The sequence below is a fragment of the Saimiri boliviensis genome, chromosome 12 (assembly GCF_048565385.1).
Source record: "Saimiri boliviensis isolate mSaiBol1 chromosome 12, mSaiBol1.pri, whole genome shotgun sequence".
NCBI classification, from domain to species: domain Eukaryota; kingdom Metazoa; phylum Chordata; class Mammalia; order Primates; family Cebidae; genus Saimiri; species Saimiri boliviensis.
This window is the reverse complement of record NC_133460.1, coordinates 58,613,952-58,674,899: the sequence shown is the minus strand read 5'-3', so window position 1 is coordinate 58,674,899 and position 60,948 is coordinate 58,613,952. Positions and strand designations below refer to the sequence as shown.

Genomic DNA, 60,948 nt, shown 5'->3' with positions numbered 1-60,948 from the left:
AAACCTATCTGAGGGAATAATTTAGGAAAACTTCCCTGGTCTTGCTAGAGAATTAGACATCCAGATAGAAGACACTCAGAGAACACTTGGAAGATGCTCTACAAGAGAAACCTCATAAAGGCATATCATCATTAGACTACCCGTAGTCAATGTGAAGGAAAACATCCTAAAAGCAGCAAGACAGAGTGTCTAATCTATAAAGGAGAACCCAAGAGACTAACAATGGACTTCTTAGCAGAAACCTTACAAGCCAGAAGAGATTGGGGTCTTAGTTTAATCTTCTTAAATTAAAAAAAACCCTGCCAGTCAAGAATTTTGTATCCTGCTAAACTAAGCTGCATAAATGAAGGAGAAATGAAATTTTTCTCATACAAACAAATGCAGAGGGAATTTGTCACCACTAGACCAGCCCTATAAGAAATGCTTAAAGTTCTAAACATGAAAATAAATGGACAATACTTCCCATCATAAAAGCATATTAAAGTGAAAAACTCATAGAATATATAAAGCAATTACACAATTGAGACTAAAAAGCAACTGGGTAACAATTATCATGACAGGAACAAAACATTACCTATCAATATTAACCTTGATAATAAATGGAGTAAATGTTCCACTTAAAAGATATGTATTGGTTCTGGGTGTGATGGCAAGGCAGAGGTCTACTAAGGGAAATCCATTCCACAAAAGACAAGTGACGCAGGGGCTCTCTGAGGCCTAGAGCAGCATGCAAAAGAGCAGCTCTTTCCAGGTGGCAGCTCCCTAGCTGCTGCCCCCACATGCTGCTGCCTCTGCAGCCACTCCATCCGCCCCACCCCTGCCCAGGTATGCCAAGCAGCTCCCAGTTCTTTCCCAATATCTGGGCAGTGCTGTTGAGATGAAGGAAGAGGAGAAGTGGACACAACAGGTCCTGGCTCTTAAGATCTGCAGTTATGAGTTGCTTTTGCAATCACTGTAGGACATTGTGCAACTCACTGGTCTCTGGACTCCTGATTTCTGAACATCTATAAACTAAGGACACTGATGATGCCACTTAACTCACAGAGCTGCAGTGAGAAGAGTGCAGATGAGATCAAGGCCCGATAGTGGTCTGCAAACTATAGTGATGGATGTGCATAGTGTTGTGAATATCAATGGCAGGTTTCCAGAACGCAGGTGGGGATAAGAGTGAGTGAGTCAATAAAGAAGAAAATTGCCCCACTTCTTGAAGGGAGTTTTGGGGGCTGGGCAGCTCAGGGTGCAGGGCGGGCATAAATAGTGAGTGCCTGCCAAGCAAAGGCTAGTTTGTTTGGAGCTCCTGAGGCCTAAGAAGAATAAACCTGTAAGTGTCTCTCTTCTTGCCTTTTTTTAAATTTATTTAATTTTCTTCACGTCTTGTAAATATTCCCCTGCCCACCTGGGCAGTTCAACCTACTGGTGTGGAGGAAGGGAAGGTCTCCGTAGCTGTTCTGGTCTAAGAGGTATGGACATGGGAGGTGGGGGGCCCGGGAGGTCCTATGGTGCTCTTCTGCCCCTTATTCAGTAGCCTTAGCCCAAGGGGATATTTGCTTTCTGAGCTGGGTGGCGGCGGTTGCGGGGGAGGTTCACAGGGTGGAGGAGGGGGTGTGACACCATCTAGACCTCAGATGCCACTGTGTGGAAGCCTCAGGTGGAAAAATGCAGTTCTAATTTCTCTCTAGGCTGTTTTCTGCCCTGATTTCTTCAGAAAGGACAGCGGAGGAGAGACAAACCCAGGCACTCACAGGCCGGGGTTCTAAACCCATCCTGGTGCCAAATGCCTGTGGAAAAGCAGGGAAAATTGCTTTCTCATAGCTTCAGGTCCTTACTGTAAAAAATATATATACTTACTGGAGTAGGTCTCTGATTTTCCAACCCCTATTCAGAGGAGACACTCTTTTCACTGAAAGTGTACTCTGAAAGCTTAGCATAAACTGGGCACTGCAGGGCTTGAGGGGGACCACGGCTCTGCCCACTCCATCTGCTGCCCCAGCTAAGATGCCTCATCTGAATTCTGGGTCTGAAAACTGGAGTCTGCCCTCTCCAAGGGTCCTTCATGCCTCAGTGGCTGGTGGTGCCTCTGTGCCATCTTGAGCTTGCAGACAGAATGCCTGTTGCCTTTCATTCTTCCCCAGAATCAGGCACATGGCCCCAGGGTTGAGGCAGCTGCAGGCCACAGAACAGTGTCCTTGTTCTGGCTGGGCTCATGATTGAGCCTCTGCCAAAACAGGTGTGACCAGGTAGCTGCTGCTGGCGGGGAGCTCACTCAGCTGTTTCCAGAGACTCCCAGGATACCCGAGGAAGTGGTGAATTCAAAATTGAAAGAGGCTAGTGAGAAACAGGGGTCATCCACAGCCCAGAATCACCAGTAGTCAGAAAAGAAAGCACTCCTCTGGGCAGGAAGCTCCTCCCTTGCCACCACCCGACTTGGCCTGGCGACCCCCTTCTTTGCGCAAGTTCCTCTGGCTGTGTTCCCAGCCCCTGAGGATCTAATCAGCTCTTTTCACTCTCATAACTGCAGCTTCTCTTTGAGAGAAAAGACGCCCAACACAGGGAATATCCCAGGTCCTGCTCTTATCCTGATCTCAGTTCCTGACCCTCTTAGATGGTAAATGGGTGCCCTGTTGGATAGTTGCTCTTGCTTACCTGCAAAACTAGCCTTCTGCCCAACTCAGCCTACCTGGCATGTCCTCTTTCCACATAAGACTTTTTTTCTTTTGTAGACAGAGTCTTTCTCTCTTGCCCGGGCTGGAGTGGAGTGGTGTAATCTCAGCTCACTGCAACCTCCGCCTCCCAGGTTCAAGTGATTCTCCTGCCTCAGCCTCCTGAGTAGCTGGGATTACAGCACGCACCACCACACCTGGCTGATTTTATGTATTTTTTGGTAAAGACGGGGTTTCACCATGCTGGCCAGGCTGGTCTCAAACTCCTGACCTCAAGTGATCCGTCCGCTTCGACCTCCCAGAGGGCTTGGATTACAGACATGAACCACCGTGCCCGGTCTCCACATAAGACTTCTTTTCCAAGCCCTTTCAGATGACCTGGGAAGAACTCTAGGTGTCTCAGGATTTCTCCTGTTGCTAGTTTAGTGTCTCTGAAAACTTTCACCTGAGTTCCCTCTGGGACATTTCTCTAGAGACAGCATCTGGTTCAGAAATGGCAAATTGCCAGGCAAATGTGCACCACACTCCCAGCCTGTGCTCAGAAAGGACATCACTAAGCATTCAGGGCTCTGGCTCATTTTCAGACCAGCACCGTCAGCGCTAGTACGAATCCACGCAAGGCAGCAAGTGAGAAGAAACAGGCTTGCCTTGTAGCTAAGCCAATCACCTCAGTGGTACAGACAGGCAGACGGTCTAGGGAGTGGTGTGGGGTCCTGCCCAGAGGCACAATGAACTCTTCTTGATGTGACAGATGGCCCCAGTGAGGAATGCTACATTCTAGCCACTGTGCCAAAAGTAGTGGCACAAGCAGGGAAGACATGAGCACCTGGGAATAGGGAGATGCTGCTATCAAGCTGTCTCAGAGTTCCAGCTGGGTAACTCATGCCCTCCACCCAGATCATGTGCCCACCTTGTCCCTAAACTGCTTTTGGATTCCTGCTGCTCTGGGCCCCACTACAGAGGAGAGAAGGCGGACATGGGGGCTTCTCATCACTTTTAGAAGCTGAGCCAAGCCCTAAACCATGTCCTCGAAGCATGAGCATGTCTTTTCTCTCTCCGTTCACCTCTCCAGGTCATGCTGCTCTTCCTCCTCTCTGCACTGGTCCTGCTCACACAGCCCCTGGGCTACCTGGAAGCAGAAATGAGGACCTACTCCCAGAGAACAGCGACCAATGCTTGCACCCTGGTCATGTGCAGCTCAGTGGAGAGTGGCCTGCCTGGTCGCGATGGACGGGATGGGAGAGAGGGCCCTCGGGGCGTGAAGGGGGACCCAGGTAGCATGGGGCCATGGGCTTATCCTGCTGGGGAGGAGCGGTCATTGGAGTTGTAACCAGCCCAGAAACTCTGGGTACTTTGTTATGGAAGTCTTGGAGATGTGTTTCTTCCTCCCAAGAAGGTGGGTTCCACACTACTCCACCAGCTGACAAACAGGTGGCTGTGCTGAGCCCACATGTGCTCCTCCAGCACACAGCTGCCCTGGCTCCTCCTCTAGGATCCCCAGATCCTTCCCATCCCAAGAGCAAGCAAACAGGGGGTGAATTACTGATACTGGGGGCCTTCTAGAGCTCTGTGCCAGCAGTTAGCAGTTGTTCATTCCAATTAAATGGTGCCTGTGAAGGGCATTAAGTATTTTTCTTTTTTTTTTTTCAAGACAGAGTCTTGCTCTGTCACCCAGGCTGGAGGCCAGTGGTGCACTCTTGGCTTATTGCAATCTCCGCCTCCTGGGTTCAAGCAGAGTTCCTGCCTCAGCCTCCCGAGTAGCTGAGATTAAAGGCACCCACCCCGGAGCCCTGCTAATTTTTGTATTTTCAGTACCGACGGGGTTTCACCATGTTGGCCAGGCTGGTCTCTAATTCCTGACTTCGTGATCTGCCCGCCTCGGCCTCCCAAAGTGCTGGGATTACAGGAGTGAGCCACCGCACCTGGCCTAAATATTTTTAATATTTAATTAAATTCCATTGCATGAAGGGTGAGAAAAGATGGGGCTCCATGGCTCCATTCTCAAGCCTACTCAAGAGGATTTGCCCTAATACATTACAGGGAGAGAAAGGGCACTCACATTTCTTTGCCCACCCCTGTGCTTGGGCATTCACTTGAGTCGTTCATTTAATCCTCCCAAGAGTCTTACAGGGGACATATTAATCTCCTTTGACAGGTAAGCAAACGACGATGCAGAGAGGCTAAGTAACAGCCATTCTGGGGTGGAAAGTACGAGGGCTGTGCACCAGGCTGGCCTGGGCTTGACTGTTGGCTCCATCTCCACACCTGGGAGAGACCCTCCGTGTCACTGAGGTCATTTTTTTATCTAATAGGAGTGATATCTGCCACGCAGTGGTGAATAATTGAGCCAAAAGCTTTATTTTTTATTGAGTCTTTGGGATAAAGTTACATTTCCTGCTGTACTAAATAGGTGAATTATCTTGAGCTTAGCAGAGGTACTGATGAGTCAGGGAATTGTCCCTGGAAACACTGCTCCCTCTTGTAGGGGAGGATCTGGGTCTTATTTTCAAGAAAGGAGAATTCCATGAACCAGCAGCATGAACCAAGGGACTTCTGTGACAGTGGGCAGGGCTTCAAAGGGATCAGATAGTCCTTAACTTTGTGGAAAGATGAAGCAACATCCCCAGGCTTTGTGGGGTAAGCAGCGAGTGAGCATCTGCCTGTCCCTTACAGACAGAAAGTGGCTCCCAATGTGAATGGGATGGGGCTTGGGGACGGCTGCCCAGTGGGGAACTCAGAATAGGGTGGGATTCACCTTGGCAGCTCTTTCTCAGAGACTCCCAACTCATCTGCCTTCCAGTGGGGGCCCCAGATTCGAATCTCGGGGATCTTTCCCACAATGACCCTCCAAGTTTGCCGCCTGGAGCATGGTCAAGGCCTCCCTTCCCCACGTATGTGCCTCACCCCATGCACATTGCAGGCCTGGCTTTGGGTCAGTACTTGGACAGAGGACAGCGCACAGTGGGGCCGCAGGATGAGGCTCCACTCTGGCTCCTCAATTGCAGTGTCTCCAGTCACTCCACTGTTACAGGTCTGATGATGGATGTCCTGGGAGGCCTGGAGCATCCTCAGAATCCTGACCCTATAGGTCTGTGTGGGGCCAAAGTCTGTGCACCTGTCAACCACCCCTGCAGAGTTGGAAACATGTGGTTCCCAGAACCTGCTACGAGGAAAATTGGGGCTTGGAAGAAGAGACCTTTGAGCAGGGTGGAGGGTGGAGCTTGAGCCACTCTGACCAATAACTCAGACATATAATGGAGAGCAAATAAGATCCAGATCCTGCCTTTCGGGGGAACAATTCCTTATTCCTCAGCACCTCCAGCATTCCTGCCCAGAAAGATTTTCTGGGAGAGTCCCTCCAGGGGGACAAACCACACACCTTACAGCAGCTCATAAGTCCCGGCGGGACCACCCCGCACCCCTGCTGCTCCTCTGACCTCAGTGCCCCAACCCCTACTCAGCTCCAACCACACCGTTTCTTGCTGGCCCCGTCCACGCTCAGCCCCCTCCCTCCTTGAGGGCTTGCCATTTGCTCTTCTCATAGCTGTCCCTGCGGCTCATACTCCTCCTCCTTCAGGGCCTTACTCCCCAATCACTTTCTCAGTGAGGCACTCCCGGACCAGCCTACTGAAAACAGACTCTACCCCAATACACCGTATGCTTTACTTTTCCCTGTGGCATTGTATCTAACTACCATATATTGTACTTTTTTTTTTTTTTTTTCTTTTGAGACAGAGTTTCGCTCTTGTTACCCAGGCTGGAGTGCAATGGCGCGATCTCGGCTCACCACAACCTCCGCCTCCTGGGTTCAGGCAATTCTCCTGCCTCAGCCTCCTGAGTAGCTGGGATTACAGGCAGGCGCCACCATGCCCAGCTAATTTTTTGTATTTTTAGTAGAGACGGGGTTTCACCATGTTGACCAGGATGGTCTCGATCTCTTGACCTCGTGATCCACCCTCCTCGGCCTCCCAAAGTGCTGGGATTACAGGCTTGAGCCACCGCGCCCGGCCTATATTGTACATTTTTAATGTTTTATTATCTGTTTCTACGAGATAGAGTTGAAGCTCCCCAGAGAGGGGCTGTTTATCCCCAGTGTTTAGGGCAGTGGCCGGCATGCAGTAGCTCCAGAGATATTTATGGAATGAGTGAATGGAAGATGGACGGGGAGGAGAGGTTTTAGGAGTCACAACAGCTAAGGGCTGGGCCGTAAAGCTCCACAGGTGGCACTCAGGTGCAGGGCTAGGTCTCTGGGGACACTAGGATGCACATGAGTGCTTTGAAAGGCACAGGTGCAGGGTTTGGGGAGGTGCCCCTCCTCCACTCTGGTGCTCTTATGGCCTCCACAGTTTGTGTGCCAAGAACAGGCGGGCTCTAACGCTCCCTTCTGAAGAGTGATGTTTTTCTCTTGGTCTATCTTCCTGCTGCCGGACTGGCCAGGGTGAAGCCCAAGCGAGGCTCCACCTGAGGTCAGGACATCCTGCCTTGAGCACAATGTGCTGTTGGGTGTCAAGGGTGTGGCCCATCCTATAACCCTCTGTGCTTCTGTTTCATCCCTAATAAGGATTGTAACCAACAGCCGGACCGAGGTCATGGAATTCCAGTGGGCATGGAATTCAGATGTTTCCAGGTGGTGGTGCTGCTGGGATACACCAAGCACAGAATCTTCATCCATCCAGCAAATTCACTGTTACTCTCACCACAACCACACGTTCATGTCCCCCACAACCCTCTGGCCACCACGGAGGCCTGGCTTCCTCTGCCATGGGAGCATTGTTTCCAAGTCTGAAATGTCGTTTCCCCTCTGCAAACCTTCCTAAATTCTCCTTGCTCTTAAAATTCCACTTTCTCTTTGAGGAAGACAGCTCTGAGTGTGTGTGTGCTGGTGTGGGGATGCTCGGATGAGATGAGGGACCCTTCATGCATTGTCTTCCTCTCCTGTTACCCTTGTCTCACAGTATATGATGAACCCCTTGCTGAGGACCTGAGGCTAAGCTCAGACTTGCATCTGGCCCAGTGCTAGGTATAATGTAGATGCTGTTTAGATGGCTCTTAGTGAACAAATAAATGAGCAAATGGACCAATACCGGAATGAACAAGTTAGCACCACCCGTCTGGTGCCACTTCTGGTTGGCTTTCCTGAGATATATATATAAAGCAAGAAGTGTACGATCACAGGTAAGAGCTGACAGATTGCCTGCCATCAATGCAGTGGCCTTGGGGCAGGGGAAGGAGCACCTCATAGAAAGTCAGACAGGTCTTGGCTTTAATCCACCTCCAACTCTGGAAAGCTTCTTCCTCGCCTATAAAGCGGGCATGCCAATACCCATTTCCTGGATCACCACTGGACCCGGGTGTGTGACGACGGAACTGTCATGCTCTGCAGAACCCTGAAGGAATGCTGAGGGCCGACCCTGCAGGCGGCTGGTCCTTCCTGGATCTAGGGCCAGGTCGTTGTCCATTTCTTCTGCTGTTACAGGTTTGCCAGGAGCTACAGGGCAAGCAGGGATGCCTGGACAAGCTGGCCCAGTTGGGCCCAAAGGGGACAATGGCTCCGTTGGAGAACCTGGACCAAAGGGAGACACTGGGCCAAGTGGTGAGCAACTGGGCGTTGACTTCAAGTGTTTCCAGGTGGTGGTGCGGCTACGAGGATATGCCAGCGGGCATGCACAGTGCCCATCCCAGGAAGAAGGAAGAAGGTTGTCTGAAGGTGGCACTGGGTCATTTCAGGACAGATGGGGGCTGCTATTGGGAGGACAACGATGTAGCTCCCTGACCTCCGTTGTTACCCTCACCTTACTACACGCTCCTCCGGCCAAGAGGGTTCAACGTTACTGACCGGGCTGGTGCTTTTCCTTAGGACCTCCAGGACCTCCCGGTGCGCCTGGTCCAGCTGGAAGAGAAGGTCCCTTGGGGAAGCAGGGGAACATAGGACCTCAGGGCCAGCCAGGCCCAAAAGGAGAAGCTGGGCCCAAAGGTAGGTGGCCGGTCTGTGGTTGGTCTGAGAGTGGAAGGGAGGAAGGATGAGAGTCCGTGATGTGACCCGAGGCATGCTCAGAGTGCCAGGGAGGGCCCAGACCCTCAGTGATGCAAAGGCCTTGCCGTGCACTCTCCCAGTCCACACAGTAGCAATAGTTTTCTCTCACTCTCCACAGAGGGCCCCAGAAAGCAAGGATAGTCTCCCCACTTCATCTGACCCAAAGTTGTGGGTAAAAAGCTCCATTGCTAAGAAAACCGCACCCAGCGAATGCACTCTCAGCTGTGTTTGTTCCTGTGTGTTCCTTCCTCAGGAGAAGTAGGTGCCCCAGGCATGCAGGGCTCGGCGGGGGCAAGAGGCCCCACAGGTCCTAAGGGAGAGCGAGGTGCCCCTGGTGAGCGCGGAGTCCCTGGAAACACAGGGGCAGCAGGTGAGCAGTGGAAAGAGCTGGGGCTGGGCTGGGTCCAGTTCTCCTGTGCCCGCTGTGCCCGCACGGAGCTGTCAATGCCTACCCTCCCCCCCACTCACAAAGGCAGAGCTGGCATTGCTGGACCACAGGGGGGATCTATGTCCAAGGAGGGTGCATGAGGAGGCTCTGGGGATGGTTCCTATCTAGGGAGAGTGTGGTGCTAAGCAACAGAGAAGTCTGTATACAGAGAAGGTTAGTTGTTGGGTGGCGGGGCAATTTTACACAGCAGCATTGATTGCTGGATGACAGGGACAGTCAGTGTACAGAGAGCTGCATAGCTGGCTGCTGGGGACTGTCTGTTTCTGGGCAGTAAGGATAGTTAGTTCATGTACTGGAAGGTGAACATGCTAAGAAATGGCTACATGGCTCACCCAGTTCTTCTTTCACCCCAGGGTCTACTGGAGCCACGGGTCCCCCGGGAAGTCCAGGTGCCAGGGGACCCCCAGGACTGAAAGGGGACAAAGGTGTTCCTGGAGACAAAGGAGCAAAGGGAGAAAGTGGACTTCCAGGTAAGGCAGCAGCTCCTGGCTTGGGGAAGCCCCGCTGGGGCATGGGTGGGCAGAGAGGAAGCCCTTGTCAGCTCAGGGCAGCCCCTCCTCTGGGATGTGTGGTGGGTGGAACTCAGGAAAGGCGGACAGGCTGGAAGGCAGGAGCACTGGGCTCTGGTCTTAGCCACTTAGTACGAATGGGAAAGCAACCTGGGCAGCTTCTCCAGCTGACCCTTGGGAGAACCACAAATGCTTTCCCAAGTCATAGGCATTAAAAACGCAGTGAATGGGAAACACATGAGCGTGTATTCTTGCCTTTGACTCCCCATCCAATGGAGATACCATTATATTCCAAGACTTTAAAGTCACAATGTCATCTGGTTCAGTATCAGTGAAGTACAGGGACCAATGTGTCCATAGCAGAACCATAAGACATCCTTGTACAGCAGAGGCCAGCTGTGTCAGCCGATGTGGCCTTGCTGTGGGTCAGCCCCACAATACGTGCTTGTAACTAATCATTCTTCCCTTGGGGCCCAGACTCTGAGCTCTTCCTTTGTTGTCTGGACAAGTCTTTACTCAGCTATTTTCTCCCCTGAAGATGTCACTTCTCTGAGGCAGCAGGTTGAGGCCTTACGGGGACAGGTGCAGCACCTCCAGGCTGCCCTCTCTCAGTATAAGAAAGGTGAGTTTGGATCTGAACCTGGGCCCAGCACTGGCATTGAGCCCCAGACTAGATCTCCACCTTGGTTTGGCCTTAGGCTGGGGCTTGCCCTTTGGCTGGTCCTGAGGGAGAGCCTGCCCGGGATCTAGGCTGGGAATGGGCTGGGACCTGTGTAGGGCTGGACCTGGGCTGTGGCAGAAAGTGGGGCTCAGGCTGGGATGGGGCTAGAGTGGACAGCCACCTGACGCCCAGAGCTGGAAGTAGCTCCAAGGGGGCAAAGGAGGAGGATGTGGCCCCTATCACCAGCTCACCAGGCTGGCAGTAGCATAGTCAAGGCCGTCAAGCTCCTGAACCACCCTCCGACCTCAATGCCACCTGTGCTCTGAGACAAACTGTTGTCCTGAGTCCAGTGCGATTCCGTGGAGTCTCTTTCCTGCCCCCCTGTGCTGGTTCCTCTGATAAACAAGGGGCTGCCCAACACAGGCTGCGCTTCTTACCTCTGGGGGCCAGGTACGGGAGGGCCCGGTGATCCTGCTGCGCATCCCAAGGCAGCAGAGAATCCAATCCAGGTGCTGTTCTAGGAGCTAGGGCTGGGGTTCTGCTCTGGGTGTACAAGGCAGGTGGGGGCCTGACCTTGGTATGTGGCCATCAGATATCTCACTTTAGACATGCTTCTGGTTTAAACAAGACAGGCTGCCTCTGGGCTCCAGCCACTGCTGGGCTCCCCTTGCAGCTCTGGAGAGCATGAGTTTGCCCTAACCCTGGAATCCTGAAGAGTCAGAGGCCTCCAGGGGCACACACCTGAATGCCTGGTGCCTCTTACAATCTCCACATCAGTGCCCAACTGCCTCTACTGTCCTCTGCCCTTCCTGACATCAGCTTTGAGTTCAGGCAAATCTCACTGAGCCAAAAAATGAAAAAGTTTTCGGAAGGAGAGGAGCACAAAGGGACTGATTAAGTGCGACACAGGGTTGGATTCTAAATACTCAAGCTCCGAGATGAGAGTTTCAAGCGTTTGGTATATCTCCCTTTCTGCATGCTTGCGTTCACTCTGAGGCACAGTGACAGAAACACACAGAGGAACGTGGGCATATGTGCCACCACGTGTGTGCACTTAAACACCACTCGCTCCACCTCCATCTACATACGTGAGCTCACATGTTGTCTCTACAGCACACACATCCAGATGAACCGTACATACTCCCATGTACCTTTGGATAGATGCACATATATTCAAAGGCATGCCCATATATACACATGGCACATGAACTCTTACGCTGGCTTTGTTCAGGGCTGCTCTGGATGCCACCCTGAGCCCATGGAGAATGTTAAGGACGATGGGTCAGGGTGCAGCCTGCATTCTGAGCAGGCCAGCAAGGCCAGGGGCATAACCTTCTCTGGAGCTTCCATTGACTTTGCATAAGATTTCCATGCATGGGCCCAGGAGCCACAAGGACAGACTAAAGAGAGACACTTGACACGTCACACAGGCAATGCTTTTGTGAACTGGGTCCTCATTTTAGAGATGAGGAAATGGAAACCCTGAAAAAGAACGTGACTTTCCCTTTCCCACGCAACAGCCATTGCCAGGGTGGGTCGGAATGCTCGGTCTTCCAGTTCCCACCTAGGGCTGTCTACTGACACCACTCCCCTGCGTCTTGCTCACACATGCCCATTTCAGATGCCCTCCTCCACTCCCTCAGCACCTCCCAGGCCGGCTGACTGGCTGGGGCATCACCCATGTGCATACTAAGAGGCTGACATGAGGCTAGACCCAGAGCAGAGATCGGCATCTGGCAGCTTTCAGATGTCCTCTCCTCTTCCTGCTCTCCCCTTTCCTCACCCCATCACACAGCACAGACCCTCTCCGACAACCCCGCATTCCCTACTGTTGTATGGGGTGACAGCGGGCTCACTCAGGGTATTTTCTGTACTCTCAGAAACTGGCCTGGTCTACACCATCATCAACTTGGGGAAAATTGCTCAATTCTACATAGTAATTGAGAAATCGATTCTGGCATACAGCATGTGCCAAAATAGAAAGAGCATGTCTGAGCTTCGGTGTGGAACTGAGTGAGGCTGAATCCCTGACTGCACATTTGCTGCTTGTGTGACTTTGCAGCTCTTAGCTTCTCTAAACTCCAGTGCTCTCATCTGTAAGTGGGGAAGCATGGTGTCACTTCACAGAGTAGGTCACGGGGTGGGGGCTGTTCTGGAATAGTGTCTCTCTTGCATTCTTTCCGGCGTCCTGATGTGGTGCCTGTTTGAGAGGTCTGAGAGGCTCAGGTAGGTATGCAGAGGTCTCAGAGCCCCTGAGCTCTGGCCAGGTGATGCCACAACCCCAACCTGACTCTTTTCTTCTCTTAGTTGAGCTCTTCCCCAATGGCCAAAGTGTCGGGGAGAAGATCTTCAAGACAGCAGGTGTTGTGAAGCCATTTGCGGAGGCACAGCTGGTGTGCACACAGTTTGGTGGGCAGCTGGCCTCTCCACGCTCTGCTGCTGAGAATGCCGCCTTGCAACAGCTGGTCACAGCTCAGAACGAGGCTGCTTTCCTGAGCATGACTGACTCCAAGACCGAGGGCAAGTTCACCTATCCCACAGGGGAGCCCCTGGTCTATTCCAACTGGGCCCCAGGGGAGCCCAACAATGACGGCGGGTCAGAGGACTGTGTGGAGATCTTTGCCAATGGCAAGTGGAATGACAGAGCTTGCGGTGAAAAGCGTCTTGTGGTCTGCGAGTTCTGAGCCAACCGGGGTGGGTGGGGCAATGCTTGGCTAAGGATCCTGACCAGCAAGTCAGGGCCTAGTGCCTCCTGCTGCCAATATCCTAATAAAAAGGTGACCATCTGTGCTGGGAAGGACTTCTCTACAGAATGTGGACAAAAGGTAGGGCTGCTGCAGGACACCATAGAGTGAAATGTGAGGCCACCTTCACACTGGAAGTCGTTTCAGGGGAAGAAGCGGCCAGACTGCTTTCCCTATAAGGGACAAAAATGGGTCTCCAATGTCCTTCCTGTCCCCAAACCCGATGACTCATTTTCAGCCCCTTTTCTCAAACCATCAGCTGCATTTGACCCTGTGGATCTCTCCTTCCTCTTTCAAGGACTTCCTCCTCCCAGCTTCACGGATACCCCTCTTGCCTGCTCTGACTCTTTTTTTTTTTTTTTTTGAGACTGGGTCTCACTCTGTCACCGAGATTAAAGTGCTGTGGTGCAATCTGGGCTCACCACAACCTCTGCCTCCCAAGTAGCTGAGACCACAGGCATGCCACCACACCGGCTAAGTTTTCGTATTTTTGGTAGAGATGATGCTTTGCCGTGTTGCTCAGGCTGGACTTGAACTCCTGGCCTCAAGTGATCTACCTATCTTGGCCTCCCAGAATGCTGGGATTACAGGCATAGGCCACTGTGCCCAGCCCCTTATTATTCCTTTTAGCTTATCCCTCTTTCTCTCCTTGACCACTTAATGTGCAGTGCCCAAGTCTTAACTCAGTTCTCTTCTCTCCTTACACTCACTCCAGAGATGAGCTCATCCTGTTCACTGCTTCCAATTCCTTCTATAGGCTGGTGGCTCCCCCAGGTATATCCCTATTCAGCTGCTCTTCCTGAACCCCAGATTCCTCTAGCCAGTTCAGGCTGGATCCCAGGGATAAAAGGAGGTTCCTAGCCTCCATGGCTGCCTCTTATTTCAAGGTCTGAGCCCAGGAAGATGTACATCACGGCAGGGTGACCTGACAGAGAATGTCTGCCTCCCTAGCCAGGCCACATGGCCCTGTACTCAGTAAGCCTCACCCCTGCACCGCCCAGAATCTTTCTCCATCCTTGATAAACATCTTGATTCATGGGAGGAGTACCAGCTGCACAATCCTAAAGCCATCTGAAATCTTAGGGAACTTTGGAACAAAGGGTCTCTGGCCTAGCTCCAATTCACCTCCAATCCTCTTGCCTGGTGATTCCAGGAATGTTCTTTCCCCACTCTACCTTAGAGATAATCTAGTTAAATCCTCCTCCTTATTTTCCAAATATGAAAACCAAGGCACAGAGAGGGATGAAACTGTGCAGGAACACAGGGGGTGTCAGTGTCACAGCAGAGTCCTGAGCAAGGTCATTCTGACCCTAAAGCTTATACATTTCGCCTGTAAATAGAGGCCAAAGATCATGCATATGTAGTTGATTTGACGTATTGTTGCACATAATGAATTAAATGACACCTGTGTTCAAAAGACGGCGATGGCACCTGGATGAACCACAGCCCCATAAAAGGGGCAAACAAATAACCCCTCTCCTGATAGAAAACCAGCCACTCTCTCCTTGGTTCACACAAACCAGGGGGACTTCTCTTTCTGGATGGGAACCCCGCAAGCCCCAACCCCTTCCCAGCACTCCTGCAAGTACATCTCATATACAGGACAGCACGTCTATAAAACAAAAGCCACACATGCAGACAGCATGCAGCCCAGGTTCCCTGCTAAGGTCTTTCTCCAGTTACTGAAAAATACAGACCCCAATTTCTGGCAGCTTCTGAAATACAAGTCAGTTACACGATAACGAACAAACTACTCGGAGACCACACCTAAACACATTCATCTAGGGCACGCAGAACAGCTTTTTTACTACAAGTAAGAGAAAACACTTGAATCTAGCATAAGCCAAGGGAAGTATTTTTTCTATGACTAGAGGGTTCCAAATGGGCTGAAAAAGGATTTGAGGGCTCAGGTAACGGGATGATCTCTCCCTGGCTTCTGCTTTTCTCTGTGTGTCTTTGCCTCTTTCCCCGCTTTGCGCACCAGCTTCCTCTGTTTCCTGGTCTCTTGACTACCCAAGCATCGAGAATCGTGTGTCCTAGAGACTGTGGCACAGAAATCAGAAACTCTCCAATGGGATCAGTTTGAAACTCCTGTGGAAATGAGTCTATCTGTCTGAGACGCCCACCTCTGGTCTAATCAAGTAAACTTGGAGAGTGGGATCACACGGTACGATATGGCCACTGGGATAGATGCAAGATGATGACAGTCCGGGAAGACCCCCTGAAAGTGAACACTACCCACCCCACTACTTAAGCCAAATCTACCTCTTGGTAAGGGAAAGGACAGAGTAGTTGAAGTGTGTGGAGAAAATAAATCTCCTATGATGTTGAAGGCCTGGAATGTGGATACTTCAAACTCCAAAACAAAGCTTCAGATCCATTGGTTCCAATGGGTCACAGGGGTCTGGTTTGCTCTCTAGCACAGAGAACAAGCAGGGAGGGCTGTCTGAGATCTGCAGGCCCAGGCTCATTAGTGCAGGAGTGAAGCAGTTGTTGCAGAAACTCAGGTTCTAACCGGTTCCTGAGCACAGAGGGCTCCCCTGCACTGACGCCCATGCCAAGGTCAACATAGATCTCAGTGTCTGCCCTGCCTCAACTGTAGTCACCAGGGTCCTTTCTTTAGTAGCCTGTGTGTCAAGTGATTTATATTCTCAGGTGACATTGTGACTCTCACCATGGACACCATGAGAGCAGGCTGGGACCCATCCATGTCTGAAGTGGGGACTTTCACAGCAGTTTCATAGAGAAACCCCTGTGCAGTTGAAAAGTATATTCTCAAGTCTCCTTCTGGTTTCCCACCTTCTGTCACCAACCCAGCCCACATCCCATAATGAACAGCCGATGCAGAGCCTTCTCATGTTTGCTTTTCTAGGATCCTGTCTATGTTCTGAATCCCCTTGATACACATCACTGAAACTTGAGTTGTGTAAGTTCATTCTCAACCACTCCTCCTTTCTGGATGTTCACCTTAAAATTCAAGTTGAATGATGCACTTGACCTTTTCAATTTACCTACCCAGAGCAAAGAAACTAGTTCTCTCTCAGAGAAATGCAGTCTTAATTTACATGTCAAATATTTATCCAGGCATTTGATACAAAGATAGATATGGCTAGTCATGCCCTCATGATCCTGCAGCCCTGCCCTTCCCTAATATAACAGGTAAGTAAACAGCAGGATTGTTCTGGCAATGGACAACAGCAGCCCTCAACAAGTGGATTCAGAATGAATGGATGGATGATGAGAGTTTTAACCATGAGAATAGGGGAGAGACTTCTGTGCAATTACAAAGCCACTCAGAGACCAAGACAGTCTTCATTACTGTCCACTCTAATTGCCTGTGACTCTGAGGCCTCTCCATGGCTAATAGCAGGCCTATGGTAGGTTATACTGTTTCTTTTTTTCTTTTTGAGACCGAGTTTCCCGCTTGTTGCCCAGGCTGGAGTGCAATGACGCAATCTTGGCTCACCACAACCTCTGCCTCCTGGGTTCAAGTGATTCTCCTGCCTCAGCCAACCAAACAGTTGGGATTACAGGCATGTGCCACCACACCTGGCTAATTTTGTATTTTTGGTAGAGACAAGGTTTCTCCATGTTGGTCGGGCTGATCTCAAACTCCCAACCTCAGGTGATCCACCCACCTTGGCCCCCCATAGTGTTAGGATTACAGGCATTAGCCACCATGCCTGGCCCAGTTTTACTGTTTCTTGCCAGTCTTTTACTGAGAGGACTTTCGAAGGCAGGCCTGAACCTGTGATGTGGGTCACTCTTGGGGAGAAGCAGAAGACTGGGTATACATTTCTGAAATGCCCTCTCTTCTACTGCCATGTCTTCTGTGATTGCAGACAGATTGGTAGATATAAAGTTGTTGTACAAGGCTGGGCACAATGGCTCACATCTAGAATCCCAGTGCTTCAGGAGGCTGAGGCGGGTGGATCACTTGGAAGTCAGGAGTTCAAGATCAGCCTGACCAAACATGGGTGAAACTCTGTTTCCACTAAAAGTACAAAAATTAGCCAGGTGTGGTGGTGCATGCCCGTGATCCCAGCTACTTGGGAAGCTGAGACAGGAAAATCACTTGAACCCGGGAGGTGGAGGTTGCAGTGGGCAGAGATTGCGCCACTGCACTCCAGCCCTAGCGACAGAGTGAGACCCTGTCTCAAAAATAATAATAATAAATTTGTTGTGCAAACATTCTGGAACCTGAACAAATGCATGGAAAACAACTGCCCTTGGGTTTGCCTGGATCTAGGCAATGGACTTGGACCCTGAGTGATATTTGGGGGTTGTTACTGTAATGCCAATAACCCACCCTTCCTGGGGCCAGGTCAGGGCTGAAAGGTCTGGTGACAACTTCAGGCCAAGCAAATGCATTCTGTGACCTGAGGGAAGGATCAGGGCAGGAAGGGGATGTACCCTTCCTGGATACATTTTGAATATTAACATATTTGCCCTCTATTTACTTAGGAGGCTGTAGGCCATCTCACACTACCTGGCTGAAACAGCTTTGAGCCACAGGGAGGGACTGAGCAGAGTGGTCCTTATGTAAGTCCTGTTTGTAGGGCTGAATAAAGTGTTTTTCAGGTGTCTCTAGGCCCTTTGATCTGGGGAAATTGCACAGTAGCCTCATTGCCGGCCTTTCTAGATATTTATTTTTTCATCCCCTTACTACCTCATTTGAGGTGTAAGTGCCTGGGACCAGGCCAGGGCTGAAAGGTCAGATGACAACTTCAGGCTGAGCAAATGCATTCTGTGACCACAGGGAAGGATCAGGGCACGAAGGGGATGATCGGCCTCCAGCTAGAGAGAAGGCCTGAGAGAAGAGAGAGAGGATGAAAGGGATGGGGATTCCCCAGAGAACCTAGACACTTAGTGCACCCCTGTAAAACGTTCACGGGAAAGAAAAGAGGGAGTGGAGGAAGCTGTGAGGATTTCATGAAGTGATTCTAAGGCTCTCATGAAAGAATGAACCTCAAGGGTTAGGAAAATTGCTTAAAACAAGATAATTAGAATGGACCAGACCCATCTTATGTTAGAGGGTTTTATAAAACTAGCATAATTGAAGTTGTATATTATTGACACAGAAATAGACAGAATAATGAAAAAGAACAGAAAGCCTAAAAATGGGCTCAATTATGAATATATGTATACACATATATATCCTATATGCATGATAAAAAGAGAATGCTAAAATTAGAAGAAAACAATTAATTACCAATGAATAATTCTGAGTTGAATAGTTAAACATTTAGAGGAAGCGTAAAGTCAGACTTTTTATTACATATACAAATTAAAATTAGAAGAAAATATAAGTAATAATTTATGTAGTCTTGGAGGGAAAAAGGGCTATCTAAGAATGCTATCAGGAAAACCCAAAGTGATAGTATTGATATATCTGACTACATAAGAAATACATAAAACTTCTCTACTGAAAAGTAAAACACAATATAAAAGAAAAATGGTTATGTATTTGCAGTGTACATAACAGACTATCAATAAGAAAATGATAAATATCTAAACAGGAAAATGGCGTAAGAATGAGAAGAGGAAATTCATAAAGAGAGAAATACTAATGGCCAATAGCACTGATACGTGAAAACTGCATAATCTTAGTAGTGACTTTTAAACCTCTAATGAAACAGTAATACGTATCCCAAAATCTATGAGAGTCATACTCACAGGAAATATGTAACTTTCCTTTCATTATTAAACATTTTAAAACAAAAAAGACATGGACTGAAAGTAGTTGAACTAAGTGTTCATCTTTTTAAAACAAATTTTTAAAACAACAAAACAAAATGAAGGACAAAAAAATAGAAGAAAAATTAATGAAATATAAAACAAATAACAGTCATAGAAGTGAGTTAGGCATGGTGGCTCACACCTGTAATCTCAGCACTTTGGGAGGCTGAGGTGGGGGGATCACTTGAAGCCAGGTGTTCAAGACCAGCCTGGACAACATAGGGAGATCCTGTCTCTACAAAACAAATTAAAATAAAAATTATCCAGGTGTGGTGGTGTGCACCTGTAGTCCCAGATACTCGGGAGGCTGAGGCAGGAGGATCACTTGAGCCCAGGAAGTCAAGGCTGCAGTGAGCCATGATTGTGCCACTGCACTTCAGCCTGGAAGACAGAGCAAGACCCTGTGTCAAAACAACAGCAACAACGTAACAGTAATAGAGATGATAAATTATCTTAGAAACAGACCTTTTAAGAGTTGAATTAGACAAATACATATTAATAAATCTGTGTAAGTAGAAAAAACCCAACATACGGAGTAGTAGTGATAAGAAAGGAGCACAGACATGAAATAGACAAAAAGAATTTTGAGATAGCATTTTCACCTCTTTTAGGCATTGATCAGGATTGAAAGCAGCAAGAACTCAGGGAATTTGGCATCCCTCCTCATTCTTCCCTCGCTTTTGCTCCGTGGCCTGGGGTCAGATTCTACACTCCTTGCACTGAAGCTCCGAGTGGTTTATAGCTCCCTGGCTAAGGAGAAGGACAGTGGCACTACTTTCTATCTGATGTGGAACTTAGCTCATAACCTTGATGCATTATGCAAGCACGACCATATAACAGTGAGTGTGATGTTAAACCACCTCTCGTGGCCTTCTCCATCTCAGCCATGGTTGGGAGCTTCCACCTCTGGACTCTCCAGACCTTTTTCACATAGTAAATCCAAAATGTTTAAGACCTTTTCTGATTCCTGCCCTTGGAGTGCTTGGGAACCAGTGTAGGGGAGATGACCACCCAGGAACTGCTTGCAGACAGCACAGGAAAGGGTTGGCACAGCTGGTCAAGGTGAGCTCTCCTCACTGGGGAAAAGGGTCTCACATCCAATGTGGCGTATGGCTTCTGGTAGTAATTCTGTGACTGTCAAGGCCGTAGATTCTCATGGGAATAGGAAGCTGGACACATCAGGAGCACTGGACAGGGCTGGAGGGCTGGACAATGAGTCCTTAACCCCACACCATCTCAGATCCCTTGGTAATGACCGCGAGGTTAAATGGCTTTCAGGGTCTTTGCTAGGCTGTGTAGGAGACAGTTGATTAGCTGTGTCTGGTACAGATAAGGGGAGGAGAGGGTCAGTATGTGTGCTAATGTTTGTCATCCTTGGCTTAAGAGGGCACTGCCCTGCAGGTCCAGAGGGAACCCAATAAGGGGTGCACCAAGCTTCATCATGCGCCCAGTGAAGGCACCTTTTGGGATTTCTGCAAGAATCCTGTGCTTCCACCAGCTGGCTTCCCAGGAAACCCAAGAACAAGAAACAAGGACAGTGTTGGTGCACAGGTTGACAGCTGGTAGAACAGTGTCATCTCCATTTCAGATCCCTAGGAGAGCCCCACCATCCCTCTGTGCACTGGATCCTCTGCTGGTGGCCTAATGGGTCCCAGGCAGAGTCCACAAAGTGTCCTGAGTTACAGGTTCCCAGCCTGAACACCTTTGTACTTTTGTAAGGACGTGGGGTCATCATATGAAAATCATAAACAAACTTAGTAGTATTCTCCAAAAGAATCTGATTCAGAGAAAAGTCCAGATTCTTTCCCTGCTGATGCTAAAAGAAAAGTGACTGCATTTCAGAGAGATACCCAGAAAGTCTGCAGAGGGAACCCAGAGAGGAGCTCACAAATCCAGCCCCGACAGGGCTCAGGCAAGAGCAGCAGCCAAGTCCTGTCTTGAGGGAATTCTGAAAATGCCTCGGACACAGAGACCTGTGAAAGGAAAGACAAAGAGAGGTGTGGGGGTGACCTATGGGTCCCGCCCTAAAGAACTCACATTCTAGGCTTGGAAATAAGACAGATGCCTAGACAAGGAACAGAGAATCCCACCAGTTCCAGGGGTTTGCTGGGCAGTGAGGGCTGTCGGGATCCAGCCTGCTGAAGACCAGTCACACAGTGGGAGGTGCATCTGGACCTGGCCCTGCAGGGTGGGAGCATACCCAAGTGAGCGAAGCAACCTGGAGAATCATGGAGAGGAGGAGAGCAGGAGCATCCGAAGTTGCGGACCAGGTGCTCATGGAATCCCACCACTCACCCAGCTGGGCTGGAGTCTCTCTGGGTTTGCTGGCCCTGTCTTGGAGGCAACCAGCAGAGGGCAGCGTGAGGCCACAGCACTGGCTGCACATGGCCACTGCTGCCTGGGCCAGGGATATTCAATTATCAGAGAAAGGAGGCTGTACCCATAACCATACTCCAAAATGAGTTCTGCTGTTTCTCTCTTGGATCCAGCTTAGATCCAGGGAAGGGATCTGGGTCACACATCTTGGTGGAGGACTCAGATTCATACATTTATTATTCATTCATTATTCACTCAATAGTTATTGATTGACTGTGTATACAGTTTCCAGTTCTTTTCAAGGCACTAGGACTGCAGAGGTGAGTGATATGGTCTTGTACTAATCACAACGGCAGGGACTAATGTTTGCATGGCATTTATTGCAGGCCACTGCTGTCCTAATTGCTTTGCTTATATCAGTTCATCTATTTCTTCAAGAACTCTCAGAGGTGGATACTGTCATGATTCCAATTTTGCCAAGGAGGGAACTAACACACAGAGAGTGTATGTGACTTGCCCAGGGTCACACAGGTGCAAACTGGTAGAACGAGGATTTGAATCCAGGTAGTCTGATTCCAGAATCCTCACTTCTTTCTTTTCTTTGGAGACAGAGTGTCACTCCGTTGCCCCTGGCTGGATCACAGTGGCATGATCTCTGCTCACTGCAACCTCCACCTCTTGAACTCAAGTGATTCTCCTGTCTCAGCCTCCTGAGTAGGTGAGATTACAGGCGTGTGCCACCATGCCCGGCTAATTTTTGAAAAATTTTTAGTAGAGGTGGGGTTTTGTCATGTTTCCCAGGCTGGTCTCAAACTCCTGAGCTCAGATGATATGCCCGCTTCAGCCTCCCAAAGTGTTGGGGTTACAGGCGTGAGCCACTGACCCCAGCTAGATTCCTCATTCCTAATGACTTGCAACACTGACATAACTTGAGCAGATGGCCAAGATGATGTCAGATAACCATAATTGTTAGAAAAAAATACAATGAGGTGTAGTAATGGTGACTGGGGTTGGAGCACTGTTAGTTTCAGTGGTCAGGTAGGGACTCGGGTAGTGGGGGTGGGGGGAATGGTGACATACAATCTAATACCTGGCAGAGCAAGAGTACTGTATTAGCGCTCAACCTCTGTGGAGTCCCTGGTGTCCTAGAACACAGCTTAGGATCCTTTATGGAGGACGTTTTGTTGATGATCAAGCGGCCCAACTCCTCACCCAGAGCCTCTGGGGTCAGCCTGAGCCAATGCTTTTTAGTGGGGAGTATGCTGAGGTAGACCTGGAGACAGGCTTGGGGAGGTAGGGGCTGAACCCCCAAAGGCAAGATGCCAGGAACCTCAAGCACTGGGCCTAGGAGAGCCCCCGATCCCTCTGTGCACTGGATCCTCTGCTGGTAGCCTAATAGGCCCCAGGCAGAGTCCCCAAAGTGTCCTGAGTTACAGGTTACTCACACACGCACCGCAATACACACAAACAGCCCCAAGCCCATGTGCACACAGTTCCTCCCTCAGAGTCTCATGCATCCAGTGCCTCGCATGCTCTGACGCTCCTCAGAGCTGCCCCCACCCCAGATTCCCTCCCTAAAGTCATAGGAAGCAGTGAGACTTGGAGATAGTAGGGAAGCAGTTGGTTTTCACTAGTAGGGCACTGGTCCATTGAGGGAGGTTATCTGGGGTCTGACACTATACAGTTAAGCAGCACCCCCTTCACCTGATGAGGGGCCTATAAGGAAACCCTGGCTTCCAGGCTCCTGGGCTGCCCTGTATGGTGGGTGGCAGGCAGAAAGCCACTGTGGTGTCTGTATTTCTTGGAGCAGTGGTTTCAAAACTGGCCAAGCATTTGGAACACCTGAGGACCCCATGAAGATGACAGATTTCTGAGGGTTTCACTCACCGGGTCCAGAATGAGGACAAGAGCCTATGATTTTGTCAAGCATTCCAGTCAATTCTGCTGGTCACTACTCAGAAGACATGAACAAGGTGGCACAGGCACAAGCCAGGGCAGGGCAGGCTGCGCTGTGGGTTGGCGGCGGCTAGCGTTGACCAAGGCATTTGCTTGGTTAATAAGTGGCTGCATGCACCCTACTTCTTTGAAACATGCACCTGTGTTTGCTGGACAGACCACTGTTCATAGTTGGGGACACTGTCCACTCTTCACACATTGGCGGCCAGAGTTGTGAGCATGCTTTCCCAGATGGTCCACTGTCCTGATCTCCTCCACTCTTCCCAGCAGCCATCAGCCACTCAGGATGACCAGGACTACATCGTTTTACAAAATCCACTTCCCGACATCTCCAGCCCAGGTCCTCTGACAACATCCAATCCCTTTTCAGTTAATGGAAAAACCCTGAGCTTTGGCAGGCTCCAAAGCACAGATCAGTTACATAATGACAAACAAACAGCCTTCCAGGTTAGAAGCTCTGCTGTGACACAGAGGGCAAGTCCAGGGACTGCCTGTGACCCCTGGCACTGGTCCCCCTCCGACAGCCACAGAGAAGGGAGGATGGCTGGCACCAGCAGAAAGACTTGAGAGATGTGAACATTGGGCCCTTAGCTGATCCCTCAACTCCCCATCTTCTGGCTTGGACTTGGCTAAAGTGACGCCATCGGAACTGTAAGACTCTGAAGAGTGTCCTGCAGGCACAAGGCCCTCCAATTCCAGGAGACTGGGCCTCGAGTGTCACAAGCTGTGGTAGCTGTTTTCATTCTTGACACAGGAGGGAAATTGTTATTTTACTTGCTATGCCTCTATTTCTGCAGACATAATTCAAACCCGAAGTTCCCACCTTGAGGCAAAGGTATATTTGTCATTCTAATTTACCCAGGCTGGCTTCTGTAGAATTTAGAAATAACTGGTAAATATTTAGCCCATAATTAGTTTGGACAGAATTTTGAGTCAACAAAAACTGAAAACGGCCAGGCACAGTGGCTCACACCTGTAATCCCACTACTTTGAGAGGCCAAAGTGGGGGGATCTCTTGGTTTCAGGAGTTCGAGACCAGCCTGGACAACATAGTGAAATCTCATATCTACCAAATACTAAAAGTAGCTGGGCATGGTGGTGTATGCCTGTAATCCCAGCTCCTCAGGAGGCTGAGGTGGGAGGATCACTTGAGCCCAAAATGTTGAGGTTACATGGGTGTTGAACAACGAGAACACATGGACACAGGGAGGGGAACATCACACACTGGGGCCTGTTGGGGGCTGGGGGACTAGGGGACGGCTAGCAGGGGGCACAGGGTGGGGGGATTGGAGAGGGATAACATTAGGAGAAATACCTGATGTAGATGGGGGGAGGGGATGGATGCAGCAAACCACCAAGACACGTGTATACCTACGTAACAAACCTGCACGTTCTGCGCATGTACCCCGGAACTTAAAGTATAATTAAAGAAAAAAAGTTGAGGTTGCAGTGAGCTGTGATCATGCCACAGCACTTCAACCTGGGTGCCAGAGTAAGGCCCTGTCTTGAAACAAAACAAAACAAAACATACACACAAAAAACCTGAAAACAGTTCTCAGATCCTGCAGCTTTGCTCATGAATTGGGTCCTACAATCTGGACTTGTGTGTGACAATTGATTCATTAAGCTTTAGAAGAAAGAAGTGTTTAGTGACCTATTTACAGGTAGGGAAACTGAGGCCCAGGAAACCGACCTGCTACTCAGTACGTTAGTCATGGAGCTAACTTGAAACTCCTGTCTCCTGCTCCCAAAATCTGAACTTCCCACCCACCAAGCCATCTCTCTTTCAGCCCTAACATAGTGCACAAAGACCCAGGCCTTCTTCTCCCCTGGACATGACCCAAAGGCAAAGCCCAGGCTGCACAGAGTTCTGACCACCAGCTTCCCTTCCAGGAATGCTCTGAGCATGGTCTTCAGGTTCTTACTCCATGCAAGAGGCAGCAAAGGAAGATTGCAGCTAGGACCGCAGCTAGGAGAAGCCTGCCAGCTACACGGTCCAAGAACCAACATGGGAAATGAATGGCAGAGACATCTACTCCATTCGAACAAAGAGCGGATCTCAAGAGGTTCCTCACAGTCACCCCCGCTCCTGCAGTCTCAGGGGAATGAGCTGCCTGGGGCCCCTCAGGCCTGTCCTTGAAGTGTGTGGCTTCATTGGGTCCCCTGTGCAAGAGATGTCAATCATTGTCTGTCCCTTAGTAAAGGAAGCTGTGTGCCCTCAGCCCTTCAGACAGAGAAAGAGGGAGAGAGAAGGGAAGGAGAGAGGGAGAGAAGGAAGGAAGGGAGGGAGGAAGGAAGAAAGGAAGGGAAAGAAGGAAGGAGGGAGGAAAGAAGGAAGAGGGAGAGGGAGGAAGGTAGGATGGGCAGGAGGGAGGGAGACTGTTCGGCGGGTCTAACCAAATTTTCCTCTTGTCCCAGGTCCTAGAAGGCCTGGATAAACTGCAGGTTTCTACCTTTGGACTTTTCTGAGAATCCTCTATCTTTTTTAAAAATTGTTTTTCTTGGCATCTTTCTTGCAGAAAGAGAACCGTGCTCTCTTCAGATTAACTCCACCTTCTCCCCAACTAACTCACACCAGGCTCCCATTGCTTGCAAATAAGAACAGAGAAATGAATTCAGAGAGTCAGTCTGTCTCAATTTCAGATGGAAGGAAGAATAGTGTGGCAGCAGATAACATTTAGAGAGAGGGGCTCAAGGAGACAACAAAGCCTGACCCATCCAGAAGCACTGACCATGGCAATCTTCCTTACCGTCTTCAAATAAAAATAGAATTTCTATCTCCAAATAGAAATAGGCGTGTACACGCCCTGCCAGGTGAGCCGAGAGGAGAGAATCAGCAAAGAACCTCAAAGCGCCAGGGGGCAGGGGAGGAGGCTGATGAGCTGGGGCGGAGGACAGGGCATCGGTGTCATGAAAAGTTCTTAGAGCAGGGATGTGAGGCGGTAGGGATTGAGAGAGCTAGGAGGAAAAGAGCCCCGTAGAGGGAAGTAAAGAGAAGTGGTCTGAAAGGATAATGGAAGAATTGGAGTTTGCCCTGCACGATTTTTTGCACTTCCCTGACTGAGGGGCAGTCATTGCAGGCTGGAAAACCACCCCTCAGAAGAACATAACTGCATGCTCCACAGTTTCATGGCTGAAGATACTATCCTTAATGCACAGTGTGGAAAAGGGGGCATTCATCTCAGCATTGACCATGACAACCCTCCCTAGCATAAAATAGGAAGAATGATATAACCATCACCGGCCAGCTTTCTCGTTTTCGTCTTGGCTGCGAGAACATTCAGGTGTAACATTCATGCTTGGTTATGGTCATTCTTTTGTTCTGGGTCACTGTATGTGTGTCTTTTCTCCCTCTAAAGGGTTTGCCTTTCCTTTCTCTATTTGCCTTAAACCATGGCTTCATATGTGCTTCTAAAGCTTGACCAGTTTCCTAGTCCCTCAGTAAGCAGGCTGGATTGCATTGGAAGCGGTTAATTATTTTGCTCTATGTCACAGAAATACTCTTCTCATTGACCCCAAGTGCGGCTCCTGTAGAAGGGTTTTTTGGATTTGAAAATTTGGTGATGCAGCTGCCTATGTAGGCTCAAGGCCAAGGACACAGGTCCTACCACCCTCACCCTGCTGGTCCCAATGCCCTTCACATGTCCCCACCCTGCCCGGATAGTCCCACAGATGCAGCACACCTGGGGAGAAGGTGTGCCTGGCATTCACTCCCTCGGCTCCAACCCACGTGTCTCTGTGTAATTTTTTGATGCACCCATTTGACAAATATTCATCAAGCACTTACCAACCATAAGGCAGTTTTCCTGGTAGTTCAGATATGAAGAGAAGTAAAATAGAAAACTAAGATGAACTAAAACTTTTCACTGAGTTAAAGTGGCCCTTAGCCTAGTCATGAAATATTTTCCATCTCATTGTGTGAATGGCATACAGTGGGCTGGAATCCTTTCCCTTCTCTTAGTTTGCTGCACGGGCTCTATGTCATTTCAGATCCATCCACCCTGAGATAGCTGAAAAGCAGCCATGGTCACGCATGCAGTGGGCCTCGATGGCATCAGGAGCCTGCCCCAAAGGTGGACTGAATTTGCCGGCCAGCTGGGCCACGTAATTTAACCCACAGGCTATGAAGCTCGCCTTTGGGATGATTTTCCTCTTGTCTGTACTGATGATGGTCCCACTGACCTATAATGAGGTGAGGATGTTACAGGGAAGGGAGGGGCTGCTGGGCGGGTGGGGAGACTGGGGTAGGGGTTGGGGCTGAGACTCATGAGATCTGCGGAGAAGGGCATATACCCTTCGTGACACTTCGCCTCCTTACACGCAGCTGACACACCTCAATATCGAGTCAGCCTCCTAAAATGATGCAAGAGGAAAGGCTGTCCTTTGGCCTCAAGGTCACCCTAGTGACTAAAGGGAGACCACCGGCCACATGGGCAGAGTGAGAGGATTCCTAGGACTCACATCTGTTGCCCTTGCGGGAGGTTGCCACGTCTTATAGCCAGGTAGTGAGAAGTTGTCTGGCGCAGCTCGCGAACAACTAGAAACGATGCCTGTGTCCCAGGGAGGTCTGGGGTCGCCACGGAAGGAGTTTACGTGTCCAGTAGTGGCAACTCTTGGAGAAAAGGAAGGAGATCTCTCAGTGGCTGGGATCTGTGGCCTACTCTGACCCAAGTGTAGCCCCAGTGGATCCTTCTAGTGGGCTTCAGTGTCTTCAACATGAAATAAGAGAGTCAGATGTGGTCCTTTCCATGGTAGGCTCTGACCCAGTACTGTGCTCCTAGTGGAGAGGGTCCCCTTTGCCATGGGCTGAACCAGAACCCTTGTGCCCCACAGCCAGCCTCTTCTCCCGTCCTCACCCCACACTCAAATATATCCCCTTCGTTTTCCTCCCATCCACATGAAGGAAGGACTCGACACAGGGGAGAGGAAAACCAGCACTAAATTCTCTTCTAAAGCAGCAGAGAGTTCAACAGGGAGCCAAGGAGGGGGTTGAGGAGCACCCCTCTTCAGGCGGGGAACTCACAGACGGCCAGGAAGGAGGACGTGCAGGAGATGTCATTCCAGAGCCCATCTGTCTGGAGAATCACGCAGTCCTCCCCCGAGCCATGGTCATTTGGCTCATCCTTCTTCCAGTTGCTGTAGGTCAGTTTCCCGCCTGTCACATACATGAACTGGCCTTCAGTTACCTCATCTGTGATGCCCAGGAAGGCAACGCCTTTGGCCACATCCTGGATGGCCTTATTCTCCTCGGCATTCTTGGGGGCAGCCACTGTGGCCCTGAGCCCAGCACACAGAGCCTTCACTTTGGCAAAAGGCATCTGCTCGCCGTTGGTCACGAAGAGCTTCTTCCCAGATGCTTTCCGCAAGGAGAAGGCTTGCACTGAAATCACAAAGGGTGGGTGAGGCTGACTGGGTTTGGAGCCCAGCCCAGGACAGTAGGCGAGTAGTCCGAGATCCCTGGGAAATCAGACCTCTGAAAAATCGCCCCGTGCCCAAGCAGCTCAGGACAGAGCCTGGCCAGGAAGCAGGGTTCAGCTGCAGAGCCTGGGAAGGGGCGTCCCGGCCCTTGCAGACAGCCCACACTCCCCTGGGATATCCCTCCTTGAAAAAGCATCTTCTAAAATCTGCCCCAGCACAGGTGCACATAGGGAGACAGTCTTGGGCCTCACTGCAGCCTTGGGCACCAGGATAAGGAGGAGGCGGGGACAGACATCTGAGCACAGTAGAGGCCAAGGAAGGAGCTCAGACTTCAGAGAAGACAGACCTCCATCCAACCCTTCCTCTGCGACTTCCGGGCTGAGTGACGTCAAATGAGTCACCAACACTTGCTACACCTCGGTTTCCTCACTTGTCAATAAAGCAACCTTAACAACCACAACTGAGGTTGCTGAGAGGATTGAATGAAACCCTCTTACGGGAAAATGCCACCCACGACAGGCCCTGGTGTCGGACAAGTGCTCAGAAGTTAGTTCTCCTCCCACCTCCTCCAAACCCAGAGTGCTCTAAACAGAGTGAGAGCCAAGAACACATTATGGGCAGAGACAAAGCTCACACTTCTTCACGTGGTCCAGTTCTGATCTCAGGCTCTGTATCTGTCTTTCTAAGTTGGCCAGCTTAGCCTCAGCAACTGCAAAGCAATAGGGAGAAGGTACTTATGGAGAAGACCTTAAGTTGGAGAGTGGAGCATTCTGAAAAAAACAAAGTGCCTTACTAAGAAGAATGCTTCTTCCAGAAAAATAAGAAAGCAAAAGAAAAAAAGGGCGGGGAAATGACCGTATTCCTGCTTCTCAGCTATATCTCAGCATCCTTCACAACCTGGAACTTCAACCCTTGACCCCTATCTCCACATAAGACTTTCATAGTGTCGTATTGTGAAAATTCATAAGAAAACACTCAACTCATTACTCTTCTTTTTGAAAATTTTTCTTTGTCATTCATTTTCATTTCTCATTCCAGATACATTTTTTAAATACCTTTATTATTTTGACAGTGGTAGACAAATACGAGTAAGTGAGCTGTCATTGTTCTTTTGTTCTTACTGAATTTGCTCTATTTTACTCTGAACTAAGTTGCTGTGATGTTCTTCAGCACCCAGGGGTCCTAAAAGGCAGACCACTTGCCTGCCATTTTTGTGACAATGGACGTAAATCCAATCCCCTAAAGGGCCTGTTTCCTCCCTGGCACCCCGGAGAGGCGCACACTGGACTGTTTCTGCTCAAGAAAACCCAGGGCCCATCTGCTAAAGGGCCTGACGAGGGAATGGCCCTACACAGCTTGAATGTCTGCACCTGCACACCTATGGGAATCCCCTCAGGCCCCAAGTAAAGCCGAGAGGGCCAAGGGCCAGGAAGCAGAGTTGCGCATCTCCCCATGAGGCAGCAGGAGAAGGGGATGTCCCAGCTAGCCCTCTAGCTCCCCAGGCCCTGGGGCCCCAGGCCGCCCATGCTGAGTTGTGCCCATTACCCGAATTGTCTCCGCGATCTCCTTTTTGGCCCTTTGGCCCTGAAATTCCAGGAGGCCCTGCGTTTCCTGGGGGCCCCAACTTCCCAGGAGGGCCCTGCAAACCTCTGAGCCCTTGACCTGTTGCGAGACAAAGGAAAAATGACCCAGTGGCTGTCCTTCATTCTTTTTTTTCCCCAAAAGCTCAATACTCCATTCGTGTTCACCCCAGGACAGCCAGTGAGCTAGAGGTAACTCAAAGAAGGAAGACTCCCCGGCATCCCAGGGGAAGGCCTGCACCAAGGCCAGCTCCCTAAACAGGCAGGACACCCCCTCTACAGGGACAACCACACACACCCAGTCCCTGTGTGGAAATATGGGATCCAGGACAGTCAGCGAGCCGCTTTGTTTTGGAGGCAATGGCCTTCTACAGGGATTGTTCTGAGTGTAGCACGGGGCCTGCAGAAAGGGGAACTTCCCCAAGTCTGTGCTCAAACCCTCGTGTGGGGGGTTCAAGCACAGATTTGCTTGAATGCCTGCTGGAGGTGGAGATTTCGGAAGCCACAGCAGCCTGTCCCGGACCTGGCTCTCCCTTTTCCCCCTTGGGTCCGTCTCGCCCATCTCTGCCTGGGGTGCCGTTGGTGACGGGGACGCCGCAGGTGATCACGGAGCAGGTCTTCTGGGCATCCTCACAGGCTTTTGTTTCTGAGCAGGAAGCTGTCACCACAGACAGGAGAAGGACGGGGAGTGATGGAAACAGGAACATGGTCCTTACCTTGGGATGGAGAAAGTGAAGGAGGGAATTTCATCCCATTGTGTTTAAATAGCATTTGCTACTCACTGTGGTGTGCTGGACACAGTGCCGGGGACAGTGGACACAGAGGGGACCCTCACAACCCCTGGCTCTGAGTGACTTTTAGACTACCAGGCAGGTAAAAAATGTGAGTTAGATCAGTGCTAAAACAGAGGCAAGCGCAAGATGAACACAAGCCCGTTCTCCCTCGGGCCCCAGAGCTCCTGCTAGCACAAGCCTTAGCAGTTAAGCACCTCCTACTTGACAGCCCACAGGGCCCGAGGATTTTCCATGAGCCCTGTGTCCAGCAGCCCAGACAAAGGTGAAGCGAGCTCATTGCCCGGGTGAGCTTTGGCCCCTGGATTTCTCAGATTTCTCTCTGAAGTGCCAAAGGAGCCATGGTTTCCCTCCTCTTCCTTTCCTGTGGGCTGCAGGGCTGGACTCAGACTGGGGCAGGTGACCTGAGGTCCCACAAGGTCCATCTCTTGGCTGGACTTGGTTGAGATGGATCCAGTGGTTGAGTTCCATTCTCTCATTTCCAGTATGAGAGCCCCCTATGCTGCCCAGGCTGGCCTCGAACATGCAGCCTCACCTCCTCAAGCACCAGCACGACTGGCCGGAGCCACTACGGCTCCCCTTCCTCTCACTTCCTCTAAAACTCCCTGTTTGACATGCTGGGTCCCGGCTGTCCTCAGAGTGGCCCCTGTTTCTCCAGCCACCTGTAGACTGTCTTGCATAATGTCTATTTTGTGACAGCCAAATGGCTGTGGGATTGGGACCGAGAGTGCTCTAAGGCAGGATTCTAACCCTCAGAATAGGACCTTTTTTGGTGATTGATCCTGTCCAGATGAGACAGCTCTTGGTTTGAGATCTTCCACCGAGAGGCCATTTCTGCTAGGCATCACCCGGGCTCTGAAATTTCTGCTCAGCCTGAGTCTGGAGGGATTCAGCTCCTGCTCTCCCTCCTAGAGTCTGCCCAGATAGCCCCAGTTCTGTGCCCCTACCCAGCTGTCAGAGTCCCCTCCAGCCTTTGTCCAGGCTGGCCCCTCCTCCAGGACCTTGGCAGCCGGGACCCCATGGGACTCTCCCTCTGCTCTGCTGCAGCCTCAAATCCCAGTGTCCTGGTTCTTGCTGCCCAACCCTTGCATCTGCCCTTGCTGTCCCGACCTCTATCCCTCAACCCTTCCCTTCCTCCAGGACGCATTGAGAGGTACCCAGTTGGAAGGGAACTTTCTTGATCACGTCCTTCTCCAACTTGCCTCTTTCTATCATTTTTGTCTCTTTTTTGAACCTCCTCTGATGGCACTGAATTGGCTCTGGATGACACAGTCAGGGCTTGTACCCATAGCTGGCACACACATGCCACTTCTATTCTTCACTTTGGCAAAGACCACCCTTTAGTTTGCTGATGGCCAAGTGGATAAAGAAATCTCCCAGTTGCTTGGGAGAAAGAGAGGCCCCAGGTGGACCTGATGACTCCTCTAAACCCCTACCTGGACTTCACCAGGATCCAGTCAAGAGGCCAGTCTCTTGACCCAGGCCCTTACCTCTTTCTTCCACAAATAACTTACTAGGGCTTCCTTGGAGACAAGTCAGTGGCAGGGAAGCTGACCCTCCAGCCCAGGCCTCTGGCAGGTGCCTCAGCGATGTCCAGTCCAGTTATCAGTGTGGTGACCAGGGACAGCGCTGGACTGGCCTTCAACCCCAGATTAATAATCAACCATCCCTAGAACTGCTGTGTGCCGGGAAGCTCTCCGGGCTGCTGGTGAGGCTTCCAGCGCAGCACTAGGCAGCTCTTTACATTAGTGCCCTAACCTCTCCTCTACTACCCGTTCTCAGGCATCCATCTCTATGACTCAGTGCCTCTGAGCTTCTAGAGTCACAGGTTCCCAGGGTAGTTTTTTTCGGATATTTATTTTCAGAAGAAAAATGCATAGATCTTCCACCAGACAAATGTATGCACACACACATGTGTACACATCTTTGTATCAGTTGATTGGATTACTTCCATTTGTGTTTTGTTCATTGCAGGGCTGGGGTGGAGAGACTCAAGACCCCTGGCACTGAGTTACCTCTTTCCTCTCTTCTCATTTAGAATGTTTGTCAAATGTTTCCTTTGGGTATCTCACAGGGCCAGGCGCAAGGTGAAGGGGTATTTGCAGCTGACTTCTATCCAAAGCCAAATGTGGGTGCTGGCACCTTATTTGGTTGCATATTGATTGACACCAACCACCCCGCATCCCTGTAGAACAAGAAGCTCATGAGAACAGGGGTCTTGTTCCCCAGATGTTGTTTCTCTACTGGGAAGAGTGCCTGGAAAAGATTCAACGCTCAATAAACATTTGTGGAACAAATGAACCCTCCAGCAGCATGTCCTCAGATTAGCCCTCTTCTCTCTGGCTGGAGCTACCATCTGTGTCCCCTTTACCAGTGATCTTGCTTTTCTAGGGCAGAAGCTGTACTCAGTTCACATCTCTGTCCCCAGGGTGCAACCCAGGGCTGGGCACACAGGCGGATTGGGTGTGAGGGTGAGGAGAGAGGCAGAGACCTCAGGAAGACACCAGATCATCTGCACTCATCCAAGCCTGAGTTTCCAAAAGTGTCCAGTTCTTGTCGCCAGAGCCTGGTCAAGCCGTTCAGGTCCCGGATGTGACCTTTGATGCTTGCCTTCCTCCAAATCCACACCCATTCTTTGAAACACTTCATGTCACCAAACAACTTGAGAGGTTTGTTTTTCCTAGTTGGGGAGTGGGGTGGGTCACTTCTCTGTAACTGCCTTGTGATGGGCGTTTGACTCTCAAGGGTCCTCACCCTTGTGTACAGTGTCATCAGACCCTGTCCAGAGGCCCTCCTGGTTCCCATTCAGGAGGCCTTCCAGGCACCAAGAGGGCCTCCATGGTAAAGAAGATCCTTCTCAGGGCGGTGTCTCCGGATGCCACTGACACAATGTTGAAGAGCCCATAGGCTCAGAGGACAAAGGAATTTCAGTTCACACAGCAAATAGGCAGACCTCCCAGGAAGGTGGGAATGTGAATCTGACAGATTTGCATTGAACCAGGATCCTAACTGTGCCGCAGACTTAAGAGAAAGAGTGGTTTGAGCAGGAAGACGGTAGGTGAGAGGCAAATACACCTGCAAGCAAAGGAACCCGAGAAAGCCTGGATTCTGGCGCGGATGAGGTTCTCCCCCGAGGGTGTGTACCCAGAGGTCTGTCCTCTCATAGACTTGGGGTGAACTTATGTTGCCATTATGACCAGAATTTTGCTATTTAGGCCAAGATGAACAATAGTGTTTCCAGGCTCTCAGCGCTGCATGATCTCCTGCACTGTGGAGACGTAAATGCGGTGGAGGACGACACCTGTAGATCAGGCACCTCAGTGGTGTCTCAGACAGAGGCCAGGCAGATTGGAGTTCACCACGGGACAATTACCAAACACTGTAGGGGACAAGCAGAGTGACAGCTGACAGAAATGACAAGCCTCAGAAATAGTATGCACTTCAAAAGAGGGTACAATAAACAACAGAAAAACACTGCATGTTCTCACTCATAGGCGGGTGATGAACAATGAGAATGCATGGACACAGGGAGGGGAGCATCACACACTGGGGTCTGTTGGGGGTGGCCAAGGGAGGGACAGCGGGGGGGTGGGGATGGGGAGGTCGGGGGGGCGAGGATGGGGAGGTCGGGGAGGGATAACATGGGGAGAAATGCCAGATGTAGGTGACGGGGGATGGAGGCAGCAAACCACATTGCCATGTGTGTACCTATGCAACAATCCTGCATGAGCTGTACATGCACCCCAGAACCTAAAGTACAATTAAAAATAAATAAATAAAGGAATAAATGAACATTATATAATTAAATTAATAAACTAGAATTAAAAAATAAATATAGAGCTAATAAAATAGAATACTGGTTCTTTGTATGAGACATAAACTTAGCAAATATGGTGGTGGTAGTTTGGGTTGTTTCTTCCTTGCTGTAAAATTACATCTCAGGCCCTTTGCCACAGGACTTTGCAAAGGGTCCCACTAGAGTGTAAGGTGTAAACAAACACTTTAGCCCTTTTGCTGTTTGATGTGGCCATGTGACCATGAGCTGAAAGGATCTGTAGCTTTACATGTGCTTACAGGTTTGATATGGCCTTTGTATTACTTTCCCAATCATGGGAATTATATATCCCTGGAAAGTGATATGGAACAGACACGAACTCATCTGAAAGTCTGGAGTCCAGCTGACTGCTGCTGAGTAGTCCAGCCCGCTCAGCTGAAGTCAGCCAAAGCTCAACAAACTGGAAGACTCACAGCAGGAAATAAAATGTTTGCTGTTGTAAGCTCTTGAGAAAGAAATTTACTGTTGTGTAGCTGACTGATACAGTATCAATGATTCATAGAAAAGGTATAAGAAATTAACAAATTACGAAGAAAAAGGGATTATTGTACTAATATAGATAATATTGACATTATAAAATTATATCATGTATAGTAGATTTTGCAGCAATACTGCTACAAAATTAGTTACACAGTTAAAATTGTGTATTTTAACTAATACTAGTTAAAATTTTAACTAATACTAGTTAGAATACACAATATTCTAAGAAAGTTTAGAATTACTTACATGGGCCCATAAAGTGTTAGAATAATGAATATATTATTTTATCACATAAAATACTAAAATGGAAGTCAAAAATTATTGACCATGTATCCATCAACAACATGGTTTTTAGATGAGTTGTATTAAATCTTCAGAGAAGAGATAATTTCTCTGTTATAGAAATTGTTTGTATCCAAAAGTTCTTGGCTAAAATGATTAGCTGAATATATAACTCAGGATGCATAAGGACAGAAAAAAAAAGAAAGATACTCTCAGCCAATCTAATCTGTGAGTACAGGTGCAAAATTTTTACACAATGTAAAAAAAGTAGCTCTTAAGTCCAGCAATGTATTCATGGTTAATAGCAGTCTTTGGAATCTGATTTCCTATGTTCATATTAGCTGCATAATATTTGACAAATCACTTTGACCTCTATATACCTTCATATTCTCATATTTGTAAATTTGAAAGAATGATAGCATCTATAAATAAGATTAATGAGGATTACATGAGTTAATAGTAGTGCCCGGTCCATAGTCTGTGTAATGAGTGTATTGAGCATCAGACCAAGTAGAGTATAACAGAAGAATGCAAGGATGGTTCAACATCAAACAATAAATCAATGTAAATCACTAATTTAATATAGAGCAGGTTTTATTAAGAGCATAAATTCAGTCTCTTAGATTTTGGAGCTTGAAGCTCACTTGTTCTCAAAACTGATATGCAGTCTCAAAACTCTTTAGTCATTGATGGGCATTTGGGTTGATTCCATGTACTTGCTATTGTAAGTAGTGCTGCAACAAACATTCACATTCATGTGTCTGTATGGTAGAATGATTTATATTCCTTTGGGTATATACCCAGTAATGAGATTGCTGGGTCAAATGGTAGTTCTGTTTTTAACTCTTTAAAGAACTGCCACACTATTTTTCACAATTGAACTAATTTACACTCTATCCAACAGTGTATAAGTATTCCCTTTTCTCTGCAACCTCATCAGCAACTCTTATTTAAAAAATTTTTAATAATAGGTATTCTGACTGGTATGAGATGTTTTTTCATTGTGGTTTTGGTCTGTATTTTTTAAATAATAAGTGATGCTGAGTTTTTTTTCATATATTCATTGGCTGCACATGTGTCTTCTTTTGGAAAGTGTCTGTTCAAGTTCTTTGCTCAGTTTTTAATATTTTTTTCTTGTAAACTTGCTTAAGTTTTTATAGATGCTGGATATTAGATTTTTGTCACATGTATAGCTTGCAAATATTTTTTCCCATTCTGTATGTTGTTTGTCTACTCTGTTGGTCGTTTCTTTTGCTGTGCAGAAGCTCTTAAGTTTAATTTGATCCTATTTGTCAATTTTTGCTTTCATTGCGATTGCTTTTGGTGTGTTTGTTATGAAAACCTTTGCCTGTTCCTATGTCCAGAATGGTATTGCCTAGGTTGTCTTCCATGGTTTTCATAGTTTGGGGTTTTACATTTAAGATTTTAATCCATCTTGAGTTGATTTTTGTATATGGTATTTAAAAAAAGGGGTCCAGTTTCAATCTTCTGCATATGGCTGGCCAGTTATTCCAGTACAATTTATTGAATAGGAAGTCCTTTACCCAGTGCTTGTTTTTTTTCAGCTTTTTTGAGAATCAGATGGTTGCAGTAGTACAGCCTTATTTCTGGGCTCTCTATTCCATTCCCTTGGTCTATGCGTCTGTTTTTGTACTAGTACCATGCTGTTTTGGTTACCGCAGCCTTGTGGTATAGTTTGACGTTTGGATAATGTGATGCCTCCAGCTTTGTTCTCTTTTTTGGTTCCATATGAATTTTAAAATAGTGTTTGACAGAATGTCATTGGTAGTTTGATATGAATAGCATTGAATCTGTAAAATGCTTTGGGCAGTATGGCTATTTCAATGGTATTGATTCCTTGTACCCAGGAGCATGGGATTTTTAAAAATTTGTTTGTGTCATCTGTGATTTCTTTGAGCAGAGTTTTGTCATTCTCATTGTAGAGATGTTTTCACTTCCCCAATTAACTGTATTGTTAGGTATTTTTTTTGTGTGTGTGGCAATTGTGAATAGGATTGCATTTTTAATTTGGCTCTTGGCTTGTCTTTTATTGGTGTGTATAGGAATGCTAGGGATTTTTTTTTATGTTGCTTTTGTACCCTGAAACTTTGCTGAAGTTGTTTATCAGCTGAAGAAGATTTTGGGCAGAATTATGGGGTTTTCTAGACATAAAATTATATCACAATGACTCAATGAAAAATTTTAATGAGTCTCTTGAAAAATGTATAGGTTCTCCTGGCCCCTATAAATAGGGATATAAAAATATGAATGGCATAAAGAGATATACAAAATTTCTGCTATTCATAAACAGAAACATATAAAATATAACAGAATCAGTTATAATAGAAGTATTGGGGGAACATGAGGATCCAAAAAGATGGTAAGGTATAAGATCAAATAATATATCAGGAGTTTTTCTTAAAACCAGCAGTAATTAATTTATAATAAAATAGTATAGCAACAATAGAAAATTAAACCATAAAGTAAGCAAAAATAAATCTAAAAGGAAATGAGAAGATAGGAAAGAGGCCAAGATGGCTGATTAGAAGCAGATGTGGTTCACAGCACTCACAGAGAGGAATGAAAGGGGCAAGTGAATACAGCACCTGAAATGGAAATATCCAGATAGTCACATTGGGACTGATCAGGGTAACAACTTGACCCACAGACAATGGAGGAAAGCAGGGTGGGATGATGGCCCACCCAGGAGTGACACAGAGCCAAGGGAACCCCCATCCCCAGCCAAAGGAAGTGGTGTGTGATTGTGTGATCCCAGGAAACCACCATTTCTCCCACAGATCTTTGCAACCCACTGATCAGGAGATCCCCTTGCGAGCCCACGCCAGGTCCGACACACAGAGCTGTGTAAAGTCTTGGCAGAGCAGCTGCTCAGGCACACACAGAGACCCAGGAGTTTTATATACTCTAGCCCTGGGATCCCCAACAAATGTGTCTGCCACTCAGACAAGGTGGGAGATCCACACATACCCCCTAGGAAGGGGGCAGAATCCAGGGAGCTGAGCAGCCTCATTCTGTGGGCTCCACTTCCATGGGACTTCATGAGATAAGACCCATTGGCTTGGAATTCCAGGCAGCTACCAGTAACAGGGTGGAGCCTGCCTGAGAGAGAATGGAGTCCCAGAGACGAGGATCAACTCAGCCATTTCAGTCTATGGGCTTTGGAGGGTCCAAACAGTCCAGATAAGAAAGGATCCCCCCAGCAGCACAATACAGTAGCTTTGCCTGGTCATGGCCAGGCTGCTTCTTTAAGCGGGCACCCAATCCATTTCTCCTCACTTGGCAGGACCTCCCAGCCAGGACCTTCAGCCACTCCCACTGGCTCATATTATGGACAGAGCTCTGATCCTTTCCTGGGACAGCCTTCACTGGTGATACCTCCAGGTATGGGAAGAACCGAGGCAACTAAGGTCTGGAGCAGTCTCCCAGCAAACCACAGCAGCCCTATGGAAGAGTGGGCAGACTGCTAAAAGAAATACAAACAGACATAAAACAACAACAACGACAAAGAAAAGCCACGAAAACCCCATCCAAAGGTCAGCAACATCAAAGATCAAAGGTAAGTAAGCCAACAAAGATTAGAAAGAATCAATGCAAAAATGCTGAAAACTCAAAAAGCCAGAGTGCCCCCTTTTTTCCAAATGACAGCAACACCTCTCCAGCAGGGGCGCAGAAGCAGGCTGAGGCTGAGATGTCTGAAAGGACAGGTGGTTAACAACAAACTTTGCAGAGCTACAGGAGCACATTGCAATCCAATGCAAAGAAACTAAGAATCTTGATAAAACGACATGGGAACTGACAGCCAAAACAGCCAGTTTTGAGAGAAACATAATCAACCTGATAGAGCTGAAAAACACACTACAAGAACTTCACAGTGCAATTACAAGTATTAGTAGCAGAACAGACAGAGCAGAGGAAAGTAGCTCAGAGCTGGAAAACTTACTTTCTGAATTAAGCCAGGCAGACAAAAATAGACACAAAAGAATGAAAAGAAATGAACAAAACCTCCGAGAAATATGGACTTATGCAAAGAGACTGAATCTGTGACTGATTGGGGTACCTGAAAGTGATGGGGAGAATGAAACCAAGTTGGAAAACATACTTCAGGATATCATCCAGGAGAAATTCCCCAACCTAGCAAAACAGGCTAATGTTCAAATTAAGAAAACACAGAGAACCCCAGTAAGATACTCCATGAAAAGACCATTTCAAACACACACAATAATCAGGTTCTCCAAGTTCAAAATGAAAGAAAAAATGTTAAGGGCAGCCTGAGAGAAAGGCCAGGCCACCTACAAAGGGAAGTCTATCAGACTAACAGTGGATTTCTCAGCGGAAACCCTACAGGCTAGAAAAGATTGGGGGTCAATAGTCAACTTTCTTAAAAAAAGAATTTCCAACCAAGAATTTCATATGTGGCCAAACCAAGCTTCATAAGCGAAGGGGAAATGAAATCCTTTTCAGACAAGAAAATGCTGAGGGAATTCATCCTGATTAGGCCTGCTTTGTAAGAGTTCCTGAAGGAAGCACGAAATATGGAAAGGAAAACTGTTACCAGCCACTACAAAAACACACTGAAAGACACAGAGCAGTGACACTATGAAGCAACCACCTAAACGAGTCTGCAAAATAAGCAGCCAGCATCATCATGACAGGATCAAATCCACACATATCAATACTACTCTTAAATATAAATGGGCTAACTGACTCCAATTAAAGGACACAGAATGGCAAGCTGGATAAAGAATTAGACCCATCATGGTTCACATGCCAGACTGTAGGGCAAAAAAAAAAAAAAAAAAAAAAAAAAGACAAACAACAACAACAACAAAAAACCCATCAGGTATGCTACCTTCAACACCCATCTCACATGCAAAGACACACATAGGCTCAAAGTAAAGGTATGGAGGAAAATTCACTAAGCAAATAAAAAGCAGAAAATGGCAGGGGCTGGAATTCTAGTTTCTGATAAAACAGATTTTAAACCTGCAAAGATTAAAACAACAACAACAACAAAGAAGGGCATTACATAGTGGTAAAGCGGTCAATTCAACAAGAAGAGTTAACTATTCTAATACAGGAGGACTCAGATTCATAAAGCAAGTTCTTAGAGACCTTGAAAGAGACTTAGACTCCCACACAATAATAGTGGGAGACTTAACACCCCACGTCAATATTAGATATATAATTGAGACAGAAAATTAACAAAGATATTCAGGACCTGAACTCAGCTCTGGGTCAAGTGGACCTGTTAGATATCTACAGAACTCTCCATCCCAAAACAACAGAATATACATTCTTCTCACCGACACATGATACTTACTTTAAAATTGATCAGATAAATCAAGTAAAACACTCCTCAACAAATGAAAAAGAACTGACATAATAACAGTCTCTCAGTCAACAATGCAATCAAATTAGAGCTCGAGATTAAGAAATTCACTTAAAACCACACAACTGCATGGAAATTGAACAACCTGCTCCTGAAATGAAATTAAGGCATAAATCAAAAAGTTCTTTAAAACTAATGAGAACAAAGATACAATGTACCAGAATCCCTAGGACATAGCTAAAATAGTGTTAAGAGGGAAATTTATAGCACGAAATGTCCACATCAGAAAGCTAGAAAGTTAACAATCTAACATCACAACTAAAAAACTAAAGAACTAAGAGCAAATAAACCCCAGAGCTAGCAGAAGACAAGAAATGACCAAGATTAGAGCAAAACTGAAGGACATTGAGACACAAAAAACTCTTAAAAAAATCAACAAATCCAGGAGCTGGATTTTTGAGAAAATAATAATAATAATAATAATAAAATAGATAGACTGCTAGCTAGATTGATAAAGAAGAGAAGATTCAAGTAGACACAATAAGAAACAATAAGAGGGATATTGCCACTGATCCCAGAGAAATACAAACAACTACCAGAGAATACTATAAATATCTCCAGGCACATGAACTAGAAAATCTGGAAGAAATGGATAAATTTCTGAACATATACTCCCTCCCAAGACTGAACAAGGAAGAAATGGAATCCCTGAATAGACCAATAATGAATTCTGAAATTGAGGCAGTAATAAATAACATGCCAACCAAAAAAACCCCAGGACTAGATGGAGTTACAGCTTAATTCTACCAGAGGTACAAAGAAGAGCTGGTACCTTTCCTACTGAAACTATTCCAAAAAATTGAAAAGAAGAGACTCCTCCCTAACTCATTCTGTGAAGCCAGCATCATTTTGATATCAGAAATACAACAAAAAAGAAAATTTCAGGCCAATATTCTTCATGAACATTGATGCAAAAATCCTTAACAAAATGCTGGCAAACCAAATCAAGCAACATATCAAAAAGCTTATCCACCACAATCAAGTTGACTTCATCTCCAAGATGTGAGGTTGGTTCAATATATGCCAATCAATAAAAGTGATTTCATTACATAAACAGAACTAAAGACAAACACCACATGATTATCTTAATAGATGCAAAAAAGGCCTTTGATAAAATTAAACATCCCATTATGTTAAAAACTCTCAGGAAACTAGGTATTGAAGGAACATATCTCAATACCATGAGAGCCATATATGACAAGCCCATGGCCAATATTATATTAAATGGGCAAAAGCTGGAGACATTTCCCTTGGAAACCAGCATAAGACAAAGATGCCCTCTCTCACCACTCCTATTCAATGTAGTATTGGAAATTCTGGCAGGGCAATCAGGAAAGAGAAATAAATAAAAAAGTATTCAAATAGGAGGAAAGGAAGTCAAACTATCTTTGTTTGCAGATGACATGATCCTGTATCTAGAAAAACCCATTGTCTCAGCCCAAAAGCTTTTTGAGCTAATAAGCAACTCCAGCAAAGGCTCAGGATACAAAATCAATGTGCATAGTTTACAACAATTTTCTCTCATTTTGTAGTTGTCTGTTTACTCTGTTAATAGTTTCTTTTGCTGTGCAGAAACTCTTTAGTTTAATTAGATCCTATGTGTCAATTTTTAATTTTATCGCAATTGCTTTTGGTGTGTTCATCATTAAATCTTTCCCTGTGCCTATGTCTTGAATGGTATCACCTAGGTTTTCTTCTAGAGTTTTTATAATTTTGGGTTTTACATCTAAGTCTTTAATCCACTTAAGTCGATTTTTGTATGTGGTATAAGGAAAGAGTCCAGTTTCCATTTTCTGCATATGACTGGCCAGTTATCACAGCACCATTTATTAAATAGGGAATCCTTTCCCTACTGCTTGTTTTTGTTAGGTTTGTCAAAGATCTGATGGTTGTAGGTGTGTGGTCCTATTTCTGGGTTCTCTATTTTGTTCCACTGGTCTATATGTCTGTTCTTGTACCAATACCATGCTGTTTTGGTTACTGTAGCCTTGTAGAGTAGTTTGAAGTTGGGTAGCATGATGCATCCAGCTTTGTTCTTTTTGTTTAGGATTGTCTTGGCTATTTAGGCTCTTTCTTGGTTCCATATGAATTTTATAATAGTTTTATCTAATTTTGTGAATAATGTCAATGGTAGTTTAATGAGAATGGCATTGAACCTATAAATTGCTTTGGGCAGTATGGCCATTTTCATGATATTGATTCTTTCTATCCACAGAAATGGAATGTTTTGTCCGTTGTTTGTGTCATCTCTTATTTCTCTGAGCAGTGGTTTGTAGTTCTCCTTGAAAAGATTCTTCACATCCCTTCTTAGTTGTATTCTAGGTATTTTATTCTTTTTGTGGCAATTGTGAATGGGAGTTCATTCATGATTTGGCTCTTAGACTGCTTGTTATTGGTGTATAGGGATGCTAGTGATTTTTGCACATTGATTTTGTCATCCCATCATAAGTTGAGAAACATCTGTAAATGCTTCTGCTTGTCTTTTTCTTAATTTTGAAGAAGGTGAATAATTTGTGTGTTGGGTCCTAAGCACATGTGGAATGATGATCAGATTAAAAATTGACATTCGGAAAAGACTGAGAAATTGTTCCCCTCATTCTCATTGGTTTTCTGAGTTGATCCAGAGCTTCCTTCTGCCCAAGAAAAGCAATAAATGCACTGAGGAAGGTGTTCATAGGTGTTACAGGGGGAGAAGTGGGAGGTGGGACACATATGTGGCTGCCCCCTCAAGCAAGTAGGGACATGACCTCTTTCCTGCGCAGCCCCTGGCCGTGGGAGTGGGGCCCTATTCCATGCAGACCTGAGACTCCGATGGCTCACTGAGACCTGGGACTGAGCTCTGAGTGCCACCATCACTGCTGGGCTGCAGAAATCATTCAGGTGGCTGAGTGGGGGACAGAAGACACGGTATCCCCACCCACAAATGGACCATGTGGATTCATGATGCCCATGTGTTCTTCCAAATGGTGTCTGTAGCTCTCCATCCCCCTGCACCATCTCAGGGAGGAGAGCAGGTGGCCCCTGCCACCAAACAAAGAAAGCACATCCCGAGATTGAATTTTCCAATCTTCAGAAAAGTGAGGGCTCAGAGCCAGAGTTCATTTGATTTACATAAGACATTTCTTGTAACAAACACTATGGAAACTCATGTGAACACATTCATGATTTATTATGCTTAAATCACCTTTATTCAGCTCAGGGGTGGGGTGGCTGGTAGCACGAGCTTCAGATCCAGGAAGATAGGTTTGGATTCAGCCTCTGCCATTTGCTGTCTGAAATAACACTCAAAACACTTAACTCCACTAAGCTTCAGTGTCCTTATAAAAATGGGGAAAACTATTGGTCCCATGACACTGTGTGAAGATTGAATAATAAATAATAAGCTGTGTTAAAAGTGCTTGCCACCTGGTATGTGCTTGGTCAATAGCCTCTATGTGTAGTAACAGCTCTGGTAGTAATTTTCGTAGCTGGAGGGGTAATAACTGTGACAGCATCAAGTATCTTATGCCCATTTCACAGATGAAGATACAGGCTCAGGGAAAAAAAAATCCTCAATCGCCTCTGGGTACCTTGCTCACCTCAGGACACATCCTAAGACCTGGCACATAATGACTTTAATGAAATATCTGGGTAAATGGATTAATGAAAGGAGAAAGCAGAGCCAGCGATGTGGGGGTGGTGTGAATGCCCACTGAAGTCTGATGTGGGGTGCAGATTCGTCCATCAGTTGAAAGTTACTCGGGAGGGGGCTCTTCCCTAGGGGCCTAGGCTGGCTGCCTTCAGGTCAGGTGGCTGAGTTGGCATCCAAAGACTAAAAGGAGTGAATCGTACATGTCAGTCATGGGGTTGGCTTGGCCATCACTGTTCTGGGGCACCCCTGAGCCCTCTGACCCCATGGAGAACCTGACCAGGTCTGCCACAGAGATCTCAGAGTGCCAGAGAATCTCCACTGTGTCCTCAGCTTTACACAGCCAGGGCTTCCATGAAGTCCGCCTCTCTCTGTCATTATGCTTGGCCAGGACTACTCATCCTGATGGCACTGGGCAGGGAGTGGGCTGCAGAGGGAGAGCAGAGGGGACCAGGAGGCAGGCACACTGTGTGACTTCAGAGGGTCCTTCTACCCTAAGACCTCAATGCTGCCATCTGTAAGTGAAGGAGCTGGACCAGATGGGGAATGAGCAGGGCTCCATCTCATGCTGAAGGCCGAGGTTAGGAGTGGCTCCCTGGGGTGCAGGCTGGGAGTGTTTGCAAGGGGAGTGTCAAGGCTGGTCAGTGATTATGGGGAAGAGTCAGAGCCCATCAGGGGAATCAAGTGGCTAAGGATGCCTCCAGCCTTCATGGCCTCAAGTAAGTTCTATTGAAAGGAAGTTCCAGCATCTCACACACCAAGTGGAGAGTCAGGATGGAGGCTGACGGCCAGAACAAGGTCCTCCCTGTTCCGTGGCCTAAACGCCTCTCAGAACTCACAGACGGTCAGTCGGTAGTACAGGCAGCTCTTGTCATTCCACTGCCCGTCTGTGTACATCTCCACGCACGTCTCTTTTCCCTGACCCGCGGGCTGCCCTGGATACCAGTTGGTGTAGTTTACAGGGGTCCCGTCTGAGTAACGGAAGTCTCCAGGGCTGGGACCCTCAGTCAGACCCACGTAGGCATATGAGTTGTACTTATTCACGAAGCTTGCAATGGCCTCATTTTCCTCTGGACTCCTTGGGACAGCAATGCTGCCGCCTGCTCTGGCGCATGCCTCTTGAGTGGCATCAAAAGTGACAGACTGCCCGTTGGTGGCGAAGACCTTCTTTCCCACTGCCAGGATGGAACCCTGCAGACTGAGGGCTGAGAGCAGAAGAGTCCGGGTCAGGTCACCGACCGCTTTGTCTCTAAGCCACCTCCCTTACCTGGGCTCTCTGCCACCAGGCTCTCCCGGTGTCTCCATCTCATCTCTGCCTCTCTCTGTGTCTTCTCTTCCTCTTCCAATCCCAGTTTTCTAAATTCTCTTCTAGGCTTTCATCCATTTATTCATTCATCTATTTAACAACTACTTATTGCCAGAAATGGTGCCATGTCTGGGGATTCAGTGGAAAGCAAGACAGGCAGAGAACTTGCTCTCCTATGAAATGGGGAGTGAATTGTGTCTGCTTCTGTCTCCTCTGGGCCATTCAAAGACATCAGAAAAGCACACATCAGTCCTTTCCCCAAGTCCTGCATGTGCACACTTGTTTGTCATCTCTAAGTTCTAGAAGCTGGTGCTGAGAATGAGGGAAACTTGTGGGAGACCCCTACCCTGTGAGGCCCAGGGGTCCCCTTACCTCCCTTTGTCTGCAGGATTTGGTGTCTGAAGTCCTGGAGTGTGGCTTGGAGCTCCTTGTCCAGATGAGCTGGAAGCCCTGGAAGCCCTGTGGAGAGAGCCCCGCACAGAATGAGGGGCAGGCCAGTGAAGACCCCCACTTGCTGCCACGCAGGCATTTCGTCATCTGCAATCCTGGAGCTCTGTTCTCTCATTGCTCATACGCACTGCCCGGGACCCCAGTTCAGAGGGTCCAGGAGACTCCAGTGTGTTTCCACATCCCTGCTCCCCCATTTTTCAGTGCAGACTAGACTTGCCCACGCTGAACCTCCATCTCTTGCCTTCTTTCCTGCTCCGTCCCTCAAGCGGCTCTGTCTGCCCTCCTCTGTGGAGTATTCTGCCTCTCCCACACCCTCCACCAAGGGCAAGCCTGATGCTCTCTGCACTGCCCTGATGGACTTGATTACCACTCAGAGCTTCCAAGTTCCCATCTGCCTGTGGGGCTCCCGATCACAACATCTGCCTGGATGCCTGGTCTCCATTCACCCTTCAGACTGCCTCCGGCACCTCTGTCCCAGAACATGCTGGCCCTGCCTCCCAGCACTGTCCCTTGTCCCACACCTGACTCAGTGACTCCCTATTGGCAGTCATGAGACAGGGAGGACTTCCTACATCTGCCCTTCCCTGAATTGTGACCATACTCCCCAGATACCTTGGCTTTCTTCCTCAAGCTTATGTTTTCTTACTTAGGTTGAGCCAAATGGCCTTGGGGAACCTGCAGGCTTGGTCTGATCCTCGTCATCCCTGTGTAACTGACTTCAGGGTCACTGTGCCCATGTTCCCACTGCCCACCTGCCCAACCCTGCTCACCTGGAGGGCCCCTCTCGCCAGGCTCCCCCTTCTCTCCACACTCTCCAGGGAGCCCAGGGAGCCCATCATTCCCAGGAGAACCTGGCATATTTCCAGGGGGACCCATGGGGCCTGCAGAGAAAAGGGACATGGATGTGTGGGATCTGTCACCTGCAACTGGGTTGGAGCTAGTGAGACTCGACCCCCATTATCACTAGGGCTGACTCAGTTATCACTCCGTGGGCACTCTGAGGACGGACTCTCCAGGATGCGCCAGCCTAAGGGCCCCAGGAACCCACCAGGTCCCACCCAGATCACTATGACCCCCAGCCTAGGGGCGTGGACAGATGGGCCTCCTGAAAAGGGGTCTGTGTCCCGTAGCTGAGGGCGGGGTCTTCAGCACAGTACCTGGAGGGCCAGGGTCTCCTTTGGCACCATCTCTTCCGTCCCTGCCTGGCGGGCCGTGGGATCCAGGAATGCCAGGGATACCAGGGCTTCCAACACAAACGTCCTTCACTTCACACACAATGCCAGAGGCTGCCATCATCAAAATGAGGGCCAGAGGGCTCAGCCACATGGCTCCGGCTCCAGCTGCTGCTCCTGCAGGAGGGATGGTTTTGAGCTCATCTGCCGCCTCTGCCAACACCTCCCCCACAGTGCTCTGCCAGGACTCAGGAAGCTGGGCACAGCCGGGGAGCCAGGGCAGGTGAGACCAGAGCGCTGGGAAGATCCAAAGCACCCAGGAAAATTCCCAGCATCTTCTGGCACCTGGCATGGCCTCACGCCTCAGGCTTCAGGCTGGAGGTGGTGGGGTCCCCAAGTTGAGGAGGAGGAAAAGGAAGGAGCTTTGGGGAGCCCAGGGACCTGGGCTGCAATGCAGTCTCCTCTCTGTTGGTGCCTCACCATGTTACCCTGGGGAACTGCCTTCACCTCTCTGACTTCAGCTGAATCTTCAGTGCTCTGCAGGCAACCTCCCCTGTCCCTCCCTGGCTGGTAGGAGGAAGGGTGAGGTCATTCACTCACTGACTCACTCATCTGACCCTCATATGCTCAGTTACCTTCTTTTCAGGCTCTAAAAGATCAGGGACCTGAGAATGAAAAGGGATAAGCGGGGCCCACAGCCTGGCCCCTCAAGATGGTCAGCCATGGAGTATCCCCCTTCTCCTTGGGTTCTGTTCTCTCATTCCCCCTCCTGTAGGTTCTGCTGAGCCCTTGCAGAGATGGACCTGGCCAAGGAAGATATCAAAACATGAGGGTCTCTGCAGGTCACCCATGTTGACTGTGCCGTGAACACCTCCCAGTGGGGGATGGGGAGTCACCCTTCTTCCCAGCTGGGCCTTGGTCAGGCCTGTGGCTGCTGGGCTGGTCCTCTCTGCCTGTGATCCTCATGCTGGAGAACACCCAGGGATGGGGCTAAACTCACCCACACACAGAGCCTTCAGCTGCATGGGTCTCTGCCTCCAAGTCAGAGGGCAAGGTAGACAGCAGCTACCTTATATGGGTGGGGGCTGCCAGGCTTGCTCCACACTCCTGAGAGCCCTACCCTAAAACATGTGCTCCAGGCAGGAAATAGGCATGGTGTTTACATAGCACATTTCCCCACAGAGCACTCAGGCTGGAGGATCGAGAATGACACTTGACGGGAGCGCAGAAGCTGCCAAAGAGAAACTCCAGGTCCATAAGAAGAGAAATTCCCATGTGGCTGAGGTCACCCACCCTGTCCCTAGCAAGCTCCTTAGCAGTGAAAGCTGAGAGCCCTTACACAGGCACTCAGGGAGCCCCGCTGGGTTCCTGGTTTAGTTTCAGACAATGAAGACGTCACTGCTCCAGCTGAGGGTGGTCAGGTTGGTCCAGGCAACCTGTCTGCCCTGTGACCTGGCTCAGTTCTGAGCCCAGGCCCCTCCAGCTCGTGTCCCTGGAGCCTGCAGCCGAGTTGGTGGGTGCATGGGCAGAGTGGAAGGCAAATATGTTGCAGGTTCCACTTTCCTCTTCCCTGGAGGGTTCACTGGAGGAGTCAGGGAAGCACCTGGAAGATTACAGGAGAGCCACAGTTTCTGTCTGTGGCAGAACTGTCTTTGGTGATGTCTGGCAATCTGCAATGGCGACTATGTTAAGTGGCCCAGTGATACATGTATTGGTGAGGTCCTGGTTCAAGTGTCTCAATTAGGAGGAAATCTCCAACTGTGGAGGTGGTAATGATGGGAACCAAGACAGGAAAACCTCCCCTGGCTTATTTGAAATTGGTTTGAAAAACCTCACACTCTCGAGGAGGAGTCTGGAGCTCTTCCAGAGAGCGAGAGCTCAGCCAATGGACCTCACTCCCGGGAGCAGGAAGCCGGGCAGTGCTGCTTTGCAGCATGGAGTCTTTCAGCTGCCCCAGTGCTGCCTGCCACATCGTGAGGTGGGTGCTGGGCCAGGTGTGGGATGGGGGAGCCAGGTCAGAGCAGGGCAGGGCAGGGCAGGGCAGGTGGGGAGCAGCTCCGGCAACTCGGCTGTGGGGAGTCAGGGCTGTTTTGTAGGTGATGAGCAGGAACAGAGGCCAACTCAGATGCGGAGGACCTTGGATGTGGTTGGCGGGGCAGGGCATGGCTTTAGGGGAAAGGCACTGGAGTTTTGACCCAGAACTGTCACTTATTACCCATGTGGACTCAGTCAGGTTATATAACATTTTGAACCTCAGTTTCCTTTTTCTTTTTATTATCTTGAAACATCAAATTTACAGAAAAATTGCTGGCACGGTACAAATATTTTTCCTGAATCTGTGAGAGTAGATTGCCAACAAGAAACCCCAACACCCCTATATGTTATTGACTATTTCATACAAAGACAGTCTTCTATTATAAACATAACCAAGAAATTAACACTGATAACAATAACTCCAAAGAGCCTTCGGGCCCTATGCAAAATGTACCCAATGCCCCAGTAGTGTCCTTTATAGCAAAGGATCCATTTCCCTTTGTGCCTTATTCAGTTGTCAATGGTTCTTCAGTGTCCTGAAACCCACAAAGTCCCTCTGTCTTCTCTTCACCTTCCTGACCTGAACATGGTGTGAAGACCACAGGAGAGTTACTGTGTAGAATGCCTCTCACTTTGTTTTTTCCGGATGTTTTGGCTCAGGATGTGATCAAGGTTCTGTGACTTCAGCAGAAATACCATAGACCAGGCGTCCCCAAACTACGGCCCATGGGCCACACCCTGAGGCCATTTATCCGGCCCCCACCGCACTTCAGGAAGGGGCACCTCTTTCATTGGTGGTCAGTGAGAGGAGCACAGTATGTGGCGGCTCTCCAACGGTCTGAGGGACAGTGAACTGGCCCCCTGTGTAAAAAGTTTAGGGATGCCTGCCATAGACACTCCACGGTGCCCTTCTCCCGTTCTACCGGGCGGCACGTAATTTTAGTTTGCCTCAGGCTGATGATGTTTGTGTTGATCATTTAATTAAGGTGATAGGTGTCACACTTTGCCAATGTAAATTTATTCTTTTTCTGGTTTTAATCAGTGACTATGTTGTGAGGATGCACTCCGGGACTATGGTAAAGATCCCATTCCTCATCACACTGTCTTTGCTGCACATTGATTGACATGTAGCAACGTGGACTGCTGTGTGAGCCTTGGCGCCAACTGCCAGGGGAGCCGTGTATTCGGCTGCGGGCTGCAGGGGCACTGTCCGTGTTTGACGTTGAAACAGCTACAGTTTACCAGCACATGGTACCGTAAATCTAAAGAACGTCATTAAGAGATGGTTCTCCACCCAACACAAGTTTGTCACTCTTAGCTCTCAGAATGGTTTCAGTCCCTGCTGAGTTCTGAGTGCCCATGCCAGGCCACTCAGCAGCATCCAAGCCTCCTTCTCCTACTCAGGCCCCACTGCCCCCACCCGTCCGCTCTCCTTCAAGTGCCATTCTCGTTCTCCTTGAGGCTTCACTCTCCATGCTGGGCTTCTTCTCTCTGCAGGGTTATAAGGATATAAGGTTTCAAAATCTGAAGCTCAGCTCTTTCAGACTTCACTGAAGTACCTAGGCCTGGTCTTGTCAGAGGGGAACAAGGCATTGGCCAAAGAAAGGATTGAACCTATCTCCTCCTTCCCCCTCCCCCGAACACTCAAGCAACTGAGGGGATCCTTATGCGTTACAGGATTCTGCAGACTGCGGATACCTGGGTGTGGTGAAATAACACGTCCCTTATATCACCTAATAAAGGAGACTCAAGCAGCTAACACTCACTGTCCAATTTGGGAACTGGAGGCTAAAAAGGCCTTTGACCAACTAAAACAAGCCTTGCTTAAGGTACCAGCCCCTAGTGTACCCAAAGGAAAAATATTTAATCTTTATGTGTCAGAAAGAAAGGGAATGGCACAGGGAGTCCTAACACAGGTCTGGGGTCCAGCCAGCGGCCTGTAGGCTAACTGAGTAAGGGCTTGATTTGGTAGCCACAGAATGACTGGCCTGCCTCTGGGCAATCACAGCAGTAGCCCTGCTGGTACCAGAGGCTACTAAGTTTACCATGGGTAATAACTTAACCATTTATACCCTACATAATGTGGCAGAACTTATTCTAAGAAAAGTCTCTGGCTAACAGACAAAACCACCTCCTCAGATATCAAGCTCATTTATTAGAAGGATCTGTAGTCCAGTTAAGAACCTGTTCCTCCCTAAATCCAACCACCTTCCTCCCAGAGGAAACTGAAGAACTTAACCTAACTGTGAACAAATAGTGGTACAAATTTATGTGGCCAGAGAAGACCTCAGGGAAAACCCCTTAGAGAACCCAGACTGGATTATCTTTATGGATGTTCTTTTGTCAAACAAGGAACCCATAAGGAGGGTATGCAATGGTTACTGTGAATGATCTTGTTGAGAGCACACCTTTCCTTCAGGCACAAGTACTCAGCTGGCTGAAATAATCGCCCGCATGAGGGCACTGAAATTAAGCCAAGGAAAAACAGTTAACCTTTATACTGATTCTAAATATGCTTTCCTAGTTCTCCATACCCATGTCATTATCTGGAAAGAGAGGAACTTCCTCACAGCTAATGGGTATCCTATTAAATGCCATGAGGAAATTAATAGAATTTTTTGCTCGGTTTTCCTCCCATGGGAAGTGGCAGTAATACATTGGAAAGGTCACCAAAGAGGGATAGATGAAATAGCTGAGGGAAACAGGCTGGCAGATGGAGCCACTAAATCAGCAGCAAGGGGGCATCAGGTCTGACCCACTTGAAGCTCCCCTGATCTGGGAGAGCCCCATCAGAGAAATAAAACCTCAATATTCTCCTGTGGAAATAGAACAGGCCACCTTTAGGGGATACATCCTTTAATCCTTAGGATGGCTATAATCAGAGGATGGCATGCTTCATTTACCAGCTGGAAACCAATGGAAAGTTCTTAAAAGCATCCGCCAGGCCTTCTACCTAGGTGAAGATATAACGTATCAGCTGGCTCAGGGATTGTTCTCAGGTAGAAACCTGATGCCGATAGTTAAGCAGGTTTTTGATGCTTGCAAGACCTGCCTTAAAAACTATCCCCTTAATTAATGCCTTCTTCCCCAAGGATACCTGGGAGAAGAATGGCAAATTGATTTCACCCATATGCCAAAGGCAAGGTGTGTCCAGTACTTCCTAGTATGGATAGATACCTTCACTAAGTAGAAGCATTTCCATGTCAGACAGAGAAAGCCTCTGAGGTGATAATAGTGCTAATCAATGACATAATTCCTCACTTTGGACTTCATAAGTTCCACCAGAGCAGTAATGACCCCACATTCAAGGCAGCTGTCACCCAGGAGGGTCTCAAAGGCACTAGGCATACGGTACCATCTTCGTTGTGTTTGGAGACCACAATCCTCAGGAAAGGAAGAAAAGACAGATGATATTATCAAAAGGCACCTCAGGAAACTGTCTCAGGAGACTCACCTCCCCTGGAACTACCCTTCTTTCCATAGTCCTGCTATGCATCAGAAACACTCCTTAAGACTGAGTTTGAGTCCCTTCGAGACTATGTACGGATGGCCTTTTCTCACCAATGATTTCTTGCTAGACTGAGAAACCTCTGATTTAACTAAACACATAACCTTGTTGGTCCATTTCCAACAGGAACTAAAACAACTGTTGCAGGCCCAGTTCCGTGAACCAGGGCCACCTCTGTTCAGCCCAGGGAACCTAGCAGTGGAAAGGTACTTCCTCCCCTTTCTCCCTCAGTAGGCCCTGGTTGGGAGGGACCTTGCACTGAACTTCTGTCCACTCCTATGGCAGTGAAGGTCACCAGAATAGACTCTTGTATTCATTATACCCGAGTAAAGGCCTGGGAAGCCAACAGAGTCACCTCTTTCAACACAGAAGAGCACCCAAAATACCAATGTGAAGAGATTGGGAACCTCAAGCTAAAAATCACAAAAGATAAGTGTTAATTAATATTCCACGGATATTCTCTTTACAGTCTTGTCTATGCTTGCTGTTCTTACCTTTTTTCTCTTCTATACCATGGGGCACAATAGTGTTTTCAGGATAATTCGTATATTTTACTTCTTATTTCTGTAATCTTTGGTACTAGATTCTTTCCTTGCATAATGCACATTTTTAACCCATGCATACTTAACCTTATAAAACTTTTTTTTCCTCTCTTACTTAGAGGTCATCAAACTCAAAATGATCAGGCAACTGGAGCCTCAGATGATGGCTCCCCTTTGCCAGGGACCCTTAGATAGATCTCTTGGAGGAATCTGACTAACGTTTTCCCCAAAACAATGCCCCCTGTCAGCAGGAATTAGCTGAGACTGGACGTCGTCCGTATTCTAACGGCAGTCAGATGTGCTTCTTCAGAGGGGGGAAATGATGGTGACAGGAGACAGTTAAACACTGGGTAAAAAAAGGGTGGCACCCCAGCAAAGGCCCCACCCTCAAGCCTGAAGACCTGTGGCCCTAAATGGGAACAGACATTTCTGTTTTTGTGCCCAAAAAGTTGCCCTTTGGCCTGCCACACCCACTATCCTGCAACCATATAAACCCTGAACCCCAGGCTGCAGAAGCAGACCAGCAGACCAGCTGATAAGCCGATGGACAGTGGAATGATGTGGCAGAGAGAGAGAGAAGAGGAGGAACACCTGAATACTGAGGAGAGTTTAGCCAGGGGTGATCAAAGAAGAGACCAGCTACTGGGTGGCCTGCCTCCAGGGGAAAACCACCTTCCCACTCCATTCCCCTTTCTGGTCCCCCATCCATCTCACTGAGAGCCACCTCCACCACTCAGTAAAATCTTGCACTCATCCTTCTAGACTGCATGTGATCGGATTCTTCCAGGATGCTGGGCAAGAACTCTTGGGATACAGAAAGCAGTCACACCGCCCTCTGCCCTTGTGATAAGGCAGACGGTTCATTCAGTCGATTAACACACAAGCCATCTGTGTACAGGAAAGCTGAAAGAGCTTTGTAACACTGGTTTTACAGGCACCGTTTCCTCGTTCCTCGACACTACCGCAGGGCCAGAGCCCAAAGCACTCACCCCAGCCTCTGAACCTGCCCATCTGCATGCTCCCTCTAGGGATTTGAGTAGTGGGGCAGCCACACAGGTGAGCCACACCCCCATCATGCACCATGTGAGGGAGATCAGGGAATTCTTCTGTTTCAAAGAGGAGGCCATGCACACACCCTGAGGACAGTGCATGGGCTTCTCTGCATATTTGAGGCCTCTCAGTGCTCAGGGGAGCCGTCCCCTGGCCTCTTTTCCAGCTGCCCTGGGTGCTAGCAATAGGAGGCAGCCTTATCACAAGGGCAGAGGGCCAGTGTGACTGCTTTCTGTATTCCTCTCTGTATCCCAGCAGTCTGTAACTACTGGAGCTTTCTGTCACTTTGGATCATCACAGCACTCTAGGAGTAATACAGAGAGTAAATCCCCATTCCTCACTTCAGTCAACTGAGGCTGACAGGGGTGGCATGGATTGCCAAAATTACCCAAAAATCCTCTTTCCAGCTCAATCCTCTTCCTTTGACTCTGGGAAGAGGAACCTGCTTATTCTACCTGTAGAATGAAGACAAAGGGGTGCACAAATTAACTGACTAATCATGGATATATTTCACGGTCACTAAGGAACAGCTCAGCCACAAGAAGGGGATGGAAGTTAAGGCTTTTCTTTCCTGAGGCAGCCAGGAAACTAAGCAAATATGTGTGTATGCATTATATACATATGTATACACACAAAATGTATTGTGTGCTCCCTATTTACACACATATATATTATATTGATGCCTCTCTAATAATGCCGTTTCATTCTTAAAAAGAATGACACATAATATCTTTCTGTTACCTAGGAATAGCATCCAATTTGCTTTTAAAATCACATTACCTGTTTTTATTTTCACTTTCATCAATGCAACTCTGTCACCCGTCTTTCTGTCTTGAACATTTGAAACCTTCCAAACCCCAGAGAAACACATTATGCTGTATTGAGGTTTTAAGGAGAAGGAGAGAGCTTTTCCCATTCTGCACCTTGGAGGAATTGTAACTGACAGACGGCAGCAACTGTCTCCAATGAAATAGGCTCAGTAACACACACATGCAACCACACACACACATATTTTCTTACTTTGCACCAGTAAGATCATACGGCAGATACTCTTCTACAATTGTTTTCTATTACATGCCCCAGCCATCTTTTCAGATTAATACGTAGGGATATAGTATAACTATAGTCTTTTCTTGGAGTTCGTTTTTAATTTTGGTAACGTATTCTTTACTCTCTTTTTAATTTAAACAATTTTATTTTTGACACAATTATTTTACATATGTATGGGCACAGTGGACTATATTGACACATGTATGTAATGTGCAATGATTACATCAAGGTAAGCAGCAGCTCCATCACCTCAAAAACTTATTGTTTTGTGTTGATAACATTCAAAATCCTCTCTTTTAGCTATTTGACAGTATACAATATATTTTTTTGTGGGTATGGTCATTCTACAGTGCTAGAGAAGGCTACAACTCATTTCTCCTGCCTAGCTTTAATTTTGTACTCATTACCCCACCTTTCCCATTTCTCATCCCCCCTAACCTTCCCAGCCTCTACTATATTTTGTTGTACTCTTTACTTCTTTGAGATTAACTAAGTTTTCTTAACTTCCACAAATGAGTGAGAACATGCTGTGTTTAATTTTCTTTTCCTGGCTTTATTTCACTTAACATAATGGCTCATCCATTGCCATAGATGGCAGAATTTTATTCTTTCTTATGGATGAACAGTATTCCATTGTGTTTAGTTACTACATTTTCTTTATCCATTCATTCACTGATAGACACTTAGGAGGATTCCATATCTTGGCTGTTAAGAGTAGCACTGCAATAAGCATAGGAGTGCAGATACCTCTTTAACATACTGGGTTCCTTTTCTTTGAATACTCAGTAGTGGGATTGCTAGATCATATGATAGTTGTAGTTTTAGGTTTTTGAGAAAGCTTCATTCTGTTTTCCACGGTGGCTGTAGTACTTTTTGTTTCCACCAACAGTGTATAAAAGTTCCCTTTTCTCTGCATCCTCATCCGTATTTATTCTTTTTTGCCTTATTGATAAAAGCCAGTCTACCTGGGTTGAGATATCTTATTTTTATTTTATTTGCATTTATCTTAGAAACAGTGATATTGAGAGTTATTTACATACTTGATCATTTGTACATCTTTTTTGAGAAGTGTCTGTTCAGATAATTTGCTTATTTTTAAATTGGATTATTTGAATATTTGGCTGTTGAGTTGTTTGAGTTCCTTGTATACTCAGGATGTTAATCCCTTATTGGATGAATAGCTTGCAAATATTTTCTCCCACTCTGCAGGCCATCTCTTTCCTCAGCTGATTGTTTTCTTTTCCGTGCAGAAACTTTTAAGTTTGATATAACCCTATTGGTTTATTTTTGCTTTTGCTTCCAGTGCTTTTGAGGTCTTGCCATAAAATCTTCACCCAGACCAATATCCTGAAACACTTCTGTGCTTTTCCTACTAGCTTCGTACCTTTAGGTCTTATGTTTAAGGGGTTAATCCATTTTGTTTTGATTTTTTAATGTGTAAGAGATAGGGGTCTACTTAGCTTCATTATTCTGCATATGAATACCCAGTTTTCCCAGCACCATTTATTGAACATTTATTGTCCTTTCTCCCAGTGTATGTTCTTGGTGTCTTTGTCAAAAATCAATTGGCTATAAATATGTGACTTTATTTCTGTGTTATCAATGCTATTCCATAGGTCTATATGTCTGCTTTTATATGAGTACCATGCTGTTTTGATTACCATAGATTTGATATCATAGATTTGTTTTGATTATCATACATTATGATGTCAGGTAGTGTGATGCCTTCAACTTTTCATTTTTTGCTCAGGATTAATTTGGCCTTTTGGTGTCTTTTTTTAGTTCCATACAAATTTTATGATTTCTTTTTCTTTTAAAATAAAGATGGGGTCTTGCTATATTGGCCAGGTTGGTCTTGAATTCTTGGCCTCAAGCAATCTTCCTGCTTTGGCCTCTGAAGTGCTAGGATTATAGGTGTGAGCCACTATGCCCGGCCAGGATTATTATTTCTTCTTATTTGAAGAATGTCATTGGTATTTTAAAAGGGATGGCACTGAATCTGTAGATAACTTTGGGTAGTATGGTCATTTTTAACAATAATAATTCTTTCAATCTCTGAACATGAGATGTCTTTCCATTTTTTCCAAAAACTGTATCCTCTACAGTTTTTTTCTTCAGTGTTTTACAGTTTTTATAGTAGAGATTCTTTACTCCTTGGTTCAATTCACTCCTAGATATTTCATTTTTTTTTTGTAGCCATTGTAAATGGGATTGTTGTCTTGATTTCTTTCTCAGCCAGTTCATTATTGATTTATGGAAATGCTACTGATTTTTGTATGTTGATTTTTTATCCTGCAACTTTACTGAATTCATTTGCTAAATTTAAGATTGGTGGAGTATTTAGAATTTTCTATATACAAGATTGTGTTGTCTACAAACAGGGATAATTTAATTTCCTCCTTTCTGGTTTGGATGCTCTTTATTTCTTTTTCTTGACTGATTGCCCTTGCTAGATTTTCCCAGCCTAGGCCTCCAGGGAAGAGTCCCCCACTGCAGATGTGACCGAAGTAACTTTCTGCTGATGCACCAATCTGCACCCCACTTCAGATCTCAGTGGGCATTCACACCAACCCCCATACCACTGGCTCTGCTTTCCCCTTTCATTAATCCATTCACCCAGATAATCATTAAAATTAACATGTGCCAGGTTTTAGGATGTGTCTTGGGGTGGCAAGGTACCCGGTGACTCGAGGATATTTATTTTCTCTGAGCCTATATCTTCATCTGTGAAATGCAGATAAAATACTTGTTGCTGTCACAGTTAATGCCATCCCTCCAGCTACCAAAATTACCACCAGAGCTGTTACTACACACAGAGGCTATTGACTGAGCACAAACTGCGTGCCACACACCTTAACAAGCACTTCTGATATGGCTTATTATGTACTATTCTATCCTCACACAATGTCATAGGACCAGTATTGCTACCCCCATTTTTTGTATGAGCACAATGAAGCTTAGAGGAGTTAAATGTTTTGAGTGTTATTCCAGAGAGCAAGTGGCAGAGGCTGGATCCAAACCCATCTTCCCGGACCTGAAGTTCATGCTCCCACCCCTCCACCCCTCAGCTGAATAAAGATGATTTAAGCATAACAAATTGTGAATGTGTTCACATGAGTTTCCATAGCGTTGGTTACAAGAAACATCACATTTCTGTATTTTTGTAAATCAGATTAGCTCTGACTCTGAGCCCCCGCTTTTCTGAAGATTGGAAAATTCAATCTTGGGATGTGCTTTCTTTGTTTGGTGGGATGGGCCACCTGCTCTCCTCCCTGAGATGGTGCAGGGGGATGGGGAGCTACAGACACCATTTGGAGGAACTAACATGGGCATCATGAATCCACATGGTCCATTTGTGGGTGGGGATACTGTGTCTTTTGCCCCCCACTCAGCCACCAGAATGATTTCTGCAGCTCAGCAGTGATGCTGGCACTCAGGGCTCAGTCCCAGGTCTCAGTGAGCCATCGGAGTCTCAGGTCTGCACGGAATAGGACCACAATCCCATGACCCAGGGCTGCCCAAGAATGAGGCCGTGTCCCTACTTGCTTGAGGGGGCAGCCACATATGTATCCCACCTCCAGAAAGGCTCCTACTCCTTCCACCTCACACCTGTGAGCACACTTTCGTGGATTTACTGCTTTCCTTGGGCAGAGAGAAGCTCTGGATCAAAACCCACAAAACCAGATGAGAATGAGGGGAACAACTTCTGATTCATTTCTGATTGATAATTTTTAATCTGATCACCATTCCACATGTGCTTGGGACCCAGCACACAAATAGTTAAGCCTTCCCCTAAATTAATAGAAAAGCAAGGAGAAGCATATACACATGTTCCTTGACTGTGATGTGTTTAGGTCCTGATAAACACATTGCAAAATGATGTCTTAAATGGAGAGTCATTTAATACGTCTAACCTACCAAACGTCATGGCTGAGCCTAGACTACCTGAACCATAGCCAGATTTTTGGGCAGGCCATTGGGCATGTCCCTAAACCTCTTGGAGCCTCAGATTCTGGTCTGTAAACTGGAGATGCCAACAGTATCTAACACAAGGTCTATTTAACAGGGTGCTGACTGGCTGGTGGAATTTATTGAGTACTATACTGGAAGTGAACCAATGAGTGTATGTGTACTTGAAGTGTGGCTTCTCCTGAATTCACATTGTCTTCCAACCTTTGTAAAGTCCTACGTCGAACCATCACAAATCCAAGACCAACACAGTTTCCCAGTTTTCTAAGTAAATACTTTAAGCCTCTGAAAATGGGTGTCATCTCGTTTCCTGCTAGGATTATTTTTACTTTCTTTATGCTTTTATTTGCTATTGTTACTGTTTTATCATGCTTTAAATTAATTATTGCTGCTTTATGAGAAAAACTCTTGCTTTATTTTTTATTTATCTTATATCCAATCATCCTTTTGGATTCTTATTTTTTCCTACTATTAATACTTCTAAGACAACTGATTTTTTATTTTTATTTTTGAGACAGAGTCTCTCTTTGTCCCCAGGCTGGAATGCAGTGGCACAATCTTGGCTTGCTGCAGCCTCCACCTCCTGGGTTCAAGCAGTTCTCCTACCTCAGCCTCCCGAGTAGCTGGGATCATAGGCACATGCCACCATGCCCAGTTACGTTTTGTATTTTTAGTAGAGACGGGCTTTCACCATGTTGGCCTAGCTGGCCTTCAAGTGATCTGTCCGCCTTGGCCTCCCACAGTGCTGGGCTTAAAGGCATGAGCCACCCTGCCCAGCCAGTGATTTTTTTGTATTTTATAGATATATAGTTATATTTATGAAGAATGGAAATTTGATCTGTCCTTTTATGAAATTTATATTTTTTCCTTCTCATTTCTTAGCTCTACCACAGGAGCTCAGCTAAGGAGGGAGCAGAAGGGACTGAGCGGGACACCCCTTCTCTCCTCCCATCTTGGGCCTGGGATGTGAACACACACTGACCTTCTCTTGTTTATTCTCTCTCATCTGCCATGAAGCCTATAGTGAATTATGGTAAGGCAGGAGGGTTATGGAGGTTTCCAGAGACAAAGCCTTTGTGAATACAGTAAGGTTTTGTTTTGTTTTTCATAAGAGACACAGGAAACTATAAAGGAATATTTGAATTTGGACCTGCCCTTGTCATATTTTTCCCATAGAAAGATCATTCTGGGTGATACACCGAGGACATGCCTGAGACCTGCAGGAGTAGATGCCGGGGCACTTCCCTGAACAGCTGTAATTATGTCATAGTCCATGTAAGATTTGTTGTTGTTGTTATTGTTAGAAGCCTATGGACACAAAGAATGAGGCATGGACAATAGCTATTAGTCATTCCTCAATTATCTGCACAGGTGAT

The 60,948-nt window shown here is 47.4% G+C and overlaps 3 protein-coding genes across 3 annotated transcripts; 1 reads left to right on the top strand and 2 right to left on the bottom strand.

Moving 5' to 3' along the window:
• The first annotated feature begins 1,221 nt into the window (after positions 1 to 1,221).
• On the top strand, positions 1,222 to 13,109 carry SFTPD (surfactant protein D). Its single transcript, XM_003939755.4, has 8 exons — positions 1,222 to 1,321; positions 3,733 to 3,934; positions 8,137 to 8,253; positions 8,518 to 8,634; positions 8,948 to 9,064; positions 9,496 to 9,612; positions 10,190 to 10,273; positions 12,620 to 13,109. The coding sequence occupies exons 2-8, from the start codon at positions 3,736 to 3,738 to the stop codon at positions 12,994 to 12,996; spliced, it is 1,128 nt and encodes a 375-aa protein (XP_003939804.2). The 5' UTR covers positions 1,222 to 1,321; positions 3,733 to 3,735; the 3' UTR covers positions 12,997 to 13,109.
• A 14,879-nt stretch (positions 13,110 to 27,988) lies between these two features.
• LOC101029843 (mannose-binding protein A-like) lies at positions 27,989 to 32,487 on the bottom strand. The gene is made up of 5 exons (XM_003939756.4): positions 32,371 to 32,487; positions 30,589 to 30,781; positions 30,031 to 30,147; positions 29,120 to 29,194; positions 27,989 to 28,447 (listed from the first exon to the last, which is right to left on the bottom strand). Exons 2-5 carry the CDS (start codon positions 30,770 to 30,772, stop codon positions 28,074 to 28,076), a joined length of 750 nt encoding a protein of 249 aa, XP_003939805.2. The 5' UTR covers positions 30,773 to 30,781; positions 32,371 to 32,487; the 3' UTR covers positions 27,989 to 28,073.
• An 11,521-nt stretch (positions 32,488 to 44,008) lies between these two features.
• Positions 44,009 to 48,527, bottom strand: LOC101030163 (pulmonary surfactant-associated protein A1). The gene is made up of 5 exons (XM_010350443.2): positions 48,420 to 48,527; positions 47,405 to 47,596; positions 47,018 to 47,128; positions 46,170 to 46,256; positions 44,009 to 45,696 (listed from the first exon to the last, which is right to left on the bottom strand). The coding sequence occupies exons 1-5, from the start codon at positions 48,442 to 48,444 to the stop codon at positions 45,320 to 45,322; spliced, it is 792 nt and encodes a 263-aa protein (XP_010348745.1). The 5' UTR covers positions 48,445 to 48,527; the 3' UTR covers positions 44,009 to 45,319.
• Positions 48,528 to 60,948: the final 12,421 nt, after the last annotated feature.

Bases quoted from the DNA above. Each gene is read 5' to 3' on its own strand.
- SFTPD (XM_003939755.4), top strand. From the start codon at position 3,736: ATGCTGCTCTTCCTCCTCTCTGCACTGGTCCTGCTCACACAGCCCCTG. The intron at 8,635-8,947 runs GTAGGTGGCCGG...TTCCTTCCTCAG, and splicing joins AGGAGAAGCTGGGCCCAAAG to GAGAAGTAGGTGCCCCAGGC. The intron at 9,613-10,189 runs GTAAGGCAGCAG...TCTCCCCTGAAG, and splicing joins GGGAGAAAGTGGACTTCCAG to ATGTCACTTCTCTGAGGCAG.
- LOC101029843 (XM_003939756.4), bottom strand. From the start codon at position 30,772: ATGTTCCTGTTTCCATCACTCCCCGTCCTTCTCCTGTCTGTGGTGACA. The intron at 30,148-30,588 runs GTCCGGGACAGG...GTCTCGCAACAG, and splicing joins GGGGGAAAAGGGAGAGCCAG to GTCAAGGGCTCAGAGGTTTG. The intron at 28,448-29,119 runs GTGAGCTTTGTC...TTGTGATTTCAG, and splicing joins ACTGGACCACGTGAAGAAGT to TGCAAGCCTTCTCCTTGCGG.
- LOC101030163 (XM_010350443.2), bottom strand. From the start codon at position 48,444: ATGCAGCTGAAGGCTCTGTGTGTGG. The intron at 47,597-48,419 runs GTGAGTTTAGCC...TCCCTCCTGCAG, and splicing joins GCTGAAGGCTCTGTGTGTGG to GAGCAGCAGCTGGAGCCGGA. The intron at 47,129-47,404 runs GTACTGTGCTGA...TTTTCTCTGCAG, and splicing joins AGGAGACCCTGGCCCTCCAG to GCCCCATGGGTCCCCCTGGA.